Source organism: Ipomoea nil, unplaced genomic scaffold (genome assembly GCF_001879475.1).
Source record: "Ipomoea nil cultivar Tokyo-kokei standard unplaced genomic scaffold, Asagao_1.1 scaffold3170, whole genome shotgun sequence".
NCBI lineage: Eukaryota > Viridiplantae > Streptophyta > Magnoliopsida > Solanales > Convolvulaceae > Ipomoea > Ipomoea nil.
The window spans coordinates 2,014,454-2,086,542 of record NW_017619598.1 but is presented as its reverse complement, the minus strand read 5'-3'; the positions used below and the strand labels follow the sequence as shown (position 1 = coordinate 2,086,542).

General features: G+C 36.5%; 2 protein-coding genes and 1 long non-coding RNA gene across 4 annotated transcripts; 1 reads left to right on the top strand and 2 right to left on the bottom strand.

The window, feature by feature from the left end:
• Positions 1-46,570: 46,570 nt before the first annotated feature.
• On the bottom strand, positions 46,571-47,219 carry LOC109167905 (NEP1-interacting protein-like 1). The gene is made up of 2 exons (XM_019316971.1): positions 46,960-47,219; positions 46,571-46,757 (listed from the first exon to the last, which is right to left on the bottom strand). Exons 1-2 carry the CDS (start codon positions 47,116-47,118, stop codon positions 46,608-46,610), a joined length of 309 nt encoding a protein of 102 aa, XP_019172516.1. The 5' UTR covers positions 47,119-47,219; the 3' UTR covers positions 46,571-46,607.
• Positions 47,220-50,532: 3,313 nt separating this feature from the next.
• LOC109167862 lies at positions 50,533-51,042 on the top strand. The gene has a single exon (XM_019316934.1). The coding sequence runs from the start codon at positions 50,533-50,535 to the stop codon at positions 51,040-51,042; it is 510 nt and encodes a 169-aa protein (XP_019172479.1).
• A 2,478-nt stretch (positions 51,043-53,520) lies between these two features.
• Positions 53,521-65,133, bottom strand: LOC109167963. Of its 2 annotated transcripts, XR_002051958.1 has the most exons (3): positions 65,047-65,133; positions 64,665-64,873; positions 53,521-53,905 (listed from the first exon to the last, which is right to left on the bottom strand). It is a non-coding gene; the product is annotated as an uncharacterized LOC109167963 (long non-coding RNA). The 2 variants fall into 2 exon arrangements; XR_002051957.1 differs by lacking the exon at positions 53,521-53,905 and having other exon boundaries at positions 64,538-64,873.
• Between the last annotated feature and the right edge of the window lie 6,956 nt (positions 65,134-72,089).

Sequence of the window (72,089 nt, the reverse complement as noted above, 5' to 3'; positions counted from 1 at the left end):
ACTAACAATTCTTTGTGTGAGAAATTTTCGAATCTTATGAAGAATAAATTTGAAATGAGCATGATGGGTGAATTAAATTACTTCTTGGGCTTACAAGTCAAACAACTGAAAGAGGGAGTATTCATCAATCAAGCAAAGTACACCTGCGACTTGATAAAGAAGTTTGGCCTTGATGGAAAATCATCGATCAAAATTCCAATGAGCACATCAATAAGGCTAGACAAAGATGAAGATGGAAAGGATGTCGATTAAACAAAATATAGAGGAATGATTGGTTCTCTTCTATATCTTACTACAAGTAGGCCGAACATTTCTTATGCTGTGGGAGTGTGTGCAAGATTCCAAGCAAATCCAAAAGAAAGCCACCTCACCGCAACAAAGAAGATCATACGATATCTGAAAGGCATAATCAATGTTGGATTGTGGTATCCAAAAGGTACAGATTTTACTCTAACGGGTTTTTCAGATGCGGATTTTGCAGGTTGCAAAATAGACAGAAAAAGCACTTCCGAGACATGCTAGTTCTTGGGGGGAAGGCTTGTTTCTTGGTTCAGCAAAAAGCAAAATTCCATTGCAACTAGTACCGCCGAGGCCGAATACATTGCTGCGGGAAGTTGTTGTGCGCAAATTTTGTGGATGAAGCAACAGTTGAAGGATTACAGAGTTAATTGTGATGACGTTAGTATTTATTGTGATAATACTAGTGCAATCACTATCGCTCACAATCCGGTGCTTCACTCAAGAACCAAACATATCGACATTCGACATCACTTTATAAGGGATCACGTTGAAAAGAAAAATCTGAAGATCGAATATATCCTTACAGAAAACCAAGTTGCTGATATTCTCACGAAGCCTTTATGCGAAACGAGATTTTCTACCTTAAGGCACGAGTTGGGAATGATCGAAATGAGCTAAGTATCACTGAACTTAATCTCTCAATTTAAATTGATACTTGTGCTCAAAATAAATTGTTTTATATGAATAAATTGTTTTATGTGTTTATATGCATGTTTTTATTCGAAATTTTTATGTGATAAAATTGCAGTATGTGTTAGGAAGCTATTTGTGTATTTGCATGTGTTATTTAACGTGAGATCATATGCCATGCAAATTAATTTGATAAAATGTGAAATTCGTGCTTTATTTGATAATTTGTTTAAAAGTGCATGTTTTAATGTGTTAATCAGTGTATGAGTATGTGTTCATGTTTTTAAAATTAATTAATTTGTTTGCATGAACAATTTGTCTAAAAATGTGATTTACCGTGTTTACTTAATTATATATGTGCATAATGTGATTTAATGTGTTTATTGTATGTGTTTCGTGCATATGTGTATATGTGTTATAATTTGCAATAAAATGTTTTAGAAAACTGAAAACTAATTTGTTAAAATGCTTTTTGTTAGTTTCTAAAAATTTTTAGAATCTGATTTAGCATGCTATTTTATATAAAGTTGTTTCTAAATATAATTTTGGAATATATGTGTTAATTGTGCTAATTTCCAAAATTTGTGTTGCTAATTTCCAAAATTTGTGTTTTTCGATTGCAAATTATCGTGTGTGTGTTTAATATAATTGGTATGTGTGGTTAATTATTTGTGGAGTAATATTTGCTACTAACGAGATGTTTGAGTGTGATTATATCTGTGATACACGATTTTGAGAAGGAAATCAGGAGATAACGGAGGAAAATTAGAGTTTAATTGGCATCAAACCTCCACCCATAAACTCCTACCCTTTCTAAACCTCCACCCAACCTAAACCTTTCCCCATAATCCTCTCCTAGATCAAATCTTTCCAAACTGATTTACTCTCTCTCTCAAATCGGCACACCCATACCTCCTCTCAGCTAAATAATCTCAATCGACTCCCACATAGCAATTAAAACCTAACCCCTCATTAAATTCTCCCCTCTAAACCGTTGCCCATCAAATCCCGTCCCATCCACCGCCATCTCGACCAATGAGAAGCCTTGTCGCTATCCGTCACATCCCGTAAATCCCAAACGACGGCCAGAAATATTTACTCTACATCGGCAAGTGAACAGATAGTCTTCCTGACCGCCCTATATATTTGAGACAGCCAAGCAACATATCTTGTGGAAGATCTTGTTTGTTTGAATTTTCTTTTGCAGGTGCAAGATGGTGTCCAATGAATCACAAGAGAACGAGATGAGGAAGTCAACTCAGAGAACTTGGGAGAAAGTTCTCAAACAACCCCGAAGGGCAACACAAACGGACGGACGTAGGAAAGAAGGAGAGACCCCAAGCAACCCTTTGATTTTATTATCTGAAGAAAGGGAGCAAGAAAAGGAGTCGCCAAAAATTCAAGCAGTAGCAGAATCTCCACCGCGTGAACCGGGCTTCATATATGAAGAAGACATTGGTGACAAGAAACTGTCTGTGGAACAAGAGAAAGTGGAAGGGTCTGAGCCTCCATTTATGAAATTTTCACCAGTTGTTCAACCTGACATGTATGCTGAAATTCTGAATATGAGCAATTCAGAATATCTCATCTACTTAAAACAACTGAAGTTTGGACCGGTTCTACCTCCTCCTAGCTTCGGTTTCGATGGGCTCTATCAACCTCCACCTCTACCAGAGCCTCTTCCGAAGTTTCCACCAAGTCTTCCAGTTCTTGCACCTCTTCCACAAGAAGTTCCTGCTCCTCCACCGCCTCCTTAGCAGATGCCTCTCAACCCGTTCATACGACCCCCTGTAGACTTTACTAGGTTTTTCAATCAAACCTACTCATCTTCAAGCTCTAACGGGTCGATGTTAGAGAAAAGTGAGTCCAGTGGTGACTCAGGACCAGGATATGCTCCTTCACCACCAGGAAGTTATGACTCAGAAGACTGCATGAGTACTGGTTTCTCTGCTTGTTGAAGAAATGTTATGCTATCTCTCTCTCTCTCCTTCTCTGTAAGAAGGAGATAAATAAAAATGAATGTTTTTGCTACTGGTTTTCTGCCTCTCTCTCTCTCCTACAAATGAAAAATCCCTACGGTATATAAAAAAACAAAAGTTTCGTAGCCAAAAAAATTCACAATATATATATATATATATATATATATATATATATGAATAAAAAAACAAAAAAAAAGGAATAAAAGAAATAAAAATTATATATTATGGCTACAAGAAGGGAGAAAAGAAGAAAAGATTAAGAGGAGAAGTGTCAGTACGAGAAGAAGTAAGAGAACAAATGTCAGAAGAAAGAAGAAGAGATATACCAGTTAAAGTTGCAGTAGAAGTTGCTACTGAGAATAGGCAACAAATCACAGAGAATTTATCCAGTGTATTGCCAGCACACCATACGGAGTCTACCATGCCTACCATGGACCCTGTTCTAGAAAATGAAGATATATTTGCAGACAATTACACGAGAACAGAAGTCTTAGAAGAAGAGATTGGTGATCTCAATCAAGAAGCCGAATCACCTGAAGAAGAAGGGATGCAACTTATTGATACAGTTGTTCTCACATATCCGAATAGAAGTCCATTCGGATCCCCTCAAAACTTTGTGCAGATGGATGATCAAAATGATGGCATTTTCATCTCTATGTGCAAAAGTGGCCGAATCCAGTGATGTTGTTTGTCAAACAATTGGAGAAAAGTTGGTTGAACAAAACCAAATACTAGAACAACAACACACGGATACCCGAGTCAATCTGAAAGAACTCATGGAGCATCAACACAGTTTGAAGACTCAGATTGACAAAGCAGAAAGAGTCTTGAAAGGAGAAGTGACGAAAGGATTACTTGAAGTAATTCAACTCATGAAGAAAGAACGTGAAGCTGCCGAAAAGATTCACAACGAACGTCACTTGTGACAGATCAAGGCGATTCAAGACCAAGAAAGCCGAATCAACAAACTTGAAGTTGAGCTCGCAGTTACAACAAACAAGCTGGACAACGTACAAACCGTTTCTATTGAAACGCACAATAGTGTTGAAACTGTGAAGGAAAACCAAGACCGAGATTGTAAGACCCTTGCATTTTTGGTTGATAACGCCAAAAGGGGGGAAGAAATTCTCAATCACTTGGCTTTGCAACAACAAGAATTTATTCTTGGAAGCCAACAATAGCCAGTAATATCCACTCAAAGGTAGAGGCCGAAGCCGCGGACAATCCTCACAAGGACCATCTCAGATTGGTTTTGCTCAGTTCGCGAATCCTAGTCTTGGTACGAGTACATCGAAGGTTGCTGAACAGCGTGGCTGGTTTGAATGCTTTAAGGGTACCGCCACTCAGACAACGATATGGACTAAGGAAAATCTATCAAGCATGATCAAGAAATGGCCTGCAGCCGATCAAGCCCAATGGATCTCGGAGAAGAATAAAGAAGAAGAAGGCAAAAGGAAAAGAACTGAGATGTGGTATGAATTAAGAGATTTCACTGGAAATATGGGCATGAATCTTGGAGAAGAAAGAAGCTTCGAAGAATGTGTCTTATGGTGGGAAGCCGGAGTTCTTCCGGGCAACAATATCAAAGAAGCTTTTGGACATTACATGGCCGGACAGCTTACAAAGAAATTTCAGAATGCAAAGTTCAAAGATGATTTCTTCAAGCTCAGAGAACATGTCAAGGAAATTTTGAAGAAAGACTCTGGTGTGAAGAAACCCAGAAGGTAATCTGAAAATTCTCTTAAGCTGATATTTTCTATTTTCGAACCTCTGTTGCGTTTTTCTCAATATTTTCGAAATATATCAATAATAATTTCCCATGGTCTATTTTGAGTCTTTAATTTTGTTTGTTTAATGTAATTAGATTTTCGTGAATTAAAAGACAAGAAATATGTCAAACGCACGACAAAATTAAAAATTGATGATGATCAAAATAAAAATAATTCAAGATGCGTTTAGGAGCTTGTCTAAAAATTAATTCACAAGTTTCTTTTGATTGTGTCTAGAAAACCATTGTTAAACTCATCTTGGCTTTGTCAAATAAAATTGAGCAAAAAGATTATTTTTCAAAGACTTAAAACCAATGACTGAGTATAGGTTTTGGCATTATCAAAAGGGGGGAAATTGTTAGGAATAAAGTGTAATGGTTTTGATATGCCAAATATGTATTTGTAGATCCCCCAATTTTATTTCATAGAGTCTTAGACCATGATCGGGAAATTATTTAAATTGGAAAAGAGAAAAACAGAGGAAGATGCATGAAAATAGAAGAAGAAGATATAAAACCTAAAATCAAGAATTTGTCTGGAGAAAATGACAAATTGAAGAAGAAGATGAATGATACAATATTCACGTCAATGCTACTCAAAGAAGATATCCCAGAAGAATTTTCGTGAAGAAAATTAAGATTGGAAGATTGCATGAATTTGACTTGAAGATCAAGCATCTATGGAAAGAAAGGAGTACATCAAAGATGATTGGAGATTTAACCAATAAGTTGTACGGACGAAGTGGAAGATGCTTGATATGTTATGCGAAATGGCTCAAGTTCAAAACTCACCATCAAAATCCTTACAAGGTAAAATTTGAGAAGCCAAAATTAATTAAATCTGATGGACTTGGGCGCTAGTTTGGCTTTGGGTGGCAATTGAGAAGCAAAATTGGGAGCAAGTTTCACATTGGGAGCAAGTTTGGCTTTGGGTGGCAATTGAGAAGCAAAATTGGGAGCAAGTTTCACATGGGAATCAATTCAAGATGGGAGCCAATGTAGAATTGAAATTGGGACCCAGTGGGAGCAAGTTTCACATGGGAATCAATTCAAGATGGGAGCCAATGTAGAGCCAATGTAGAATTGAAATTGGGAGCCAGTGGGAGCAAGTTTCACATGGGAATCAATTCAAGATGGGAGCCAATGTAGAATTGAAATTGGGAGCAAGTTTCACATGGGAGGAGCCAGTGGGAGCAAGTTTCACATGGGAATCAATTCAAGATGGGAGCCAATGTAGAATTGAAATTGGGAGCAAGTTTCACATGGGAGGGGGAGCAAGTTTCACATGGGAATCAATTCAAGATGGGAGCCAATGTAGAATTGAAATTGGGAGCCAGTGGGAGCAAGTTTCACATGGGAGGGAGCCAATATAAAATTGAATTGAGAAATACCAGTACCACATGGGAATCAATTCAAGATGGGAGCCAATATAAAATTGAATTGAGAAATACCAGTACCAGGAGAAGTCTGGGAGCCAATTTCGAAGTCAGAGCCAGTTTCAATTTAAAATTGAATTGAGAAATACCAGGAGAAGTCTGGGAGCCAATTTCGAAGTCAAAGTCAAATAATTAATAATTCAAATTGGGAGGCAATTGAAAGCGTCAAATAATTAATAATTCAAATTGGGAGGCAATTGAAAGCACCAGGAGTAGATTGGGAAGCAATTGCAAGCACCAATTCAAATTGGGAGGAAGTTCAAAGCCAGTTTGAAGTCTGAGAACACCCAGACGTGAGAATGAAGAAGATGAAGATGAACTTACAGTGAAAATATTCTCACAAGGAAAAATACTAGTTTAAAGGAAATGAACTTACAGTGAAAATATTCTCACAAGGAAAAATACTAGTTTAAAGGAAAAATACTAGTTTAACTAGTATGAGATTAAATTGAAGAATGTTTTTAAATCCCAGAGATACAAGGACCACTTCAGAGCTAATCAGAGAAGTCGTTCTACACCCAGATATTTCCACTCAACGTAAAACCAGAGGAATATCAGATGAAGTTTGGGAAACCATTCGCATGAAGTTCAAGCTCTCAAACGGCTAGCTTATCCTTTCTGACATCTTTGAAGAAGATAAGATAAGATCTCTGACAAAAAGATACAAGATTTCAAAAAGGAGATCGTCTCTTTCCAACGGACAGATTCTCATTACTAGCTATAAAATGATAAAGATATGAAGACTTGAAGAAGAGCAGACAACAAACTAGAGAGCAGAAAATACGAACTCATCAAGGAGATCGAATAGAGCAATTAAGCTTAAAAGAGCATAGAGCAAAAATCTCATTTGGTACAGAGCATACCAAAAATCTTCAAGTGAGAAGTGAGAAAAGAAAAAGAACTCAGAGAGCTTCAAGAGAAAAATATTCTGAGAGTTCTTTTAACAGAGCAAAACAGAGCAAAAATATCAAGTGCTTCACTTGATATATTCAAAGAAAGAAAACACTCAGAGCTATCAAGAGAAATCATTCCAGAGTGTTAATTTTCATCAAAGAGACCTGCGCATCATTGAAGATCATCTACAGAGTCTCAGAAGTTGGAAGCAAGACAACACTTGTTTTGGAGCAAAACAAGAGAAGGGAGGAAAGTAGCACGGAGCTGTGAAATCCTGGATTGTCACACGGAGCTGTGAGATCCGAAGCAGCAGTGTCGGAGGCACTGGGCGTGATTAGTGCGGGCTTTGTGATCAAAGCACTAGATCACGAGATACGTTTCTACTGTAGTGTGGAAGACGGGGGTAAAGTAACGCGGAGTCGTGAAATCTTGGGATAGTAGCGCGGCGACGTGAAACCCGAAGCAACAGTGTGGTGTCACTGGACGTGATTAGTGCGGGCTTTGTGATCAAAGCACTAGATCACGGAAATTCATTGTATCTTGGAACCAAGGAGTGGTAGATATAGTGAATTGCTCTTGGAGATAAGAGCAAGTGGAGTAGGAGGATTACACCACCTCGCGAACCACTATAATTGTCTTGTGTTCTTTACTGCTTTCTTTACATACTGCTCTTTACATATTCGCTCTACACGAGATATACTGCTCACACAATCTCACACACACTTTATGTTTATTTATTTCCGCTGTGCACCATACTCTAACAATCTAGTTAAGAGTGTTGGTTTATCTCTGGCTTAGCAATTGTTGTGCTGTGCGAAAAAGTTTGAAAGTCTATTCACCCCTCCCCTCTAGACTTTCACCTTACCTCTTTTGGGAACAACAAAAACTACTACCTTGGGCATGACATGCCTGGCTGTCATGCCATATCCTTGAGCAGCCCAATAGATAAGCCAACTGTTCTTGACTTAATAACACGAAATACCAACATATAATAATCTCAGCACAAATCTAAGCTTTCAAAATAACAAGACTTACTATTGCCCATTACCCAAATTAATAGAAGTCAAATAAGAATTGGGCCAATCAATTGCAGCCCAAATACGACGATCGCCTACCAAACAATTGAACTCAAGGGTATTCATTGTTAATAAGTTGGATGTAAAAGCAAGTAAAAATGGATGAGGGGTGCGAGGGAGAAATGGTTTTGGGAAAGAATACAGAAAGGTGAAAAGTAACAGTGTCTCGTTATTCTTCTTGTATTTCCAAAAAGCTTTATACGTGTGATAAAAGGAAGAAAAGAAACGGGATAGTAAGTTACAACTAACAAGTTGGAAAAAATTACAAAACAGTCCTTAAGCATAAATCAGAAATTGCATAAATACATTAAGGGAAAACATTATATTTAGTTTAATAAATAAATAAATAAATAAATAAGCATATAAATAAAGCTTACATTATGCTTAAAGTCCGTTAGATAATGATAAACTGAGGTGACCCATACTATTGGGCACCTCCTTATAGCATTTAGTATTTCTTGCTCATCATTAACTCTCTTTAATTTTCAAAATTCTTTAATACTATGTTTTTTGAAACAGCAAAAAAATCATAATTGAAGGGTTAGACTAAAATTAGTTACTTAATTAAATAAATTTGTACGTATTTACCCTGTCTGTGCATCCATGACCCATCTAAATGTTAAATACAAGTTGTTGCTAATTAACATATTATACGACTTGACATATTATTGAATATTTTTTGGGTTGATAATGGAATATGGTCAGATATAATCACTGCTGGAAATATCACTATTTTCGTTCAACATTCTTCGATTTTCAGACTCTGATACCATGTACACGCTCTGATACCATGTCGTGAAAGCAGAGCTAAGCTATGGACATTCATTCATGGAAAAAGGAAGAAATAAGGATCAATGCTTTACTTATGGCTATGAGTTCAATATATAATGATTTGAAAACTACTACCTTAGGCATGACATGCCTGGCTGTCATGCCATATCCTTGAGCTGCGAATAGATAGCCCAACTTTTCTTGAGTTAATAACAAGAAATACCAACCTAAAATAATCTCAGCACAAATCTAAGCTTTAAAAATAACAAGACTTACTACTGCCCATTACCCAAATTAATAGAAGTCAAATAAGAATTGAGCCAATCAATTGACAATCGCCTACCAAACAATTGAACTCAAGGGTATTTATAGTTAATTAGATGGATTTAAAACAAGTAAAAATTAATGAGGGAGAGTGAGGGAGTAATGGTTTCGGGAATGAAAACAGAAAGGTGAAAAGTAATCGAGTCTCATTATTTTCTTGTATGTCCTGCAAGCCTTACGCATGTGACAAAAGGAAGAAAAGCATCAGGAAAGTTACAACTGACAAGTTGAAGAATTACTAAACATTCCTTGAGCTATCTTCTTGAATCTTCATTATTGTTCAAAATCAGAAATTGCATAAATACATTAAGGGAAAACATTATATTTAGTTTAATAAATAAATAAATAAATAAGCATATAAATAAAGCTTACATTATGCTTAAAGTCCGTTAGATAATGATAAACTGAGGTGACCCATACTATTGGGCACCTCCTTATAGCATTTAGTATTTCTTGCTCATCATTAACTCTCTTTAATTTTCAAAATTCTTTAATACTATGTTTTTTGAAACAGCAAAAAAATCATAATTGAAGGGTTAGACTAAAATTAGTTACTTAATTAAATAAATTTGTACGTATTTACCCTGTCTGTGCATCCATGACCCATCTAAATGTTAAATACAAGTTGTTGCTAATTAACATATTATACGACTTGACATATTATTGAATATTTTTTGGGTTGATAATGGAATATGGTCAGATATAATCACTGCTGGAAATATCACTATTTTCGTTCAACATTCTTCGATTTTCAGACTCTGATACCATGTACACGCTCTGATACCATGTCGTGAAAGCAGAGCTAAGCTATGGACATTCATTCATGGAAAAAGGAAGAAATAAGGATCAATGCTTTACTTATGGCTATGAGTTCAATATATAATGATTTGAAAACTACTACCTTAGGCATGACATGCCTGGCTGTCATGCCATATCCTTGAGCTACCAATAGATAACCTAACTTTTCTTGAGTTAATGACACGAAATACCAACCTATAATAATCTCAACACAAATCTAAGCTTTAAAAATAACAAGACTTACTACTGCCTATTACCCAAATTAATAGAAGTCAAATAAAAATTGAGCCAATGAATTGACAATCGCCTACCAAACAATTGAACTCAAGGGTATTTATAGTTAGTTAGATGGATTTAAAACAAGTAAAAATTAATGAGGGAGAACGAGAGTAATGGTTTCGGGAATGAAAACAGAAAGGTGAAAAGTAATCGAGTCTCGTTATTCTTCTTGTATGTCCTGCAAGCCTTACGCATGTGACAAAAGGAAGAAAAGCAACAGGAAAGTTACAACTGACAAGTTGAAGAATTTCTAAACATTCCTTGAGCTATCTTCTTGAATCTTCATTATTGTTCAAAATCAGAAATTGCATAAATACATTAAGGGAAAATATTATATTTAGTTTAATAAATAAATAAATAAATAAGCATATAAATAAAGCTTACATTATGCTTAAAGTCCGTAAGATAATGATAAACTGAGGTGACCCATACTATTGGGCACCTCCTTATAGCATTTAGTATTTCTTGCTCATCATTAACTCTCTTTAATTTTCAAAATTCTTTAATACTATGTTTTTTGAAACAGCAAAAAAATCATAATTGAAGGGTTAGACTAAAATTAGTTACTTAATTAAATAAATTTGTACGTATTTACCCTGTCTGTGCATCCATGACCCATCTAAATGTTAAATACAAGTTGTTGCTAATTAACATATTATACGACTTGACATATTATTGAATATTTTTTGGGTTGATAATGGAATATGGTCAGATATAATCACTGCTGGAAATATCACTATTTTCGTTCAACATTCTTCTATTTTCAGACTCTGATACAATGTACACGCTCTGATACCATTTCGTGAAAGCAGAGCTAAGCTATGGACATTCATTCATGGCAAAAGGAAGAAATAAGGATCAATGCTTTACTTATGGCTATGAGTTCAATATATAATGATTTGAAAACTACTACCTTAGGCATGACATGCCTGGCTGTCATGCCATATCCTTGAGCTACCAATAGATAACCTAACTTTTCTTGAGTTAATAACACGAAATACCAACCTATAATAATCTCAACACAAATCTAAGCTTTAAAAATAACAAGACTTACTACTGCCTATTACCCAAATTAATAGAAGTCAAATAAAAATTGAGCCAATGAATTGACAATCGCCTACCAAACAATTGAACTCAAGGGTATTTATAGTTAATTAGATGGATTTAAAACAAGTAAAAATTAATGAGGGAGAACGAGAGTAATGGTTTCGGGAATGAAAACAGAAAGGTGAAAAGTAATCGAGTCTCGTTATTCTTCTTGTATGTCCTGCAAGCCTTACGCATGTGATAAAAGGAAGAAAAGCAACAGGAAAGTTACAACTGACAAGTTGAAGAATTACTAAACATTCCTTGAGCTATCTTCTTGAATCTTCATTATTGTTCAAAATCAGAAATTGCGTAAATACATTACGGAAAAACATTATATTTAGTTTATTGAATAAATTAATACATAAACATATAAATAAAGCTTACATTATGTTTAAAGTCCGTTAGATAATGATAAACTGAGGTGACCCATACTATTGGTCAACTCCATATAGCATTTAGTATTTCTTTCTCATCATTAACTGTCTTTAATTTTCAAAATTCTTTAATCCTATGTTTTTTGAAACGGCAAAAAAATTATAATTGAAGGGTTAGATTAAAATGAGTTAATTAATTAAATAAATTTGTAATTTTCAAAATTCTTTAATTCTATGTTTTATGAAACGGCAAAAAAATTATAATTGAAGGGTTAGATTAAAATTAGTTAATTAATTAAATAAATTTGTACGTATTTACCTGTCTATGCATCCATGACCCATCTAAATGTTAAATACAAGTTGTTGCTGATTAACATTTTTTACGACATGATATATTATTGAATATTTTTTGGGTTGATAATGGAATATAGTCGGATATAATCACTGCTGGAAATATCACTATTTTCGTTCAACATTCTTTAATTTTCAGGCTCTGATACCATGTACACGCTCTGATACCATGTCGTGAAAGCAGAGCTAAGCTATGGGCACTCATTCATGGCAAAAGGAAGAAAAAAGGATGAATGATTTTCTTATGGCTATGAGCTAAATATATAATGATTTGAAAACTACTACCTTAGGCATGACATGCCTGGCTGTCATGCCATATCCTTGAGCTACCAATAGATAACCTAACTTTTCTTGAGTTAATAACACGAAATACCAACCTATAATAATCTCAGCACAAATCTAAGCTTTAAAAATAACAAGACTTACTACTGCATATTACCCAAATTAATAGAAGCCAAATAAGAATTGAGCCAATGAATTGACAATCGCCTACCAAACAATTGAATTCAAGGGTATTCATAGTTAATTAGATGGATTTAAAACAAGTAAAAATTGATGAGGGAGAACGAGAGAGTAATGATTTTGGGAAATAAAATAGAAAGGTGAAAAGTAATCGAGTCTCGTTATTCTTCTTGTATGTCCTGCAAGCCTTACGCATGTGATAAAAGGAAGAAAAGCAACGGGAAAGTTACAACTGACAAGTTGGAAAAATTACAAAACAATCCTTGAGCTATCTTTTTGAATCATTATTGTTCAAAATCAGAAATTGAATAAATATATTAAGGGAAAACATTATATTTAGTTTATTGCATAAATTAATACATAAACATATAAATAAAGCTTACATTATGTTTAAAGTCCATTAGATAATGATAAACTGAGGTGACCCATACTATTGGGCACCTCCATATAGCATTTAGTATTTCTTTCTCATCATTAACTGTCTTTAATTTTCAAAATTATTTAATCCTATGTTTTTTGGAACGGCAAAAAAATTATAATTGAAGGGTTAGATTAAAATTAGTTAATTAATTAATTAAATTTGTACGTATTTACCCGTTTGTGCATCAATGACCCATCTAAATGTTAAATACAAGTTGTTGCTGATTAACATTTTTTACGACTTGACATATTATTGAATATTTTTTGGGTTGATAATGGAATATGGTTAGATATAATCACTGCTGGAAATATCACTATTTTCGTTCAACATTCTTCGATTTTCAGGCTCTGATACCATGTACACGCTCTGATACCATGTCGTGAAAGCAGAGCTAAGCTATGGACACTCATTCATGGCAAAAGGAAGAAATAAGGAAGAATGCTTTACTTATGGCTATGAGCTCAATATATAATGATTTGAAAACTACTACCTTAGGCATGACATGCCTGGCTGTCATGCCATATCCTTGAGCTGCCAATAGATAACCCAACTTTTCTTGAGTTAATAACACGAAATACCAACCTATAATAAACTCAACACAAATCTATGCTTTAAAAATAACAAGACTTACTACTGCCCATTACCCAAATTAATAAAAGTCAAATAAGAATTAGGCCAATCAATTGACAATCGCCTACCAAACAATTGAATTCAAGGGTATTAATAGTTAATTAGATGGATTTAAAACAAGTAAAAATTGATGAGGGAGAACGAGAGAGTAATGGTTTTGGGAATTAAAACAGACAGGTGAAAAGTAATAGAGTCTCGTTATTCTTCTTATATGTCCTCCAAGCCTTACACATGTGATAAAAGGAAGAAAAGCAACGGGTAAGTTACAATTGACAAGTTGGAAGAATTACAAAACAGTATTTGAGCTATTTTTTTGAATCTTTATTATTGTTCAAAATCAAAAATTGCATAAATACATTAAGGGAAAACATTATATTTAGTTTAATAAATAAATAAATTGCATAAATACATTAAGGGAAAACATTATATTTAGTTTAATAAATAAACAAATACATAAACATATACATAAAGCTTACATTATGCTTAAAGTCCCATAGATGATAATAGACTGAGGTCACTCATACTATTAGGCACCTCCTTATAGCATTTAGTATTTCTTGCTCATCATTAACTGTCTTTAATTTCCAAAATTCTTTAATCTTATGTTTTTTTAAACGGAAAAAAAATCATAATTGAAGGGTTAGATTTAAATTAGTTAATTAATTAAATAAATTTGTACGTATTACCCTGTCTGTGCATCCATGACCAATCTAAATGTTAATACAAGTTGTTGCTGATTAGCATTTTTTACGACTTGACATATTATTGAATATTTTTTTGGTTGATAATGGAATATGGTCGGATATAATCACTGCTGGAAATATCACTATTTTCGTTCAACATTCTTCGATTTTCAGACTCTGATACCATGTACACGCTCTGATACCATGTCGTGAAAGCAGAGGTAAGCTATGGACACTCATTCATGGCAAAAGGAAGAAATAAGGAGGAATGCTTTACTTATGGTTATGAGCTCAATATATAATGATTTGAAAACTACTGCCTTAGGCATGACATGTCTGGCTGTCATGCCATATCCTTGAGCTGCCCAATAGATAACCCAACTGTTCTTGACTTAATAACACGAAATACCAACCTATAATAAATTCAACACAAATCTAAGCTTTAAAAATATCAAGACTTTCTACTGCCCATTACCCAAATTAATAGAAGTCAAATAAGAATTGAACCAATCAATTGTAGCCCAAATACGATAATCGCCTACCAAACAATTGAATTCAAGGGTATTCATAGTTAATTAGTTGGATGTAAAAACACGTAAAAATGGATGAGTGAGAGCGAGGGAGAAATGGTTTTGGGAAATTATACAGAAACGTGAAAAGTAACAGAGTCTCGTTATTCTTCTTGTATGTCCAACAAGCTTTATACATGTGATAAAAGGAAGAAAAGCAACGGGAAAGTAAGTTACAACTCACAAGTTGGAAGAATTGCAAAACAGTCCTTAAGCTATCTTCTTGATCCTTTGTAGAGATGAAGTTGACTAGGATATCGCTTGAAGTTACTCGATCACGAACAAAATGATAATCAATCTCCACATGCTTGGTGCGTGCATGAAAGATTAGGTTGGCACTCATATACGTAGCTCCTAGATTATCACACCATAATTTTGGAATGGAAAGGCCCGGCATCTGTATCTCACGAAGTAATGACATAATCCATAGAACCTCAGCACAAACATCTGCAAGAGCTTTGTATTCAACCTCAATGGATGACCTGGCAACAGTTCTCTGTTTCTTGCAAACCCAAGATATAAGATTACTCCCCACGAAAACAGCGAAACCACTCGTGGATTTTCGCTCTTCAAGACAACCAGCCCAATCAGAATCAGAAAAGGCATGAATGTCCCTTGATGAACACCGTCGTATGCATAAACCATGATCAACTGTTCCCTTAACATACCTGAGTACCCGTTTGAGCTGCTCCTAGTGTGACATGGTGGGAGCATGCATATGTTGGCATAGCTGATTAACTGCAAAGGATAGATCAGGTCGTGTGATAGTTAGATATTGCAGTGCTCCAGCTAGAATCTTGTACTGTGTGGGATCATCATATAGATCTGCACTGAAGGGGACAGTTTTCGTGACAGATACGGGTGTAGAAAGGGGTTTGCATTCGGACATTCTAGCCCGTTTCAAAATATCATTCATATACCGTTGTTGAGATAATATAATTCCATTGTCATTCTTAACTGTTTCAATACCAAAAAAGAAATTTGGTTCACCAAGATCTCTGATTTTGAATGTAGCTGAAATTTATCAAAGATGACATAAAGATCAGACTTTAATTTCATAGGAAACAACCATGTATAACAGGAATAGTCATCCACAAAGATCACAAAGTAACGAAAGCCAGAAGTAGATAAAGTAGGCGCAGGGCCCCAAATGTTTGTGTAAATAAGATCTAGCACATGAGAACTAGAGGAAGCAACACGAGGGAGGGGAAAACAGGCAGATTTACCCAATTGACATGCATTGCATAAAGAATTATTACAACGAATAATATCACGAGATCCACTAACTAAACAAGATCGAAGTATATGGCTAAGAACACAGTTATGGGGATGACCCAGACGATTGTGCCAAGTGGAAGCCGAGGCACGAGCGGAAAGAAACGCTGACGGAGACGAACTAGGTAATGGTAGTGTGTATAGTCCCCCTGAACTATAGCCCCGAAGAAGTATTTCCTTGTTATTGATATCCTTCACAACAAAAAGAGGGGTGAAACTCAAAAAAGACTTTATTATCATATGCAAACTTTTGAACAGATAATAAAGAATTAGACAAACGTGGGACGTGAAGTATATCAGACAATTTGAATTGTTAGTGTTTTAATTGCTCAAGAAACCTCAACTTATAATTGGCAATATTATTATGGCAAACTAAGATAGGATTAGCTTAGTGTCGGTTTTGTCTTACAGAAGACTGATCAATCAGATACAACAACAGAGGGACTGACACTGAAGATCTGAATTAGGAAGCTATTTCCTTACAGTCTGTACGCGGTTTAAAGAAGACAGATTTGGAAAGAAGATCAGCGTATCTGTTTTGGAAAGGTATGGACCGAATCTTTATGATTACATTCTTCAAATATTGTCCTACCATCTACAATCAAAGATATCTATGGAGAGTGTTCGTACTATGGAACTATAAGTACTCTTATTCGACAAGAATTAGGGTTACGCTTTCAAGAAGGAAAAAACACTCCAATACAGTTTTATGAGATCAGATCTTTGATTATCATGCCTCTTCTCAATACAACATGTTCATGGTGATTATGATGAAGAACTTGAGAAGAATTATTGTTTCTTAAATGAAAGGACGCTACGATCACACTGTTGTGGGAACAACCGAGAAAAGCGTTATTGAAGTGGACTGCATCAGAGTTGGCTCTCCAAGTGAAGGGATTTCATTGGACTTCTGTATGCATGGCTCTCCATCTTCAACCATCCACTAAACCTGTGTAGACTGGGTACGTACCTTGTGTGGGACACTCGGGTGAGATTGTTGTTTCTCTACCTTTGTACATTGGATTATGATTTAGTGGATTGGACGCTTATGTGATCGTCCCCCAGACGTAGATACACACTGTATCGAACTGGGTAAACATCTTGTGTGTTGCTTTGTGTTGTTGTCTCTTTCTATAAACATCTCAATAATCTGCCTTACTGACTGACATAATCGTTGAATCAGTCAGTCCATTTCATCAGTTGGATAATCCAGTTAATTTGATTAAAAATGAGGAAATGCAAAATTACATATGGTATTAGAGCTTTTAAGTCTACATAGTGACTTGATCCGTACGGGAATTTTTTTTGCATTGTTCTCTTTCTATTGGAAGTGCATTTGTGTGTTTGTTGGCTGGTTGTTTTTGTTCAGGATGGATGCAAGTATGAAACCACCAGAACTAGATGGTCACAACTACTCTTTCTGGAAGGCTCGTATGGAGATCTATCTCCAAGCACAAGGTACCAGGGTTTATCGAACTGTCTTATCCGGATGGAGTCGCCCGACTATTCAGAATGCTGATGGAACCACTGGAGAAAAGCCCATGGAGACTTGGACAGACGATGAAATGAATGCCTCTGATCTGAACAACAAAGCGTTGAACTCTATTGTAGGGTCCTTGCATGAATATGTCTTTACCCTAGTCACGGGGGTAAAAGAAGCAAAAAGGGTATGGGAAATTCTTGAAACCAGATTTGAGGGCACCAGTGATGTCAAGCAGTCAAAACTTCAAATGGTGCTATCAGAATTTGAAGCTCTTAGAATGAATGAAGAGGAAACTATCTCAATCTTTCACAGTCGGATTCAAAATCTGACGAATAGAGCCTCAATTCTTGGTGAACCTTTCACTGATGAGAGAGTAGTCAAAAAGATCCTTCGATCTTTGCCTAAACGCTTCCGGATGAAAGTAACTGCTATTCAGGAGCACACAGGCTGGGAAAAGAATACTGTAGGAGAACTTATGGGAAGTTTACACACATATGAACTTGAAGGTCTGGCTGATGATGACCTTGCTATCAACAGAAAAGGCAAGTCAGTGGCTTTTGTGGCTGAAGCTGATCGAGAATCTGACACAGACGACATAGATGATGAAACCTTGGCCCTTCTAACCAAGAACTTTAAGAAAATATTGAAAGGATTCAACAAAAAGAGTCAAGGATAGTCTACCAGGACTCAATACAAAGGCAGCAACTCCTCATATCAGAAAGCAGAAACCTCACCTTTCCCACAGAACAGTCAATCCCAAACTGGCCGAACAAGACAAAACAGAAACAGTTCCACAGATACAGGAAGATCCCTCAACCGGTCAGTGCAATGTAGAGAGTGTGAAGGTTTTGGACACATACAGGCTGAATGTGCAACTTATCTCAAAAGGAAGAAGGCTATGTTTGTGGCTACGCTAAATGATGATGAGGAGGAAGCTTCTAATGATTAGTCAGATGACAATGTGGGAAACTTTGTAGCCTTCTTTACAGCTACAGAGAATCAGTCAGACGAAAACGAATCCGATGGAGAATCTTATATATCAACAGATGATTTTGAAGAGAGGCATACTCAACTTGAAATGGAATTTGCCAGACTTGTTGTAAGCTGGGAACAACTAGTAAAAGTCAATAAAAATCTGAATGACGAACTGAAGCAAAGGGATGATCTTCTGAAGAAACTAAATACAGATCTTGTCATAAAAGAAGATCTTATCACAGAGATAAGATCTCGAGAAGGAAAACTGATAAAGGAATTGGAAGATCTGAAGAAGAATATCAAGATGATGGATACCACATCAACGTTAGACAAAATTATGGACTCTGGTAGAAATCCAAATGATAAAAAGGGTCTTGGATTTGAACGAGGAGAATCTTCGAATAGTGTCCCTATGTTCATCAAAGAAGGTATGTGTACTGCTACATCAGTTCACAATTTTGAACGAGGACAGTCATCCCGGTTAGTTCAGAAAAATGACAAAAAGAAGGTATATGATCGAACTGCAGATAATGACTTCGGCAGAGTAGAACCTCAATCTCAGTACTTAATGTTTAAAAATAAGTTTTTCAGAGTCAAACAATACGCTCCCATTTGCCACTACTGTCAAACTAAAGGTCACACTCGACCTGAATGTTATTCCTTCTACAGAGATCAAAGAAAGTAAAAATATCAGAACAAGACTATTACACCATTCACGAGACAAGTTTGGGTCAGAAAGTCAGAAGTTATATGCTATCCCACCATAGTTCTGAGTGCTTCTACGACTGAAGCTAGATGGTATTTCGACAGTGGCTGTTCCAGGCATATGACTGGAAATATAAAGTGCCTTATGGCGGTTCAATCTAGCAGTGGATCTGTTACACATGGCGACAGGCAAAAAGGCAAAATAGTTGGAAAAGGTACCCTGAATGTACCAGGTTTACCTCACTTAGAAGAAGTTTTGTTAGTCAGTGGTCTGAAAGCAAATTTGATTAGCATCAGTCAGTTGTGTGATCAAAACTGGAATGTGTGCTTCGATCGTAACTGTTGCAGAGTCAGTGACAAAGCAGATCAATTAGTCATGGAAGGAACACGATCCTCAGACAACTGTTATGTTTTGACAAACGAAAATGCTTGTCGCCTATCAAAATCTGATGAATCAAAACTCTGGCATAGACGACTGGGTCACATAAACTTCAGAGATATGGATAAACTGATCAAACTAGAAGCTGTGAGAGGAGTACCCAAGATCAGAATTGAACAGGAGAGAGTTTGTGGTGCATGTGCCATTGGGAAACAGATAAGGACTCCTCACAAAGAATTCAGAGACTGAGAAGTGATCATGGAAAAGAATTTGAAAATTCTCTATACTCAGATTTCTGCTCCGAGCATGGTATATCACATGAGTTCTCAGCACCTAGAACAGCTCAACAGAATGGTGTGGTGGAAAGAAAGAATTGAACTTTGCAGGAAATGGCTAGAGTTATGTTACATGCTTCTCACCTACTACAGCGCTTCTGGGTTGAAGCAGTTCACACAGTGGTGGGTGTCGAAACCAACAAATAATAAATTACTTACTCTATAATTTGCAATAGTGATGAGTAAGGTCGTACCCACAGAGATTGGTCAGACTTATTTTTAATCAAAGATTTAATAAAGAAAGAGATGATAATTGAAAATTAAATAGCAACCATAAAAGGGCAAACAATATGAAATATCAAATAATATTAATAATCAATAGCAACTAGTATCCAACTCAAGGAATAATATCAATCTAATTCAAACAAGACAGATCATTGATTCCCAAGAATAAATTAAATTACTTTACTCTTTACCAAATTGGTTATGGTTATTAACAAGCTCTAATAACCTATCTTTTCTTACTTTGTCGGTAATCAAAACAAACTCTTTGATTACTTCCCTAACTGATAAACAATCCTAAACAGGCTCTTAGGATTTAGTTTACTAACAGCATTAAAAGAATTAGAGAGATTACCAATTCTAGCCAACAAACTCAAAAGCATGGTTCATTTAAACTAGACTATATATCTTCATAACATAAGATTGAAAATCTAATTTATAATCAACTATGTTATTTGCTACTAGCTTTAGAACACTTAAATAATTACGGATTCAAAGTTCTAATTAGCAATATAATACCTTGACAATTGAACAAAGGTCCCTTTTGCAACAATTAATCAAGCAATAATTAAAACTCATATAACAGGAGATATATAAATAATAAAGTGCAGAGAATAAAATTAATTATATAAGCTAAATAAATCTCACTGGTCTTGCAGAATCAAACTTCAATAATCCTTGAGTTGGAAAATCAATACTCAGCAGTACATTGCAGAGAGTGTTTACAGTAAAATAAAGTGATTCTGAAAAACTGACTATCCTATACTGCAAAATTCAGCCCTATTTATACTAGTTCAGGATCCCTAATCAACTCAAAATAACCCTAATTTTCCTAACATCCACAAAATAATTTAATTCCTTTAACCACACAAAATCTAGAAACTAAATAATACTTATTTTTCTAACCAGAGAAATTTAACAAGAAGACACAAAATAGTCGCTGCTTCAACAGTTCGTGGACGGAATCTTCATCGAAGCAATTCGTGGGAGTAGCTCGCGGTTCGCCAACGGATCTGTCGCAGAAGCCGATGCCATTCGAATCATTCTCAAATTCTGTTGCTCCAAAGTCTACGCACGTATTAGCTAAAAGGAACAAGAGAAAGGATAAAATAAATTAAATGAGACTTTGGGCTGCTGAACACGAAACACAATTAAAACAATCTAATTGAGCTACTAATTAAAACAATGAAAAGGAAAATAATTAGCCCAAATCATAAACTAAACCCAACTCCTATTAATTTGCCCATTAAGTCTAAGTATTCATATAATTATTATATTAGTACAAAATATAAAATAAAGTTCAAATAAATATAATACTAAATAAATAGAACTAATTTATTATAAAAACCAATCTAAATTAAATATAAACATAGTGCTTATCACACAGCTTGTCATACAGTGAATAGAGTCTATCTTAGACCAGGAAGGACCAAAACACCATATGAGATCTGGAAGGGAAAGAAGCCAAACTTGAAGTACTTTCATGTGTTTGGGACTAAGTATTATGTGCTGATTGATAGGGAACAAAGACGAAAGTTTGAACCTAAGAGCGATGAGAGCATCTTTCTTGGGTACTCTTCAAACAGTCGTACCTATAGAGTCTACAACAAGAGAACTCAATCTGTAATGGAATCAGTAAATGTGGTTATAGACGACAATCCAGACCAATCAGTGGAAACAACAGTGACTGATCCAGAGACTGAGCTCCCTCCCAGTGAACTGAATACTGCTGATGACAGCAGTCAACCCAAAACACAAGAATCCTCAGATGAAGATCAAGAAAGTTCTGAATAGGAGACCACCCCTATAATGATACGGGTAAAGACAAACCCCCCAGAACTCAGAAAAATCACCCATCAGATAATATCATTGGTGATCCAACAGACGGGATGAAGACCAGGAGCAGAGTAAGAAATAATCTGATAGAAATATCTGGATCTGCTTGCTATACCTCAAAGATAGAACCAAGAAATGTAAAAGAAGCTTTACAGGATGATCTGTGGATCAAGGCGATGAAAGAGGAGCTACATCAATTTGATCGAAATCATGTTTGGGATTTAGTACCAAGACCTGATCGTGTCAACATAATTGGAACAAAGTGGATCTTCAAAAATAAAACTGATGAAGCTGGGAATATTGCAAGGAACAAAGCACAGTTAGTGGCACAAGGATACACTCAGATAAAAAGAATTGACTATGATGAAACATTTGCTCCTGTGGCGAGACTAGAGTCAATCAGAATTCTTCTGGCAGTCACATGCATTCTTGGATTCACACTATTTCAGATGGATGTTAAGACAGCATTCTTGAATGGATATCTGCATGAAGATATTTATGTGGCACAACCTAAAGGTTTTGAAGATCCAGATTATCCATCCCATATCTACAAGCTCAGAAAAGCTCTCTATGGTCTTAAACAAGCCCCACGAGCATGGTATGAACGACTGACACAGTATCTGCTACAACACAGGTATAAACGAGGAAGTGTCGACAAAACGCTTTTCGTAAAAGCCACTGGAGGTCATGTCACCATTGCTCAGATCTATGTGGATGACATTGTGTTTGGATCTACGTTACAGAAATACACTGATGAGTTAGTAAAAGTCATGAAGGAAGAATTCGATATGTCCATGGTTGGTCAAGTGACATATTTCCTAGTGCTGCAAGTAAAGCAAAGTCCTGATGGATACTTTATCTCACAAGAAAAGTATGCTAAGAATTTAGTCAAGAAGTTTGATCTGGAATCATGCAAACCATCTAGGACACCTATCTCCACCTCCACAAAAGTATCTAAAGATGACACAGGTGTATCAGTGGATAACACAGTCTACCGAAATCTGATAGGAAGTCTGCTGTACTTGATAGCCAGTCGACCAGACATAATGTTCAGTGTTGGAATATGTGCATGGTATCAATCTGATCCAAAAGAATCACACCTGATAGCTGCTAAGCGTATTCTGAAATATATAAAAGGAACAATTCAATATGGGCTGTGGTACTCCAAGGACAGTGAACTAAGTCTGATTGCTTATTGTGATGCTGACTAGGCAGGAAATATTGATGAGCGAAAGAGTACTTCTGGAGGATGCTTCTTTGTTGGTAAAAACTTGGCATCGTGGCTGAGTAAGAAACAAAATTCAATTTTCTTAAGTACTGCAGAGGCAGAATACATCGCTGCTGGTGGATGTTGCACTCAGTTGGTATGGATGAAGCAGATGCTTTTAGATTATGGTCTGACTCAAGGGATTATGACACTCTACTGTAACAATGTCAGTGTTATCAATATCTCAAAGAATCCTGTTCAACACTCCAGAACGAAGCATATTGATATAAGACATCACTACATCAGAGACTTGGTAGAATCAAAGGAGATTGAGTTGGAGTATATTCAAACAGATAAGCAATTGGCTGATATTCTGACTAAGCCCCTAGATGTAAATCGGTTTGAGATTCTTAGATCTGCTCTGAGAATCTGCAGGATTGATTAAAAAGGCAGTAAGTAATACAGAAGGAGAGTATATGGAATTAAATTTCCCGGTCAATAACCAGCTTTGACTTCCTTTTAAAACTCTCTTCTGTTTTGTTAAGAGAATATCTTAACCTATTTTTCATAAAGTAATTCGCCTTTTTTCAAATTTCAAATCCTCTCTGCATCTGTTTCCTGCCTAAAAAGAAGACATACCGTTGCGTCAATCACATCGGCTCTGCATGTAATCTGACGTGCTGCATTTATTAGGATACTTCACCCTTGGGTCTATATTTGAGTATTGGGTCAGGCTTGGGAGAACGAAGAACTTCAAAAAATATCTCTGCCCACCGATTGATTTCTCTCTGTTTTTCTACCTAGGGTTTCTTTCTCCGCCTTCCTACTTTTCATATCAATGGTGGATGTTGTTCGTAACATTATCATCAAGCTTGGGAGAAAGGTTCACTCACAAGAGACAGCCACCAAGCATGTCAAAACCCTGCTCCAGTTAGCTATGAAGAAGAAGTTGAAGCTTGATCCCCTTCTTCGTGACGAGATTATGGTCACAGTAATGTCGGATTATCCAGAGTTCTACGCCGACTGGTCTGCAGATGACACCAGTGAGCTCGTGTTGCTGGCCTCCAAAGCTAGTGATGAGATTTCTCCAGCATTTATCCCAGAGCCCTCAGATGGAAATCGGGCCGGAGCGTTTCTACAATATTTTGCACAAAGGGCTCTTGAATCAGAAGAGATCTCGCGTCGTAGAGCAATTGCACAACCCCTATACCTACAGGCTGCTGAGAATGAAGCCAGACACCGAATGGAGATTCTCCATAACAGGTCAAATTCTTCTGATTCTCCTATTGAAATTTCTCCTGATAAGCCTGATGATTTTGTAACTGCTGATATTTCGTCTATTGTGCCTACTGTGTCTGATAATGTAAATGAGTTATTATCTGTGAAATCCTCTGTGTCTGATGATCCCCCTTGCATCCCTCTACAAAGCCTGAGCCTTTGAAGGACGTTGTTGATGTTGTGTCTGATACGAAAGATAAACCCTCTGAGGAGACCAACAATCTAAGTTTGGTTGTTTACTCGTCTGATCATGTTGCTTTGCCTCCTTCTGCGATTGCTGATGTCACACATGAAATCTGTCCCTCTGATAATCTCTCTGGTTTGCCTGTTGAAGTTGAGTCTGTTAAACACTCAAGCACCCATGCATTTGAAAGAATAGACGGAGTCCCAGTCTACACCTCCTCATCTTTGGCTGAAAGTCTTGAACATGTCCGGCATTTTGCTGGTTTACCTGCTGCCTCCATTCTAGAACCATACTGTGTGATTCATCCTTCTGAGTCCTCGAGTGAAGATGAAAAGATCCTTGCTGAAGTCTATGGCACACAAGCTCATGCACCTAAGCCCCCAACTGTTGAGGCTACTGCTCATCCTGATTCCACCACCTTCAAAATTAGAGAAGTCACAAATCTTCTTGGAAGTTCTTCTGCCCTTGTTCCTGATTCCAGTCACTCTGTGTCTCCTGTTCATTCCCAATCCAAGGAGACGAGAAGATCAAAACGAAAGAATGTTCCTGTGAAGGTTGTTGTTGAGACGGGTGATGACAATGCTGTTGTAAATCAGCCTGAGAAGAGAAGAAAGTCCAGTGAGTTTATCGAACCTGAAGCTAATCCTCCAATTCAACAAGTGTTCAAGACACTACGGTCGTCTGTTAAGCAAAAAGGTCCTGCTACTGCTCAACCAGCTGTTGTTCCCACATCCTCTACCTGAAAGGGGAAACCATCTACTCGTTCCAGAGGTCGGAGTATCACTCCTGAGGTTCAACCTGTTGAAAGTTCTGACACATCTATTTACAAGCCTCAGTTTGTTACATCCACTACTCAAGGTAAATGGTCCAACATGGTCAGGAGAGATCTCATTGTTCAACGGTCTGTTGATGAAAACCAGATGAATTCAGTTTGCGACATCCTGCCACTGCTGAGTGAAGTGGGCTTGCTGAAGACTGTATCTTCTATCTGTCCGTATTCGAAGCTCCTCACGTATGAATTCTACTGTAATCTCAATGAAGACATAGACAATCTGACTAGGCTACGGCCAATGCAAATCTTCATTCGAGGTTGATAGGAATATTTTTGTAAGTTTTGATGAGCCAAATGTACTTTAGATATCCTTGGTTTTTAGGTCTTTTAGTACAAGCATCATAAATCAGAATATCGAGTCAAAAGGAATCTACCATAGGAAGAACAAAATTAATTTGGAAAATTAATTTTGGTCCTACGAGTATTCATCCGAGAAAGAAGCATAAAGGAATGGCGTTGCAAGGATTGACCGGATGAGCCTAACGATGAAATGGTAGAAGTCTTTACTTAAAATGATCACACCCGAGATCAATTCCCCCCAAGGACTTAATTTTTACAAGTCAAGTTTTCGGACAAGCACAATGTTCCTAAAGGAGCACGATGCTGACAAGCACAATGTTCCAAAAGAGAACAATGTCCTTAAGGAGCACAATGTGTACAAGCGAGATGTGCCCAAGGAGCACAATGTTCTAAAAGAGCACAATGTGAACAAGCACGATGTGTTCAAAGGAGCAATGTGACCAAATCAGAAAGAGCACAATGTTCAAGTCAAACAAGCCAAGTCAAAGGAGCACAATGTGGCAAAGAAGCAAGATGTTCAGAAAATGAATAAATTCGAAGGAATTTATTTTGGATCAGCCCACATGCCACAAGAGTCCAAAATTGCCTGAAGATATTTGATCAGAACGGAAAAATATTTATGAAGACATGAATATAAAAACTTATCCTAGAAATAAATTCTATCAGATGAATTTATTTCAAAGATTCGTTGGATATTCAAATTGAATATTTTAAGAAACAACTTGACAATCAAGTTGAGATAAAATATTATTTTGTCAGGCAAGTTGACAATCAAATCAAAATTGAAGATCTACTATTGTCAACAATATCAGGCTATGAAGATTCAAATTTCAAATATCAAATTATCCCACTCCAACGGATATATTTGATTGCCTATAAAAAGCCATGAAGACTTGAAGATACAAGGCAGAGGTGCAATACACACGGATAAACAAAGTGCAAAATTCAAAAGCGCAAGTGCTCAAATATTCTTAGAGACTTAGTCTGAATAGTCTCAAATCTAGTTGGAGAGAGATACAATTACCTTTGTATTTGTAATTGTAGAAAGAGTATAACTGTGTGCAAAATACTCTAGTGAGTGTAGCTATGTGCAAAACACTCGTAGTTGCTAAGTGTAGCTGTGTGCAAGACACTTAGTTGGCGTTGAGTATAGCTGTGTGCGAAATACTCGGAGTTGAGTGTAGCTGTGTGCGAAACACTCGGAGTTGGGTGTAGCTGTGTGCAAGACATCCGGAAGAAGTGCTTGTGTAGCGCTTATTCACTATTGTAACTGTGTGTGGAAAATAGTGAATTACTCCTAGAAGTGATTGGAGTAAAGTGGACTAGGAAGATTACGCCACTTCCGAACCACTATAAATTGCCTCTCTCATTTACATACCGCACTTACATAATTTGCTCTATTTATCTATTTTATCCGACTAACCCGTTTACTATTCACATACCGCACTTACATAATTTGCTCTATTTATCTATTTTATCCGACTAACCCGTTTACTATTCACAGTTAATCACAACCGTTCGGGTTTAGTGTGTTTTCACGTATGCATGTGACTCAAACTTTTCGAGCTTAAATATTGGATTATTCTAAGAAAGTTTGACGTGTTGCATGTAACGTTCGTTACACGATCGACGTGACACGATATTTATTTACAATCTTGAATATTATTATTATATATTGAGTGCACCATCTCCTTTATATATTCAAGATATCTCTGTCACTTTACATATCATCTGTACCCATCTAACATGCGCATTTAAATTATCGATTGGGCATAACTCTTTACATACTATTATTCTGCTGTGCAGTTTAAACTTACTCTATTTACTTGTTACTTAGAGTTGAAGTTACCAAAGAGTTATTTATTTTGAAAAAGCTTGAATGTCTATTCACCCCCCCCCCCCCTCTAGACTTTCACCACCCTATCGGGGCCAACAATTGGTATCAGAGCGGTTGTCTATTTGAGTCAATTTTGACTGCTAGACAGATCTCGAAAAATCAAGATGATGAAAAGAGATATGGCTCTTGCCCAAAACTTATTGTTTTCCTTAGAGAAATTTGATGATTGGAAAATTCGCGTGCAGGTACATTTATTCGCGTTACATGATGAAATGTGGGAAGTTGTTACAAGTGGTCCTATTGAGATTTTACAAGTCAACACCTCATCCGTACAAACAAGCGACACTCCACAATACATTCCAAAACCGAAAGCGGAATGGTCTCGTGAAGATAGAACAAGAAATAACTTGGACAATATTGCCAAGGATATTTTGTTTAAATCTATCGATGACACGATATTTCCAAAAGTCCGAAAGTGTCAATCCGCGAAGGAAGTTTGGGAAACGCTCATTCAAATTGGTGAAGGAGACGAGCAAGAAAAGGATAATAAGCTCACCATAGCATTAAAGAAATTTGAGGATTTCAAAATGCTAAACGGCGAGAATATTACCGACATGGAAACAAGATTTGCCAAAATCTTAGGAGAGATTAATGATCTTGGAAAAGATATTAATCAAAAAGAAATCTCACTCAAAATTCTACGTGGTCTACCATCTACATGGGACATGAAGGTCACGGCCATGAGAGATCATAGGGATCTAAAAACCCTATCGACCGATAAGCTCTCTAGTGATCTAAAAGCTTATGAATTTGAGATGAAATCAAGATTAGAGGAAGATCATGAAGAAAAGAGCAACGCACTTGTAGCCGAGCAACCATCAACCTCAAGGTCAGTACAAAATGTTGAATTATTGCCTAATGATCAATTTGCTCTCTTTGTCAAGAAATTTATGAAATTCATGAAGAGAAGCAACTACAAGAAAAATCCATAAGGGAAATCGTGGAATGCAACAAAGAACTCATAGAAAGAAATGGTTGAGGAAGACTTGAATTTGTGCTATAACTGTAGAAAGCCTGGACACTTTGCAGCTAGTTGTCCACACCCCAAGGTAAGTAAAAGTCAATATACAAATGTTTCTAACTCTCAACAGGTAGAATTCAAGCCCAAAGATAAAAGATTCACAAAGGAGAGAAGAAAATCACGTATTAGTGACCCACTTGAAATAAGTGAGTCAGAAGAATCTTCAAGTGATGAAAGTGACACCTCAAAAGATGACAATGCAATGTTTTGCATGAGCATCTCCAACAACACACCCTACGAGGACATGTGTCTTATGGCAAATGGAAATGAAGAAAATGAGGAAGTTTGGTACCTCGATAGTGGATGTTCTAGACACATGACTGGAAATAAATCTAGTCTTGTGAATCTTAAAAATATCGAAGGACCAAAAGTCGTATTCGGTGGAAACGAACGATACGGCATAACAAAAGGAATTGGTACAGTATTTTGAAATGGTTTGAAAATCGAAGATGTATCCTTTGTTGAAGGTCTAAAATTCAACTTGTTGAGTACAAGTCAATTTTGTGACAAAGGATATCTAGTAGAGTTCTTCAAAGATAAATGCCAAGTGAAGAATAATTCCTTGGGAGAAGTCGTGCTCGAAGGAATAAGGAAGAAAAATATGTATGTTGTGGATCGGAACACAACCAAAGAATCAGTGTGCTTACTAGCAAACAACTCACACGCAACAAGCTGGGAATGGCATAAGAGGTTGAATCATCTAAACTTCAAGACTATCAACAAGCTAGCAAGAAACAAACTCGTTGAAGGTCTACCCGACATTGTTTACAAGAAAGATCAAATATGTGATGCTTGCCAAAGAGGAAAGCAAATCAAATCATCTTTCAAATCCAAAGCTCAAGAATCTACAACAAGACCATAAGTCTACTACACATGGATCTATTCAGTCCAGTAGACCCAGTAAGTCTAAGTGGTAAGAAATATACAGGCCCTGTTTGGTAAAAAATTGGCCTATAGGCCAATTTTGGCTTATTTGACCACTATTAATTGTTTGATTTAGTTAAAATATCAATATAAATGTTTGGTTAATTAGCTTTTTGCAACTCCTAACAACTTTTTAAATTAGCTTTTTGAGAAAAGAAATTATACCAAACAGCTATCAGCTAACAGCTAATTTACCAAACACTTTTCTACAATCAGCTAATGTTATCAACTATTTATACCCTCTAATTAACACAATCAGCTAACAACAAACAGATATCAGCTAACAGCCATTTTACCAAATAGGGCCACACTAGTTGTTGTTGATGATTTTTCCAGGTACACATGGACGATATTTCTTAAGAAGAAAAATGAAGTGGAGCAAAAGTTGCCAGAACTACTCAAACTACTACAAAACGAGAAAGATTTGAAAATTGCAAAGATCCAAACTGATCGTGGAACTGAGTTCGTGAATCAAGTAATTGAAGCCTACTGCAATTCTCAAGGGATTCTACATCAATTATCTGCCGCATGTACACCTCAACAAAATGGTGTAGCCGAAAGAAGAAATAGAACGCTAAAAGAAGCCGCACGAGTGATGATTACGTCAGCCGAGCTACATAAAAGATATTGGGCTGAAGCAATCAACACCGCTTGCTACACGCAAAATCGAAGCTTGATACACAAGTCTTACAATAAGACTCCGTACAAATTATGGAAAGGGAGAAAATCTAAACTCAATTACTTTCACACTTTTGGCATCAAATGTTTTATTCTTAATAATGGTAAAACATATCTAAAGACTTTTGATGAGCGTGCAGATGAAGGAATATTTTTGGGATATTCATCTACCAGCAAAGCATTCAGAGTATTGAACAAGAAATCAATGGTGGTAGAAGAATCAATTCATGTTACATTTGATGAAGCCCATAAGAAGGAGACCCAGAGCAACAAAAATGATCAGGAAAGATGTCAAATTGAAAAATCATTTAATGATACTGACATATCTTTTAAAGATCAAAGTAAACAGGTATGGAGCAATTGGACATTGATTGCAATAGTGAAGGACACGTGGAAGCTAATGGAGATTCACACGTGGAAAATAAAAATTCTCAAGTTGAAACACAAGTTGGAGATCAATCTGATGAGAAAAATGTGCCTACCTCCAACTTACCTACTGAGCAAGGAAACATGGAAAACCCATGCAACCTACAACCGGACTTGAGATGGCTCAAAAAACACCCTCCAGAGCTAGTAATTGGAGATCCACGAGAAGGAGTAAAAACAAGGTCCTCAAATATACATACTTTATTTTCATGTTTTCTTTCTCAGGTGGAGCCCACAAGAATTGAAGAAGCTCTAAGTGATCCAGATTGGATAAATGCAATGCGAGAAGAGCTTGATCAATTTAAAAGAAGTGACGTATGGGAATTAGTTCCAAGACCTGAAAATTACAATGTAATTGGAACAAAATGGATCTTCCGGAACAAGGCAAATGAGGATGGAATTTTCATTCGAAATAAAGCACGATTAGTGGCAAAAGGATATTCACAAGAAGAAGGCATACACTTCGATGAAACCTTTGCACCTGTTGCCAGACTAGAAGCCATCAGAATATTTCTAGCTTATGCCACGTACAAGAATTTCACTTTCTATCAAATGGACGTGAAAAGTGCATTTCTAAATGGCTTACTTGAAGAAGAAGTCTACGTTGAGCAACCACCCGGTTTCGAGGTAAAAGGTGATATTGATAAGGTCTACAGATTAAAGAAGGCGTTATATGGGTTAAAACAAGCACCGAGAGCTTGGTATGACACCCTATCAACGTTCCTAATTAACTGTGGTTTTACAAAAGGCCTTGTTGATAAAACCTTGTTTAGAATTCGAGAAAATGATCACATTTTATTGGTACAAATTTATGTCGATGATATTATCTTTGGTAGTACTAATAAAACTTTATGTGAGAAATTTTCCAAGCTAATGCAGAATAAGTTCGAGATGAGTATGATGGGAGAGTTGAACTACTTTCTTGGATTACAAGTAAAGCAACTCAACGAAGGAATATTCATCAATCAGGCCAAATACACGAAAGATCTTATAAAGAAATTTGGTCAAGATGGAAAATCCTCAATCAAGATCCCGATGAGCACATCTTTAAGATTGGATAAAGATGATGAAGGCAAGGACGTTGACGAAACAAAATATCGAGGAATGCTTGGATCATTACTATATCTCACTGCGAGCCGACTAGATATATCTTATTCAGTGGGAGTATTTGCTAGGTTCCAGTCAAAGCCAAAAGAAAGTCATTTTCTTGCTACGAAGAAAATCATCCGATACCTAAAAGGAACAGTCAATGTGGGACTATGGTATCCTAAGGAAGGTAATTTTACACTAACTGGTTTCTCAGATGCAGATTTTGCAGGATGTAAAATCGATCGAAAAATTACCTTAGGGACATGCCAGTTCTTAGGGGAAAGATTGGTATCATGGTTTAGCAAAAAGCAAAACTCCATAGCCACAAGTACAGCCGAAGCTGAATATATAGCCGCTGGGAGTTGTTGCGCGCAAATTCTTTGGATGAAACAACAGCTGAAAGATTATGGCGAGAATTGTGAAAATGTCAACATATTATGTGACAATACTAGTGCCATAGCCATAACACACAATCCCGTGTTACATTCAAGAACAAAACACATTGATGTGAGACATCATTTTATCCGGGATCATGTCGAAAAGAAGGAATTGTCAATTGAATACATCCCGACCGAGAATCAAATAGCTGATATTCTCACAAAGCCTCTGTGTGAATCAAGATTTTCGAAATTAAGACACGAGATGGGCATGATTGAATTGAGCTAAGTTTCTAAACTCTATTTAAATTAAAAGCTCAATTTTCATCGCAAAAATTCGTTACTATATCTGATTCAATTAGTTTCGTGCCTATGTGTCACACATGCAAATTTGTCACATCTTAACATTTAAGTCTACAATAAATATTGAAAAAGCACATATTGCATGCATGTCTAACCGAGTATATATTCACCTATATGCACAAATCAAATTATTTAGATTTACAAAATCTTACCATTTAAGATATGACAAGATGGTATGATGATGAGTTATCTTAAATGAGAGCACCTTTTTATGGTAGTTGCACATAATAAATAGTCTAAAAAGAATCAATTTTTCTTTCTCCCAACTACATTAAACGTGTATATATACATGCACATATTATTTTCGGAACAGATTTAGTGCTCTATGAATTTTATTTCAGGTAAAATCAGTCCGAGCATCTAAATTTTTGGCGCCACATCAGCAGACAAATTGGATGGAGAATATATAACCTAAACTAACTATCAGTTAGGTCAAAGGTTGGAGACTCTTGGAATATCAAAAATACCCCTCAACTATTAAAAGTCAAAATTCAAATGTGAGGATATTTTTGTAAAAGACACCTCCTTTTTCACCCAACCGGTCGAAAAGCCACCATTCCACTCAAAACTCTCCAAAGCCTTTACACCTTCCATAGCCGAAACCTCTCAAGCTTCATCTCTCTCAATCTCAAATCCAAAAATACCAAACACATTATGGCCGCCATTGGAGATTCAAGCTCCCACCCGAATGAAGAACAACTCAATCTAGCCAAGCTAGCAGTTGGAATCAATGCCAGAGGAAGCTTTGACCCACACGGATTTCTTAAAGAGGCCAAGAACTCTCAACTTGCACAAAGGATCATCCATGCACTTCAACAAAGCAATCTCATGAGGTCTAGGGTTCGGGTTACTTATTGGAGAAATTATAAAGAGAAAAGGATTGCCAATGAGGTCTAGAAAGTCATTTGGAAACAACCAGATTTTATTTAAAGATCATGAAGTTTCAACCGAGTTGAATTCCAAAAGGAAGAGGAAACCGAGAGGAATTCCTGCTAGGAAAAGGCCAGTAGCAGAAATTCTTGGTTTAGCTTCTCAACCCTCAATCCAACCCCATGAAAACCCAACCTCTAGTCACGAACCAAACTCAAGCCAAAATCCTAACTCAAGCCAAAATCCTACCACAAGCCAAAATCCCACCATGAGTCACAATCCTACATCAAACCTTAATCCCAACACAAACCAAAATGTCTTGAACCCTTTTTCCCGAATTGCCGAAATAGAGACAGTGTTGAATGAGGAAATTTATCAAGTTGATGGACTTGATTTGATATTGGTGAATGAATACCGAAGAGTTCTCAATTGGAGAAATTGGAGCCTTGGTTCCTATCAAGAATTAATGACAAGAGGACCGAGTATGCAAGAAGAAGAATTATTTTCTTTGAATTAGATTGGAAATTTTGATGTTGGCCATGCAACATTGATGTCTACTGTGAATGGAACTTTTGTGAACAAATTAAAAGCTAAGTTGGCCGAGACTTCTCATGATGGGACAGTCCAAGGAAATATGCCAACTGAAGATGATTTCTTAGTTGATATTGATGAATTTGTTACAAGAAATGAAGAAGAAGAAAATGTCACACGTGGTGCACATTTGATGGACAGTGGCTTGTATGATGTGAGTGTGTTGAATCTCACTGAAATTAGTCAAGAGCATAATGCCATGCAAGTTAGCCACCATACGGAGGAAATTCAATCCATTCATGCAGAAAGTATGCAAGGTGACACACACGTGCTACACACGCCGGAAAGAGAAGGGAATTTACTAGAAAATCAAGCACAATCTCACATGCTTGAAGTCAATTCTGCTCAAGAAGGAGCAAGATGTATTCCCACAACCCGAGAAGAGCAAGACATTGATGGCACAACCTCAAATGAAAAATTGAAAAATCTGGAGAAAGTTGTACTAAGCCTAGTTGACCGAATGGAAAGTATGTTTCAAGGCATCTACACTCATGTGGATCATGTTGTCAATACTCAAGGAGGAAAATTCGAAACATCTTATGATGAAAACCGGAGGAGTCAACAACATTTTGATCGACACACATCAAGCACTTGAGAGACAAGTTGGTGGATTGAATGCAAATGTCAAAGGGCAACTCAATGAGTTCTACACCCAACTGTCTCAAATCCTCAAAAATTCTGGAAAAGCAAATGAAACAATTGCCGTGAATCAAAGTCAAGGGATTCTCAATGTGGTTCATCAACATGAGAAGCAAATTAGTGATGTCCACACAGATCTCATCTCTATCAACACCAAAGTGGGCTGCCTTCGAGGTTTATATGAAAACATATCCGAATCTGTTTCATCTCTTCGTGAGTCAGTTTATACACTCATTGATTACGCCAAAAAGGGGGAAGAGAGATTTAGTCATTTGGAAGGCATGCTTGAAATGATGATGACTGCCAAGGCTACCCGAAATGTTGGTACAAGCAGTAGTAGAGGAGGAGGAGGCAGATCTGCTGGCAGAAATGTTGCTAGAAGAGGAGGATTGGAATATTGGTTCGGTGGTGATGAGGCTGGCTGTCCAGGAGGATCAAGCAGTGCAAATACCACTAACCGTTCATTTCGTGATATTGTTTGTGCAGGTGGAAATGTTGAGAAAATCAACTGGTACAACAAAGCAGCTCTATATTTGGAATCCACACCAAGAGATGGTAGAGTTGAAATGCCAAGATTGGCAAGCTTGAATGACCTACCAAAGGGAATGAAGAAAAGTGGTCCAAGTGACCAAAATTTGTGCGTTTCGAATGAGAACTTCAGGAGGATCAAAAGCTATGCTAGAGCTTTGATGATCATGGTTCTTAATGACTATATCAAGGTCAATGATGCCGAGCTACAAAGTGGAAGGAGTCTAGAAGAGTGCATCATTTGGTATGAAGAAGGAATACTGCCCGGGGACAACATCATTGAAGAATTCAACTATTATGTGATTGGGCAGGTATGCAACAATTATGCCATTAGTGATAATTTCATTGAAGTTCAAAATCATATAAATCATGTGCTTGAAGAAAGGAGAAATAGAATCATCAAGTGATTTGTATGATTGTCACATTTTTTTTTTTTGGTGTATGGTCCACGAACTTGAACTCATGATCATGGAACAATTTGAAATGGTTCGAATTATCTGTTTATGATGCTATTAAGTTTTCCTTGTTATCTATTGTTATTTTATTTGTCTTGAAAGGTAACATTTTAGCTTAGATTGTATCAAATCGCATAAATTGGAAAAAGTACAAAATTCATTATCATTAAACTCCAAAAATGCGAATAGAAATTTAGTTGCTAAAAATACCTTTCCTAGAGTCAAAATCAAATGTTAAACTCGTCTTGGCTATGTCAAAATTAATAAAATCTTTTGAAAAATAATTGTTTTTAAAAGACAAGCCAAATGACTGAGTATAGGTTTTGGCGTCATCAAAAAGGGGGAAAATTGATAGGAATATTTTTGTAAGTTTTGATGAGCCAAATGTACTTTAGATCCCCTTGGTTTTTAGGTCTTTTAGTACAAGCATCATAAATCAGAATATCGAGTCAAAAGGAATCTACCATAGGAAGAACAAAATTAATTTGGGAAATTAATTTTGGTCCTACGAGTATTCATCCGAGAAAGAAGCATAAAGGAATGGCGTTGCAAGGATTAACCGAATGAGCCTAACGGCGAAATGGTAGAAATCCTTACTTAAAATGATCACACCCGAGATGGATTCCCCCCCCCCCCCCCCCCCCCCTCCCAAGGACTTAATTTTTACAAGTCAAGTTTTCGGACAAGCACAATGTTCCTAAAGCAGCACGATGCGGACAAGCACAATGTTCCAAAAGAGCACAATGTCCTTAAGGAGCACAATGTGTACAAGCGAGATGTGCCCAAGGAGCACAATGTTCTAAAAGAGCACAACGTGAACAAGCACGATGTGTTCAAAGGAGCACAATGTTCAAGTCACACAAGCCAAGTTTTCGGACAAGAAAAATGTTCCAAAAGAGCACAATGTCCTTAAGGAGCACAATGTATACAAGCAAGATGTGCCTAAGGAGCACAATATCTGAAAAGGAGCACAATGTTCTGAAAATGAGCACAATGTTCTAAAAGAGCACAATGTTCTAAAAGAGCACAATGTGAACAAGCACGATGTGTTCAAAGGAGCACGATGTGTTCAAAGGAGCACAATGTGACCAAATCAGAAAGAGCACAATGTTCAAGTCAAACAAGCCAAGTCAAAGGAGCACAATGTGGCAAAGAAGCAAGATGTTCAGAAAATGAATAAATTCGAAGGAATTTATTTTGGATCAGCCCACATGCCACAAGAGTCCAAAATTGCCTGAAGATATTTGATGAGAACGGAAAAATATTTATGAAGACATGAATATAAAAACTTATCCTAGAAATAAATTATATCAAATGAATTTATTTCAAAGATTCGTTGGATATTCAAATTGAATATTTTAAGAAACAACTTGACAATCAAGTTGAGATAAAATATTATTTTGTCAGGCAAGTTGACAATCAAATCAAAATTGAAGATCTACTATTGTCAACAATATCAGGCTATGAAGATTCAAATTTCAAATATCAAATTATCCCACTCCAACGGATATATTTGATTGCCTATAAAAAGCCATGAAGACTTGAAGATACAAGGCAGAGGTGCAATACACACGGATAAACAAAGTGCAAAATTCAAAAGTGCAAGTGCTCAAATATTCTTTGAGACTTAGTCTGAATAGTCTCAAATCTAGTTGGAGAGAGATACAATTACTTTTGTATTTGTAATTGTAGAAAGAGTATAGCTGTGTGCAAAATACTCTAGTGAGTGTAGCTGTGTGCAAAACACTCGTACTTGCTAAGTGTAGCTGTGTGCAAGACACTTAGTTGGCGTTGAGTATAGCTGTGTGCGAAATACTCGGAGTTGAGTGTAGCTGTGTGCGAAACACTCGGAGTTGGGTGTAGCTGTGTGCAAGACATCCGGAAGAAGTGCTTGTGTAGCGCTTATTCACTATTGTAACTGTGTGTGAAAAATAGTGAATTACTCCTAGAAGTGATTGGAGTAAAGTGGACTAGGAAGATTACGCCACTTCCGAACCACTATAAATTGCCTCTCTCATTTACATACCGCACTTACATAATTTGCTCTATTTATCTATTTTATCCGACTAACCCGTTTACTATTCACAGTTAATCACAACCGTTCGGGTTTAGTGTGTTTTCACGTATGCATGTGACTCAAACTTTTCGAGCTTAAATATTGGATTATTCTAAGCAAGTTTGACGTGTTGCATGTAACGTTCGTTACACGATCGACGTGACACGATATTTATTTACAATCTTGAATATTATTGTTATATATTGAGTCCACCATCTCCTTTATATATTCAAGATATCTCTGTCACTTTACATATCATCTGTACCCATCTTACATGCGCATTTAAATTATCGATTGGGCATAACTCTTTACATACTATTATTCCGCTGTGCAGTTTAAACTTACTCTATTTACTTGTTACTTAGAGTTGAAGTTACCAAAGAGTTATTTATTTTGAAAAAGCTTGAAAGTCTATTCACCCCCCCCCCCCTCTCTAGACTTTCACCACCCTATCGGGACCAACAGAGGTAAATGGTACGTCTTTGGTCCTGACATGATTAATGAATACTATGGCTTGTCAGCGGTGCAGGAAGAAGCAATCACTGACTGGGATTCAGTGGCCAAGACCCTAACCGGTGGATAGACTGATACATGGCCTTCTGGTGACAAGGATTATCTACCTAGCTCTCAGCTCACCTCAAAATATGTCATATTGCATCATCTTGCGCTTCACAACTAGCTTCCATCAGCTCATTCCCATATCGTGGGCAAGCAATTGGCAGGTCTCTTGTTCCGAATTGGAATAAAAATGGCATTTGATTTGGGGGCCTGGATTTATAATCATATCCTCACCTTGATCCATCCACGTGAACAGAAGGTAAGGCTACCCTTCCCTAATTTGATCTTTGGAGTACTAACAACTCAGGTCCTTGAGCCAATGCCTAGTGAGGTGATAAGTCCGACTCTGCTCTATACGGTTGACCGTCGTCTTTTGACATGAGACCATATTTGTGATGTTACACCGGTGATTGCTCCCTCCAATTCTGAAGCTAATACAGTGGCTGATGATTCGCCGCATGCAAGAGATCTCCAACTCTCTATTCAGTTGAAGGCAAGGGTCTTTGAGCTTGAGACTGTTCATGGCATAATAGCGAGGCAGCTGACAGGGGCTCGTACTGAATTGGCCACCGTTCTTCTTCGTTTAAGCTTGTCTGAATCTGCTGCTGCTGAACCTGCGAAATCTGACAGTGAGACTCCCTCCAATGCTTGACCATGCTTTGGCCATCATTGGCAAAAAGGGGGAGTATGAACTCAGGGGGAGTTTTATGTGTTTTTGTGTACCTTCTGGCCGTGGCTGGACGTTGATTGTGATGGCACCACTTCTTTTGGTTGAAGAATGTATATGACTGATGTTTTGATCCAGCATGACTTGTATGCTGTGCTTTATTTCCACTATGCTTTGTAATCAGATATTTGGTTTGGTTTTTATGCTAGCCTATCTTAGTTCTTTCAGTTTTTGTCTCTATTCGTAGTCGAGTTGTTTTGCCAAATAATAGCCAAAGGAGGAGTTTGTTAGTGTTTTAATTGCTCAAGAAACCCCAACTTATAATTGGCAATATTATTATGGTAAACTAAGATAGGATTAGCTTAGTGTCGGTTTTGTCATACAGAGGACTGATCAATCAGATACAACAACAGAGGGACAGGCACTAAAGATTTGAATTAGGAAGCTGTTTCTTAAAAGTCTGTATGCGGTTTAAAGAAGACAGATTTGGAAAGAAGATCAGCATATCTGTTTTGGAAAGGTATGGACCGAATCTTTATGATTACATACTTCAAATATTGTCCTACCATATACAATCAAAGATATCTATGAAGAGTGTTCGTACTATGGAACTATAAGTACTCTTATTCGATAAGAATTAGGGTTACGCTTTCAAGAAGGAAAAAACACTCCAATACAGTTTTATGAGATCAAATCTTTGATTATCATGCCTCTTCTCAATACAACATGTTCATGGTGATTATGATGAAGAACTTGAGAAGAATTATTGTTGCTTAAACGAAAGGACACTACGATCACACTGTTGTGGGAACAACCGAGAAAAGCGTTATTGAAGTGGACTGCATCAGAGTTGGCTCTCCAAGTGAAGGGATTTCATTGGACTTCTGTATGCATGGCTCTCCATCTTCAACCATCCACTAAACTTGTGTAGACTGGGTACGTACCTTGTGTGGGACACTCAGGTGAGATTGTTGTTTCTCTACCTTTGTACATTGGATTATGATTTAGTGGATTGGACGCTTATGTGATCGTCCCCCAGACGTAGATACACACTGTATCGAACTGGGTAAACATCTTGTGTGTTGCTTTGTGTTTTTTTCTTTTTCTATAAACATCTCAATAATCTGCCTTACTGACTGTTATAATCGTTGAATCAGTCAGTCCATTTCATCAGTTGGATAATCCAGTTAATTTGATTAAAAATGAGGAAATGCAAAATTACATGAATGATCTAGAAGGGGTATTAAAAGAGGCATGACCAACATGACTAATAGATAAACCCATACCGTCACCAACACGCAAAGTGTCATTGCCAATATATTCTTCTGAGGTGGTCAAAGCGGCGATGTCCGGAGTAACATGATTAGTTGCCCCAGTATCCAGGATCCACGTCTGAGGAGTACCAACATCTGAATTACTTTGATAGGTTAGATTGGCCTGAGGTGAGGGATCATAACGGTTGAGGCATGCATGAGCCGCATTCCCAGTCCGCTTACATATCTGACACTGAACTTGATTGCACCCACCGTTGCATTCGCGACCGCGGCCACTACGCCCACGGCCACCTTGCTGCCGGCCACCACAACCACGATTGAAACCGCCATTGCCAACCCCTCCTCGCTGACCGCCACCACGGTTCTGACATCTGCGACCCGACCGGCCACCACCGCGCTGAACTGCAAGGGCCGCCGGAGCACCGCCGTAGTCACGGCTCGAGATAAATTCCTGGGCGCCGAGGAAGTCCGCCAACTCCTGGAGCGTGACCGGCTGTCCACGGACGACGAGAGAGGCGCTGAGGGCACGGAACTCTGGTCGCAAGCCGCGAAAGACAAAATGATTTTGGTCGTCGATGGAGACCACGTGGCCAGCGAGGGTGAGCTCTTCAACAATCACCTGAGCTCGCCCGATGTAATCCGCAACCGACGAGTCACCCTGGTCCAGTCCCTGTAACTGGCCAAGAAGGTTCAATGCGCGGGTACGAGAGGAAGACGACAACGCCTGAACAATGGCCTCCCAAAGAGCACGACTCGTGCGACATCCGACGGCTAACGGCGTGACTTCATCGGAGTGGGAGGAGACAAGCATGGACAACAATGCTTGATCTTGACGCATCCAAACGGCATAGGCGGGGTTCGACCGTGGCATGGCGTCGGCGTTGTCGGCGTCGGCAACAAGAAGGACCGCCGGTGAGGGTTTGGTACCATCAACAAACCCCATTAAGTCATGTCCATGAAGAAACGGAACGACTTGCGTACGCCAGAACAAATAATTCTTGTAGGTCAACTTAGTACTATAAAGTGGTGTGCGGTGGATAGCGACACAACTAGCGAAGAACTTGACGACATAGTAACATTAGAAACGGTCCGTTCGGAGGAATTAACAGATCCGTCAGCCATAGGAACAAGAGAGAAAATCCTAGCTTACTAATACCAGATGAGAACGGATTGTATTGTATTAACTGGACATAGATACAATGAGATCAGATGATGTGAATATATACAATAGAGAGTCACAGTGTGACAAGGATAAGAAGTTCTAAACAGACTCAGATACATAGAGTCCTAATAAAAATGAAGGGCAAAATGGACAATTTATATTATTTGTTGTTTAGACCTTTGACTAGCCCTTTAAAAACAAAATTAAAATATTACTAATTATCTTTTTTTAAATCAATGCCATTTTCGTTTCCACTGGTTCATTTGTCATAGTTGTAGCATTACCTACTATGCACTATTGCACTTAACAATAGTATCCTGCCTTGATTATCTTCTGCCTTATACTTTGGACCTGGCCTGAACCACTCGGGAAAAAGAAAATTCTCAAATTGATATAGAGGTAACCAAAGGAATTAACCTTATCATAGAAACCAGGGATAACATGAGGCATTTAAGCTAGTAACTTAATGCTGCAAATATTCTACGTGCCATTAAATTATATTATGCACCGCGGTGCATAATCGATTATGCACCGCGCATCTTTTTTTTTTTAAATGAAAATTAACAGTGTTTATTTCCGCCGTTTCGCACCCTTTTACAAAAAGTAACTCTGTTATTCAGTGTCATTTTGTATACACTGCAGTTTCAGTTGAACAAAACTACAGTTTCATTTCGATATAACTATAGTTTCATTCGATATTTATAGACTCAAATATGTGAAAATGTTATTTAATTTTATTTTATATACACTATAGTTTTATTAAAACACAACTACATGATCATTTTGATATAATTACAGCTTCATTGTACAATATACACTCAAATATGTGAAATGTTATTCAGTTTCAGTTTATATACACTGCAGTTTCATTTCACTATAACTACAGTATCATTTTGATATAACTGCAGTGTCGGTTTGGATATACTGTAGTGTCAGTTGGTGTTTAATACACCAAACAAACGGACTCCGTTAACTCTAACGGCGGGCCGTTTCTTTACTTAAAGAAACGGCGCCGTATATGGGTTGCGGTGCATAATCGATTATGCACCGCGGTCTATAATATAACAACTGTTTGTACTCCTTTTACTTATCCTTCATTAGCCAACACTACTTGAGTACTTGGTAACGCTAAAGAATAATTACTATTTATTATATGAGGACATGAGATATAGAAGATGATAAGATATCAATTAAAGAAGAAAATATAACGACAATGTCAGTGACTCAATGCAATAGAGCTCTTACAGAAATCACCCTGACGTGACATTATTTATAGGCCGGATTCATCCATAAATAATGTCTTACAATAATTAGTGGTTTCTCCATAAACACCATCCTACTTTCCTCCTTCATTAAACTATCACAAATACATTTTTTGAATTTTTGTTTTTTATCTTTCTAAATTTTCCGAACATTTTCTAGTTTCGTTTTACTAATTTTACACATGCGGCCAGAAGATAATCAAGGCAGGATGCTATTTGTTAAGGGCATAATAGGTAATGCTACAACTATGATAAATGAACCAGTAGAAAGGAAAATGGCATTGATTTAAAAAAGATTATGAGTAATATTCTATTTTTTAAGAAAAAAAAAGACTGATCAAAGCTCTTATCAACAAATAATATAAATTGTCTCTTTTATCCTTCATCTTAACACCCACTTAACACCAAAATTAATGGAGGGTCATTTTGGCTTAAAATTCAATAGTCGGGGAAACACTTTAGGTGCAATTAAAAGTCAAGAAACCAATTTGAGAAAAAGCTATAGTCGGAGGACCATTTTAAGAATTAACTCTTAAAATTGAAGTATTAGATTAAAAGTAGTTAATTAATTAAATAAATTTGTACGTGTTTACCCTGTTTGTGCATCCATGGCACATCTCATTGTTAAATATAAGTTGTTGACTTGACAAATTGTTGAATATTTTTTGGGTTGATAATGAAATGTGGTAGGGATATAATCACTACTGGAAATCTCGCTATTTTCATCCAACATTCTTCGATTTTAAGGCTGTGATACCATGTCCATGCTCCGATACCATATCGTGAGAGCAAAGCTAAGCTATAAGCTATGGACACTCATTCATGGCAAAGGAATAAATAACGAAAAATTCTTTACTCATGGTTATGGGTTCAATATATACAGATTTGAAAACTACTACCTTAAGCAGTTAAGCATGACATGTCTAGCTGTCATGTCATATCCTTGAGCTGCCCAACAGAAATGTTCTTGACTTAATGACACGGAATACCAACCTCTGGTGGCAATTAATTTACATCAACTCAAATAGTTTCAGCCCAGAATTAAACCAAAAGTCTCAACAATGAAAATTCAATCCAAAACTCTGCTGCCATTAGACACACGAGCACAAATCCAAGATTAAAAATTAACCAGACCCACTGCCCAATTACCCAAATTAATAGAAGTTAAATAACAATTGGGTCAATCAATTTCAGCCCAAATACGGCAATCGCCCACCAAACAATTAAATTCAAGGGTATTCATAGTTAATTAGTTGGATGTGAAAACAAGTAAAAACAATATAGTGTGTTCAAAAAAAAAAAAAAAAAAGTAGAACCAGTATAGTTTTATCTAATGAAAAAAAAAAATAAAAGGAGAAAAAGCAAGTGAAAACAGAGGAATCATTTTGGCATCAATCAGCGGTTCTGCCTCTTCTGAATCAGTAGATGGTAGTAGGGGTGGGCGTTTCAAGTTTCGATTCGGTTTTTTTTTTTATTTCGGTTTCGATTTTCCAGTTTTTAAAAATTAAACCATTCGGTTTAACATTAGAGTTCGGTTCGATTTGAAACGGTTCGATTTTTGTTCGGATTTAATTCGGTTCTGTTTAAGATCCTCAAATTCCAACATTCATAATCTTCCGAATATATTACCAAACAATACATATTCATATAATCCATATCTAAAATCTAAACATTATATAACAAAATAGCAATTCAAAGTTCAAACATACTACTAAGTACTAATTGTGAGGTAAATAACAATTGCAATAAACAACAAAAGTGCAAAATAGAGAACAAGCTATAAAGAAATCAAATAAAAAATTTAATAGAGATACTAGTGAGAATAAGAACTGAATGACGGAGCAGACATCAAGGAACTTAGATTTACTTCTTTATTATTATTATTATTATTATTATTATTATTATTATTATTAAACGTATTCGGTTCGGTTTACTAGAATTTCGAACCGTTTAATTTTTCAATATATTACTATTTTGGTTCGGTTCAATTCGGTTTAGTTCGATTAGGATAAACCGAACTGAATTGTCCACACCTAACTAGCACGCAACCGCCTTCTTGACAATAGTTAGTAGAAGATCATAAACTGTATTCCTTGTACCAATCATTCAATTACTAACATTCATAATAAGGAGATCCCCACATCTATTACTTTCTCGAACTGGGTACGATCAGCCTTTTACGGGGCGTTTGGTTGGAGGGAGGGATTTACGTGGGAAAGGAATTGCAATTCCATGGGAGATGAATTACTGGGAATAATGTAGGAATTTAAATTTCGATGTTTGGTTTACATGAATAAAATTAATGGGAATTTCAATTCCAATGTTTGGTATACATGAAAATTGAAAGGGAATAAGTAGTATAAAGTTCAAAATGTCCATTGTTGTTGTTAGGCATCAATTTTAGGTTTAAAAAGGTGAGGATAATTTTGTCTCATCATTATTTTTTTTCTTCCGAAAATCCATGGAATTGAAATCCCAAGGGGGGGCATGGGATTTTAATTCCCTGAAAATGAGGGAATTGCAATTCCTTCCAGCCAAACTAAGCAATTTAATGGCCTTTGGAATTAGGTGGGAATTAAGTGGGAATGAAATTTAAATTCCCTCCACCAAACGCCCGGTTAGATCTAACACTCACAATGAATGTCTTACAATCTATCAAAAATAAAAATATTACCTTGATAACACTATAGTCCAACTACATTATAGTACTTTAATTTTATCATGGAAATAAATCAACTTCCACCATCATATTTCTTACGTAATTAAAGGTTTAAATTAATGGTAAATACCTTGAGGTTTGATGGCATCATTGTTGCTTTTCATATGAAAGGTCTCAGGTTTGAATCTCAATTTAATCAAGGACCGGTATAATTTTTTGAGCAGATACTATAGTTAGGTAAAGTGTTGAATTTTAATTTGCTTTCCATTCGTTCTTTTTTCCAACGGTCTTTATATCAATGTAGTAGTCATAATATATCAAACACTGTAAAGGCTAACCTACATTAAATGAGAACCAATAGCCTTGTGAGAATGCATAAACCAATCCCATTCGTCCACATAAGAAGATCAATGAATGAAAATTAAAGAAAACTGTGATGATATTTCTGTAATTATGACGAGGCATTTGGAAATTCTTTATAGACTATAGTGTATTTGAAAATAACGGATATATAGTTCACTCATTATCTATAATATAATAGTGCATTCACATTTACATATGTGCATTATTAGTTATTCATCAATATATTATCAAGCGTTTCCAAACGTACAGTTATGGAAGTAATATTACCAAGATGTTAGTTAATTTCTATTTTACATTTGCTTACAAAATAAGTTGTATTAAATTAGTTGGTGATAAACATCTAAAAATTCTACACGGTAATACCATACATAATATTACCAATTATGTTATTATGTTATTACCTAATTACCTAATTAATTAATGTCTTTTCTACACAGTATTAAAAAAAATACGGAGAATTTGCAAACAATAATGTACCAAAAATATTATTATATTATAGAATATAACTAATATGTCTTTTGTATATGGTATTATGTTATTACGTTAATACGTGAATATGGAAATAATATTACCAAGATTTTAGTTAATATACATTTTACATTTACTTACAAAATAAGCTTTATTAAATTAGTTGGTGAAAATACAGCTACACATGAAAGATGAATTCAATCTAAAAATAGCAGTTTATAGTTCTGTATGTGCACATGCACACATGTTGAAGGCTCAAAAGAATTGAATCTTCCAGAAGTGTAAAATTTTTTTACTAAAGATAGAGTAAAAGACATTTTTGGTCCTAGACTTATGGTGGCAAAGACAATTTTAGTCCTCTATAAAAAAATTTAGACAATTTATAGACACACTTATTGTGACGAGGACAATTTTGGTCCTCCGTCAGCATTCCCGTTAAATGGCCGTTTGAGATGAGGGTATTTGCGTCATTTCATTATATCTCATTATATCTGCTATGGTCCTGCAATGCGGAGTGCAGTGCAGAGTCAGCTTCATGCTCTCACGAACAAGTCCACCGCTTAACAGGCTTGCAATCACATCAATCTGTATAGTTTCAAATCATCCAATGACTTGGAATAAATCTAACCAACTCCACTGAAACGCAACAAACAGATGTAAAGTTTGCTCAAATTAGCATTACATAGGAGTACATTTTAGACATTGATCCACAACATACACAAGCCGCTTAATATCACACCAATGGTCAGTGATCACTACGCAAAACTAAGAGGCCGTGTTTGCTTACCAAATATAGGAGACACCCGATCCCGGATTCATCTGACTGCCATAGCAGCCGCGATGATTCGAAGACCTCGAGAGAGAAAACAACTCTGGAGATAGTGCCAACTGCAACGCCTCTAATTAAGCTGTTCTCTGTCTCTTGGCCTATCAGAGCTCCAGTCATTGCTCCTAACAAGATTCCAACTGCCAGAACAAACCCAATTCCTTGATTAGTAAGGACAGTGAATATTCAAAGCAGTTTATGATATATGAAAAGAGATGCCCCTCTCCACATATGAAAATTCAACACACAACCATCCACATAACAAAGATAAATGCAGTGGAAGCAAGCCTTTCTGCTAAGAAACCATAAGGTACGATGATATCTGGAAAATATCTCAAAAGACTCTTCCTTTCTGTATTTTTGTTTGGCAGATAACTTCAAAGATTCTTCCCTTTTTGCTCAGTTTTTGAAACATCTAAAAGCTGTACCTAATTGGAAAAAGATTCTTCCTTGTTTGGTTAATTTTCCTAAATATCTAAAAGGCTCACAATTGGAAACCCATCCTGAATCAAATACTGGAGTTTCAAGAACAAAAATTCATAATCAAAGCAAACGAAATCCAAACACCCAGATCACAGATTGAGAGAATATGCAACCCCTAATCAAAAACAAACCAAGAATTGTCGGGTTCGGGTTCGACTCTGTTTTGCAGCAAAAGACTCTCTTCTTCGACTCCGATCACAAATCTGAACAAAGGGGATTAATCTGGACACCGTCCCAACACCAGCCACGACCTTCGATCGCCCATGTAGAGGCTCCATTGACGACAGAGTGATCGTAAAAGCGGAAGATGCAGCGGGTGTGATTGCCGACCGGGGGGCGAGAGACGAAGAACAAGGGTTTCCACGATTCGTCGCACTCGTCCGAATTTCAGAGGGTCGATTGCGATTATCATCTGACCCCTCTCCATAATTGATGTCGGCGCCGGAATTTTGCGGTAAAATTTGGCGAAGTCAAAATCGCTAGTTTTCTCGCAAATCGCGTGAATCTGGAGGAAGGCGAAATTGTTCATTGTTTATGTCACCTTCGCCAAAACAGCGTCGTTTATGCCAAGGATCAAAAGAATAATTTGAATTGACAGAAATGTCCTTCATTTAGACAGTCAACTAACGAGATAAGTGACGGAGGACCAAAATTGTCCTCGTCACAATAAAAGTGTCCACAAATTGTCTGATTTTTTTATTAAGGACCAAAATTGTCCGTGCCACCATAAGTCTAGGACTAATTACTCCTAAAGATAAGTACTATTTCAACTAATATATACTTTACCAATAATATTAATTCCTATTTTCTACTATATTATAATTCCATTTACTATATTATGTGAAGCATTTACTTTTTAAGTTATACGAAAGAAATTGTGATTACAAAGAGGAAAATTGTAGTGAGGGGCTCTTAATTGTTTTCACCACTTCAAGGATGATGAGTTTTGTTCATATGAAGATAAAATAGTACTGATGTATGTTGATTATTTATAATATATCTGGAAGTAAAATTTGAACTCTAAGATCATATAGGGCACTCTTTTATCCTAAATCAATAAATAATTAGTTATATACACATTTAGCAGTACCAATGTTATTACTAATACTTTATATATATCTTAAGTATTGAACCCTTAATGTGAGATAAAAAAAAAAAAAGAAATAATCAGTTAAATGATGCATTTATTTGGATGCACTGAGACTATTACAATGCTCCATCACTTTGCAACCATGTACAACTTTGGCTTTGGGTTCTTTGTGTTTCAGTAGGTTGAGAAAGTATATGAACAGATACTACAATGTAATAGAGCCAGTAGCTTTCAAAAAGATTATCCTTTGGATTTTAATGTATTATTTTAAGTTAATTTATTTATTAACATTTAAAAAATACACTTTAAAGTGTGATAATTTATACTAATAAATCATTTAAAAAAGTGGCAAAAGATGATTAGAAATGATGCCACTGCATCAATTTTTTTAAAAAAATTTTATTGCTACTGTTTACCTCAATCATCTCATAAATATCAATAATATTTCTTAGAGGGGTCTAATCAACACATAAACTGAAAACAAAAAAAAAAATGACAATCATAAACAAAATATGTACAAAACTAAATGATAAAAACATTATGATAATGATTAAGACATAATAAATTTACCTTTCCAGAAAATCACAAAACTCTGGAAATCCTGATTGAAAAAGAGCGATGTATCAAGAGTTACATATCTTGACATAACCAGCTAATAAAAAAGAACATTCATCATTACTTGTCCTTATTCAATCACTTTCAAATATAAAGAAAAATTAAAAAACTTGTGTTTAGATTAACTCTTCGTATCATTCTTAACTCTACACAATTGCATAAGAACAACCATAGGATTTGCAAGGCCAAATTTTTATTTTTTTTTTTAAAAAAGGTTTAAACTCTTGGTATATATTGATCTCACAGTGTAGCCTTCAATTGATTGTTCCTATAAACAAATAAACTACTTAATAAAAAATACATATAAAAATACAATGAAAATAACAAATTAAAATTAGATAATTTACTTTGTATTTACGTACAATTAGAAAATCAATAAGTTAAGAAGGCTTCCCTGCAATGATCTTATCCAATGGGGAGTATATCTCAACGACCCTACCAATAACGTCAAACATGTTAATAAAAGAAAAAGAATTCAAATGTAGATTAAAATTGTAACTGAAACTTACCAACGAACTGTTTATCATCTACAGACTTCAAAGATGAAAATGATTTCAATAAATAAATTTGTCTCGGATAGTGGTCATTTTTTTTTATTCTTTAACCAAAATAGCATAGTTGAATTACAACATAAAATAATGAGTGCCTTTTTTGTAAATATAGAAATTACTTATCACCATAAAATTTTTAATTGCATAAACTTTTCATTATTTGAAAAGCTTACAGTACTTACCATCATGCTCCCTTGGTATATGAGTATGAAGTTCCCTAAAATGGAGTAAAAAAGAAAAGTGTTATTTTGCAATTTATTTTTGCAGTACAGGAAGCAACTTTGTAATGCATCTTTTTTCCCAATTTCATATACAACACGAGTTCTAGAAAAAAGCAAAATCGAAAAAAATACCATTGATCGTGAAATATGCACTCTCTAGATTTTATGGAATCACTCCCCTTTCTCTATGGGACTTCATATAGATGCACACTAATCACCATCTAATAGCTCCGAAAGTCTTCAATGGATAAATATCATTGGCAAGGATATTCCAAAGCTTTTCAAGATCTTTAAGCAATCCAATGTTGAAAAGTTTTATGGCAACTCTTTTTCCAGTTGTCCCAGTTTTCACTATTAAGGATATGTGTGGCTGACATTTTATCTCTTTATATTTGTGATAGTTATGCTCCTGTAGAATAGGTGTGTTTGAACAAGTTGTTACAACCTCCTACTATTCTCCCTCACTTGTACACTATTTATAGCTCATTATTTTACATCAATGAAGTATAGTTTATAATCTTTACATGGTATCAAGAGCCTTGAATCTCCTACGATGTTTTTTTCTCCTACCCACATGGCTTCCATTGCTACAGCCACAAACGATATAATCCAACTGAATGCCCCTACAAACTTTCCCATTAAACTTACTACCACGAATTTCCCAGGGTGGAGACGTCAAGTTCACTCCACACTTGTTGGGTTTAATCTTCTGGGTTACATCGACGGTACCACCAAGGAACCCGCCAAATTCACTGATACTGCTCAAACTGTCGTTAACCCGACCCATCTAATTTGGTATCGTCAAGACCAAATCATTGTCAGTGCACTTCTCGGTAGTTATACTGACACCATACAGCCCCTCATCTCCTTAGCTACGATAGCCCACGATGCGTGGCAACATCTGATTGCTAGTTACGCCAGTGCCTCTCGAGGACGTATCATATCCCTCAAGGCCAAGCTCACGAAAAATTCGAGAGTTTCTCGGTCCATTACGTCTTACCTCAATGACATGCGAGCCTTAGCTGATGATCTTGCGCTGGCTCAGTGTCCAGTTTCGGATGAAGATCTAACTGTCTACATATGAACTCAGTTAGGGGAGGAGTACAACTCTATTATATCACCGTTCGTGTTCGTGAAAAGCTGATTTCCTTTAGTGAATTGGCGAACGTGCTTACTGACCATAAATGTCAACTGAAGGCAGCGGATGAGACGCGACAATCGCCAATGGTTACTACCAATGCTACTCACCGCGCTTCGACACCCCCATGGTCTAACCAGCAGTCAGCTTCCAACCAGAGGGCCCGCAATAATGCCCATAATAATGGCGCCCACCGACAAAATTGGCAACAAGGGGGTAACAATCGCTCCAGTATTATTTGTAAGTTTTGTCATCTTACAGGTCACGAAACAAAGGTATGTTGCAAGCTAGCCAGATTTCTTAAGGAGCATAATGTTGTTCCTATGCAACCCTATATGTCTCCTACAGCTAACGCTGTGACTGGGGCGTCTCTTCCCTGGATGTTTGATAGTGGGGCGTCGCACCATGTGACACCAAGCCTCGCTCTCTGTAGATTTTCACCGAGTACAGTGGATCGGATGAAATACGCCTGGGCGACGGTAATTCCTTACAAATATCCCACATTGGTCAGTCTGTCATTCCCACTCCTTATAATGTTCTCACTCTAGATAATGTCTTGCGTGTCCCACAGTTACACACTAATTTAGTTTCTATTTCCCAGTTAAGCAAGACTAATCGTGTGTCTGTTGAATTCTTTGATTCTCATTTTCTGGTCAAGGATCTTCGAACTGGGATTCCGCCGCTACGGGGAGCGAACATTAATGGTGTCTATTTTGAACCAGTTGCCTCTCACCCAACAATTCATGCTACGCAGTTGGCTCGTTTGTCTCAGTGGCACCAACAACTTGGCCACCCTTCGAATAAGGTGTTGCAACTTGTGTTGCAACGCTGTAATGTTCCAGTCCCCATGTCATCTCTGCGAAAATTTCATTGTTCCTCCTGCAATGTTCATAAAAGCCATAAACTGCCTTTTTTTCTTAAAATACACTTGTTAGAACTAAACCTTTGCAACTTGTTTATACTGATGTGTGGGGACCTACTGAGAACTCGATTGATGAATTTCGCTATTATGTCATTTTTGTAGACCACTTATCAAAGTATATTTGGTTGTACCCCATGAAACGTAAATCGGATGTGTTTACAATATTCATTCAGTTCAAACAGCTAGTGGAAAAATATTTTAGCCTGTCAATTATTTCTGTTTACTCAGATAATGGGGGCGAGTTTATGAGACTTGGGCCGTTTTTTAATACTCACGGTATCTCTCATTTCACCACCCCGCCACACACTCTTGAGCTCAATGCAGCACATATCCCACAAGCTTTTACTTGTTGCACATTTCCTACAACTAACTGTTGAACAAGAGTAGTTAATTGAGATAATTTATTGTCAATGGAAGAAACATTTACCTCATTCACTCTTCTCGGAGATGCGTCTTGTCTACATCCAAATTGTTGTGAATTGGCAGCCATGATGGATATCAAATCTCTAGCTTCACGAGGAGTTTTGTTCACTATAGCACCTCCACTAGCTGCATCCATCATATTTCTTTCCATGGGCAGCAATCCTTCATAAAAGTATTGAATAAGGAGTTGTTCATAAACTCCATGTTGGGGGCAACTTGCACACAGTTGTTTGAAGCGTTCCCAGTACTCGTGAAGGGTCTCTATGTCTCTTTGCTTGATGCTACATATTTCTCTTCTAATGCTAGCTACTCGTGATGCTGGAAAAAACTTTTCAAGAAATAGTCTTACCATATCTGTCCATGTGGTTATTGAGCTAGGAGGGAGGTAAAATAACCAATATTTTGCTCTCTCGGCTAATGAAAATGGGAAAGCACGCAGTTTGATTTGATCTTCCGTCACTCCTTGTGGTTTGAAGCTTGAACACACCACATGGAACTCCTTTAGGTGCTTATGTGGATCTTCATTTTCAAGTCCACGAAAATTTGGAAGTAATAATTGAGTCAAATCTGACCTTAATTCAATACCAACCTCTAATGCAGGATGTTGAATACAAAGCAGTTGTTGATTCACATTTGGTGTAGAAAGCTCCCGCAATGTCCTTTGTTCTTCGGCCATTGCTTGCTCTACTTCAGAATCGCAGCAAAAGGCAGTTGATTCGGTTGTGGTATTTGATTGAAAATCTAATTTATAATCAACTATGTTATTTTACCACTAAGGTTTAGAATACTTAAACAATTACGGATTCAAGAATTCTAAATGGCAATTTACTGGAATGAAAATTGAACAACGGATCCTTTTTGCACAATTAATCAAAGCAATAATATATCAAGATGATAGAAGATATATAAGTAATATAGCATAAAAGAAAACCAAATTAAGTCTCACAATCCTAAAAGAACCAAAACTTTAATTATTCTTGAGTTGGAAAATAAACTTAGCAACAAATCATAATGTAATGTTTACAGAGAAATAAAATTATTCTAAAAACTTACTGAACTGACTGTCCTCTACTAAAGAATTCAGGCCTATTTATACTAATTCTAGCTCCCTAATCTGCTAAAAATAACCCTAATTTCACTAACATCCACAAAATAAAACCAATTTCTTCAACCACATCAAACCTAGAAAATAAATTACTAATTTCTACGCACCAGAGAAAATCTAACAAAATAGCTATAATTGTTCCAACCTCTGCTCCAATTGATTTCGTTCGTTCGTGGCACCAGACCAACAGTTCGAAGCAGCCGCAGAAGTCATTCGCCCATGGAGTCATTCACCGTAGCAGATTGCGGACGACCTCATTGTTGCTGACCGAATTTCCTTCATCGTAGCAGACCACGAACGAAGTTCCCATTGCAGATGTCGTCGATGCGTTGTCGGAAACGCTTGAAGAAGTCTGCTGTCTACGTACGTAAAAATCTTATAAGGGAAAAAGATAAAGAAAGGACAAATATATTAAATGGAGTTTGGGCTGCTGAAATCATAAAACAAATAAAACATGTTAGTTGGGCGACTAACTAAAACAATAAAAAGAGAAATAATTAGCCCAAATCATCAACTAAACCCAATTCTTATTAATTTGCTCATTAAGTTTAATTATTCAACTAATTATTATATTAATGCAAAACATAAAATAAAGTTCAAAATAAATATAATATAATATAATATAATATAAAACTTATTTACCATATAAACTAATCTAAATTAAATATATAGATAGTGCTTATCAATGGTCCTTTGAGAACAGTTCGCTGGTTTGCAGGCTCGTCCAGCCGGGTGAGATTCCTGCGTCACTTGCCTTGGACTGATTGCCAATCTGGGTTCAGGCACACGACCTCCCTTGGGGGGGGGGGGGGACACCACCGACTTAGTGTTGGAGCAGATCGAGAATTTTGTGGGAAGTTTTATCAGATTGGATGCTGTTAATAGGGGGACTGGGTTGATGGCGTTTTACAGAATTAGAGTGGCACTGGATGTCACTAATCCTATAAAGCGAAGGATGAAGCTAGTGAAAAAGGGATGGAACTTGGGTGTGGGTGAATCTTAAACATGGTTGCAGTAGGCGCTAGGCGCAAGTCGGGCGCCCGGACAGCGCCTAGCGGTCTAGGCGGCGCTAGGCGGGCGCCAAAAAAACAGTGGTAGACTTGCAATTTGACAATTTTAATGAGGATGTTTTCAACATTTAATCAAATAACACATCCAAATAAATGAATTAATAATATTTCATAAGTCATAACATCAAAACAATGGTTTTCAAAAAAAAAAACATTAAAACAATATTAAAAATTAAAAGTACTCAAATATGAAATACTCAAATACTTCAATCATTCAAAGATTCAAAGTATCAAACTAGTCTACGAGTGTATATATGTCATATTATATATATGTATGCGCCCGCGCACACACACACACATATATATAATAAAAAAATAGGCCAAGTCGATCGGGTTAACTCGACCGAAATGGACGAGTTAACTCGACTAACTTAGACGCTAGGCTGCCAAATCGGCCGAGTTAGGCGCTAGACAGACACCTAGGCGGGCACCTACGGGGGAAATTGCCACGGTCTAGAGGCGCCTAGCGCCTAGGTGGGCTCCTAGATCGATTTTTACAACCCTGATCTTAAATATGAGAGGCTCCACGCCTTTTGTTTTTTTCTGTGGGTATCTTGGCCATATCGATAAGTTCTGTATCAAGGCGCGCAATTCTCAACTGACTCTTGCAGATTATCCCTACGGTCCATGGTTACGGGCGGGATTGGGGAAGACGTCCTCTGCCGGGGGGGCTCACTGGTTGATTCGAGCACGGAAGGAGGCTCCGGTAGCAGTGGTGGGTCGGGAGGTAGTGGAAAAGGAGACTCTTGGGGTGGGTAATAGCCGTACTCTGGCTGATAGGAAGGAGCAGGCGGTAATGGCTGACCCTAAAAGAAGAAGGGAAGATGGCGCTGCTGCAGATAGGGTGGCAGGTGCCACGGTTATGGGTGAGGCAGCACTTCTGTTTACGGCGGGACCTGAGACAGAGGCCCGCCTTGCGCAATGACTGTCTTAAGTTGGAATTGTCGCGGTCTGGGTAACCCGCGAACAGTTCGTGAGGTCACGGACTTGGTGACCAGGAAGAAGCCCGATGTAGTGTTCTTAATGGAGATGAAGGTAGGTAAGGTTCATGTGGAGAGGTTGCGTGTTAGGTTGGGGTTTGAGGGAGCTTTTTGTGTGGAGTCGGTTGGACTGAGTGGCGGACTAGCTGTGTTATGGAGGTATAGTGATGTGGTGTCTTTGTTGAACTATTCCAGTATACATGTTGACTTAGCAGTAACAACTCTGGGGGCGACACAATGGCGCTTAACTGGGTTTTATGGCTACCTCGAGAGGCGAGGGAGGAGGGAAGTCTGGGAGACGTTGAAATCACTGAAAGGTTTATCCCCGTTGCCTTGAGTGGTAATGGGGGATTTTAACGACCTCATGGCACAGTCCGAGAAACGGGGATTGCATCCACACCCGGAGAGTCTGATACAAGGTTTTTGCGATACTTTAACTGAGTGTGGGTTGTTGCAGGTTTGCACGGTTGGGTACCCATTCAACTGGGAGCGGGGAAGGGGGACTAGGGACTGGGTGGAGGAAAGACTGGACCGTGTAGTGGCTGAGGAGGGCTGGTGTGAGTCTCACACTTAGGCTCGTGTTTTTAATGTTAGTATTGACAATTCGAACCACTCTGCGCTGCTTTTAGACATACATTCTGGTTTGGCGGCACCCAGAGGCAGGCCACCATTCCGCTTTGAGAATTCGTGGCTATTGGATAAGGGATGTAGGGAGGTGGTGGAGAGTGCATGGGCTGGTTTCGATGGGGAGGGGTTGTAGGGTAAGCTAGACGGGTGTGGGGACAAGCTCCGTAGATGGGGTGGTGACAGACATCATTAATATGAAAGGGAGATTGGGAACATAAGGAAGGAGTTGAACCGGCTAAGGGGAAAACGGGACGTAGAGGCTTTGGATTTGGTTAAGGAGTTGGATGCCCGGTTGGCGAGGCTATTGGAACAGGAGAATGCATTCTGGAAGCAACTGGCCAAGCAGCATTGGTTGAGGGAGGCTGATCCTAATACGAAGTATTACCATAAATATGCCTCTGCACGAAGGCGGAAGAATATGATTGTTAAGTTGAAGGATCGTGAGGGCAGGTGGGTAGAAAGTGGTATCAACTAGCCAAGGCCTACGCGAGTCAAGTGGTTAGGTACCATGGTGTGCCCCGGGATATCGTGTCGGACAGGGAGGTTTCTGTCGCAGTTCTGGAAATCTTTGCAAGCTGCTATGGGGACAAAACTTAAGCTGAGTACTGCCTTCCACCCGAAAACTGATGGACAAACCGAAAGGACCATCCAAACTCTTGAGGACATGTTGAGGGCTTGCATGTTGGTCTCTCAAGGGTCATGTGAAGAACATTAGGATTTGATCGAGTTCTCATACAACAACAGTTATCACGCAAGTATCCGAATGGCACCTTATGAAGCGTTGTATGGTCAGAAATGTAGAAGCCCGTTGTGCTGGGAGGATTTGGTCAACCCTGTGACCTTGGGACCTCAATACTTACAAGACACGGTGGAAAAGATCAAGTACATTCAGGGGAGAATGAAGATGGCTCAAGATAGGCAAAAATCCTATGCCGACTTGAGGAGAAAAGTAGCTGAGTTCTAAGTTGGGGATAAGGTGTCGTTGAAGATCTCTCCCACCTGGGGAGCGATGAGGTTCGGGAAATGGGGGAAGTTAAGCCCCAGGTTTATCGGTCCCTATGAGACTTAGAAAGAGTGGAAAATCTGGCTTACCGTCTGGCTTTACCCTTGGAACTAGAGCGTGTGCATAATGTGTTCCATGTATCACAACTGAAGAAGTACCTGAAGTCGTGTCGCTTGACGAAACCTTGACCTACGAGGAAAGGCTGATCAAAATCTTGGACACTAAGGTGAGGGAAACCCGCAGAAAGTCAGTGAAGATGGTGAAAGTGTTGTGGTCCAACCACGGAATCGAAGAAGCCACTTGGGAGTTGGAGGATGCCATGCGGGAGCGCTACCCCGACTTGTTCACCCAAGGTACCGAAGTCGTTTGTTGTTTTGTTGTTTAGATTTAGTTGTGGGTAAGTGGGTTGATTTGGACTTAGTCTTAGTAGTGTTAGTCAATTGGTGGAAACCTTTATACTTCAACCCTTGTTTGAAAACCACCTTGGATCCTTGATACACTTGTCAATCAATTGTTGTTCGTTTTGGAACCTCGTTGCATCCAAGCTTAGGGGATGAAGCTTCTTGTTAGGGGGAGAAAGTGTGACACCCCGGAAATCTACCCCTTAAATGGAATTAATTATTTAATAAATTCTAAGCTTGCCTTGTAAAACTCTCCTTAATTCCTTATTAAAATAGTCAGAGGACCTAAAATTGACTAAAATCATTAGTCAACAAGTTGTACATGGTGCCTTATGCCTTTCCTAGCCTTAAAGTGATTCAAAGGGGTGCCTTATGCCTTGTACCTAGTATTTAATTCTTTCCTAGCCTTAAAGTGATTCAAAGGGGTCCACCTTGCAACTTTTCAGATTTTAGCCTAAAGATCCTATCCAACCAAGAGAATCTCCAATCATTCAAAGGGATTCCTGAGAGAGTAGCCGTTGAAACCGGTGATGATAATCTTGATACGGTTCAACCTGAGAAAAGAAGGCGATCTGCTGAATCCGTCAAGGCTGAAAGTGATCTACCTGTTCAACAGGTTTTCAAAACTTTGCGATCGTCTGTCAAGAACAAGGCACCTGCTACGGTTTCCACCACCTCTACCAGAAAGATGAAACCAACTACAAGGTCGAGAGGAAGGAGTGTTACTCCTGATGTCCAAGCTGCTTCGGACAACCCTGACACATCGATTTACAAATCTCAGTTTGTTTCTGCTACAGCTTAAGGAAAATGGTCTACGATGGTTCGACGGGAACTTATAGTTCAGCGATCGGTTGATGAGAATCAGTTGAATTCTGTCTATGACATTCTGCCTTTGCTTAGTGAAGTTGGCCTCATGAAGACTGTCACCTCCATTTGCCCTACTCCAAGCTGCTGACCTACGAGTTCTTCTGTAATCTGAATGAAGAAATTGACAATCTTTCGGGGACCCAGTGCATGCAAATTTTCATCAAAGGAAAATGGTATGTTTTCGGTCCGGATGTGATTAATGAGTATTATGGTCTGAAGGCTGTTGATGAGGAAGAGATTACGGATTGGGATTTAGTTGCAAGGACCCTCACTGGTGGTCAGACTCCTGTATAGCCTACAGGTGATGTTGATACTCTGTTTAGCTCGAAGCTCACCTCCAAATATGTTATTCTGCACCGTATTGCCTTACACAATTGGCTACCTTTTGCACACTTTCATACGGTTGGCAAGCAACTGGCTGCTCTACTATTTCGAATTGGCACCAAAATGACAATTGATCTAGGGAAGTGGATCTTCTATCATTTCCTCACTTTGATTCATCCGAGGGAACAGAAGGTAAGACTGCCATATCCTAATCTCATTTTTGGAGTTCTGACAATGCAGGGCCTGGTCCCAATGCCAAGCGAAATTATCTGTCCAACTCTGCTCTACAATGTTGATCCACGTCTCTTGACTGGCAAGCACATCCGAGATGTTACACCTGTGGTTACGCCTCCATCTTCTGATGCTGACACTCATGTTGATGACTCGCCACATGCGAGGGACATTCAGATATCCCTTCGATTGAAGGCTCGGGTGTCTGAGCTGGAAACTGTTAATGGAATCATCGCGAAGCAACTCACTGCAGCCCGTACTAAACTTGCAACTGTTCTGCTTCGTCTGAGCTTGACTGAGTCTGCTGCTGCTGAGAACGTGAAGTCCGACAGTGATGAACCCTCGAATGCATGAATGCTTCAGGTCTATCTTTGGCAAAAAGGGGGAGTGATTAAACTCAAGGGGAGTTTTCTTTTTGTGTTTCTGTACCTTCTGGCCCTGTCTGGGCGTGTGTTTGTGATGGCCTCATGATCTGCGAAGAATGCTACTTTTTATTTTTGTTGATCAGCACGACATGTGTGCTGCTATCACTTAAGGGTTGTATTTCAGACTTTGCTCTTTATGCGATTTTTATCTTCCTTTCTTTCTCCATAGTTTTTGGTTTATCTTAGTCGAATTATTTTGCCAAATAATAGCCAAAGGGGGAGTTTGTTAGTGTTTTGTTTTTCTCCATAAAACTCCAACATATGATTGGCATTATTATTATGGCAAACTAAGATAGGGTTTAGCTTTGTGTCTGTTTGCTGCTACAGAAGACTGATTGATCAGAGACATCAACAGACGCACTGACACTGAAGATCTGATAAAGGAAGAAGTTTCCAAAAACATTGAACGCGGTTTGAAGACTTTTGGAAAGAAAATCAGCGGATCTGTTTTGGAAGGTATGGAGCGAATCTCTAAGATTGCATTCTTCACAAGTCGTCCTACCATCTACAATCAAAGATATTTTTGGAGAGTGGCTTTTCTAAGGACGTATAAGTACCCTCATTCGGTCATGAATTAGGGTTACGTTTTAAGAAGACAAAAAGGCACTCCTTGCGGTATAGAAGATTACATCTTTGATTATGCCTCTTCTCAAGAATATATGTTCTTGGTGATTATGATGAAAAACTTGAGAAGAACTATTGTTGCTTAAACAAAAGGACGCGAAGATCACTCAGTTGTGGGAACAACGTGGGACTGCGTCATTGAAGCGGACTGCATCAGAGTTAGCTCTCCAACCGAAGGGATTTCGTTAGACTTCTGCATGCGTGGCTCTCCGTCTTCAACAATCTACTAAAGCTTTGTAGACTGGGTACGTACCTTGTGTGGGGCACTTGGGTGAGATTCTTGTTTCTCTACCTTTATACATTGGATTATGAGTTAGTGGATTGGCCGTCTCGGTGATCGTTCCCTAGACGTAGATACACACTGTATCGAACTGGGTAAACATCGTTTGTGTGGCTTTACTGTTTGCTTTTAGTTTTTCCTCGACAAACTAATCTTCTATCAATTCGTCTGACTGACATCTCACGTCATTACATCAGTCAGTCTTCTACAACAGTTCTTATTGCTAATAATTATCTTAATCTGGAAAATGCAAAATTACATGTGGTATCAGAGCTTTTAAGTCTACACAATGACTTGATCCTTACGGGAAGTTTTGTTTTGCATTTTTCTTTCGTTAAGAAGCTATTTCTATTGTTATCTGTTAGGTATCTGTCTGCTTTTTGCCTGTGTTTTTGGCTGGGTGTCTTTTGATTCAGGATGGATGCAAGTATGAAACCACCTGAATTGGATTGCCACAACTATTCTTTCTGGAAGGCTCGCATGGAGGTTTATCTTCAGGCACAGGGTACCAGAGTTTATCGTACTGTCCTCACTGGATAGAGTCCTCCAACAGTTCAGAATGCTGATGGAACTGCTGGGGCCAAACCTATTGAGACATGGACTGAAGAAGAGATGACGTCCTCTGATTTAAATAATAAGGCTCTAAATTCTATTGTTGGATCTCTGCATGAATCAGTCTTTACTCTTGTCACCGGAATAAAAGAAGCAAAATGAGTATGGGACACTCTTGAAACCAGATACGAAGGTACCAGTGATGTCAAGCAGTCAAAACTTCAGTTGGTACTATTCAGAATTTGAATCTCTCAGGATGGGTGAAGAGGAAACGATTTCAACCTTTCACAGTCGGGTTCAGAATTTGATGAACAGAGCCTCTGTACTTGGTGAACCTTTTACTAATGAAAGAGTAGTCAAAAAGATTATTCGATCTTTACCCAAACGTTTTCGAATGAAGGTGACTGCAATTCAAGAACACTCAGGCTGGGAGAAAAAGAGTGTGTGTGAACTTATGAGAAGTTTAAACACTTATAAACTTGAAGTGCTAGCTGATGATGAACCTGTAACCAGCAGAAAAGGCAAGTCAGTAGCTTTTGTTGCCGAAGCTGATCGAGAATCTGACACAGATGAAATCGATGATGAAGCCTTGGCCCTTATAACAAAGAACTTTAAGAAAATATTGAAAGGCTTCAATCGCAGGAGTCAAGGACAACCCAACAGGACACAGTACAAAAGTGGAAACTCCTCATATCAGAAAACAGAAACGCCCTCCTTCTCACAGAACAGCAGTCAGTCTCAAAGTGGCCGAACAAGACAAATCAGAAGTAATCCGACTGACACAGTTAGACCCCTAAACAGATCAGTGCAATGTCGAGAGTGTGAAGGATTCGAACACATACAATCTGAATGTGCAACTTATCTCAAAAAGAAGAAAGCTATGTCGGTAGCTACCCTCGGTGATGATGAAGATGAAGCAGCAAATGATCAGTCTGATGAAAATGTGGGAAACTTCGTGGCTTTCTTTACGGCAGCATAAAATCAATAAGAAGAGAATGATATAGATGAAGAATCTTACATATCATCAGATGACTTTGAAGAGAGACATACACAACTGGAACTGGAATTTGCTAAACTAGTTGGAAGTTGGGAACAACTGGTGAAAGTTAACAAGAGTCTGAATGACGATCTAAAGCAACGAGATGATCACCTGAAGAAACTATCTACTGAACTCGTCCTAAAAGAAGATCTCATCACTCAGATAAGATCACGAGAGGGAAAATTGATAAAGGAATTGGATGACCTAAAGAAGAAAATCAAGATGATGGATACCACCTCTACCTTAGACAAAATCCTGTATTCTGGCTGAAACCCCAATGATAAGAAGGGACTCGGTTTCAAACGAGGTGAGTCCTCAAAGACAGTGCCAATGTTTATCAAAGAAGGTACATCAGTTGGTAAATCAGTTCACAGTTATGAACAAGGTCAGACATCACGGTCAGTACAGATAAAGCAGAAAGGAATTATGCACACCCGGATTGCTGAGATTGAGACTGACAGAGTAAAATTTCAATCTCATTACTCAAAGTTCAAGACTAAATTTGTAAAAGTTAGACAATACGTACCCATCTGTCACTACTTTCAAACAAAAGGTCACACCCGACCTGAATGTTATTTCTTTTACAGAGATCAGAGGAAGGAGAAATATCAGAATAAGTCTATTACCCCCTTCACGAAACAGGTTTGGGTCAGGAAATCAGAAGTAATATGCTATCCCACAGTGGTTCTGACTGCTTCTATGACTGAAGCAAGATGGTACTTTGACAGTGGGTGTTCCAGACATATGACTGGGAATGTCAAGTGTCTCATGGCTGTTCAACCTAGCAGTGGGTCAGTAACATATGGAGACGGACAAAAAGGAAAGATAGTTGGAAAAGGCACTCTAAATATACCAGGATTGCCTCATCTGGACGAAGTTCTCCTAGTCAGTGGTCTGAAGGCAAATCTTATTAACATCAGTCAGCTGTGTGATCAAAATTGAAATGTGTGCTTTAATTGTGACTGATGCATAGTCCGTGATAAAGCAGACCAAGTGGTAATGGAAGGAACACGATCCTCTGACAATTGTTATGTTCTGACTAATGAAACAGCATGTCTAAATTATAAAACAGACGAATCAAAACTGTGGCATCGACGATTGGGTCACATAAACTTCAGAGATATGGAAAAAAATGATCAAATTAGATGCTGTTCGTGGGATACCTAAGCTCAAAATAGAACATGAAAGAGTTTGTGGGATACCTAAGCCATTGGAAAGCAAATAAGGGCTCCTCACAAAGCAGTAAAAGTGATCACTACTGAGAGATGTCTAGAACTGGTCCATATAGACCTCATGGGACCAACTCAGACTGAAAGCATTGGCGGGAAGAAATACATTTTTGTGTGTGTAGATGACTTCTCTCGGTTCAGCTGGGTATACTTTCTGAGAGAAAAATCTGAGGCATTCAATGCTTTCAAACTCTATGCATAAGAGTACAAAAAGAAAAGGACGAGTCCATCATAAAAATTTAAAGACTGAGAAGTGATCATGGGAAAGAGTTTGAAAATTCCTTATACTCATATTTCTGCTCTGAAAATGGAATAGCTCATGAGTTCTCGACTCCCAGAACGGCACAACAGAATGGTGTGGTGGAAAGAAAGAATCGGACATTATAGGAAAGATCACTTGAGTAGCATCTTTGTGACTACTTGAGAAGTGTGCAATGAATGCAAATTTGTGACTACTTGAGTAGCATCTTTACGGGTTTGCTAAAGCATGTGCTTTAATGAAACTAACATATAAACCACACAAATATACGTATGCCTACCCTATGACATCTGAAGAAGTGTAAGCACAGAGCGCCCAATATTAAAACTAAATTTAAGCACTTAGCAAGTGGCAATTGTAGAGATGAAACCCAAAGAGTTTAAACAATTTATTAGTTCCACAAAATACAAGGATCAAAAGAAAAATACCTTTTCATTCACAAAGCTGTATTCTATAGCAAAACCTCAAACATTTGTCCCTAGCCCAAACAATTCATAAACTCCTCAAAATTCTCTATCTGCTTCTGAAATAGCCAAATATATTATTTTCACTCCTAAGTGAGATATTAAATCAACAGTCATGAACTATAAAGTTCCTAGGTCACTAAATCTGAAGTAAAGACTAAAATATTTCTAGGTAAGCTATAAACCCATTTTCTTCCGCAGTAAAGAAAACCTGAAATTCATTATAATTCTTATGTAAGATAACCATAAGGGTTAAGGCATCTGCAGAGTAAAAATATTTGAAGTTAATATTTGTTTTATACTTTTAATAATGGCAGTAATGCATCATTAACCAGCATAAATCTTTTCCTACGACAATATATTTTGTATTTCTTCCAACTGCTGATTGAGCAAAAGGAAGTTTTCCTAAATGGAACTGGATTTAATAGAAGATTAGTTGTGAACATAAAGCATTCTTGTAAATCCTTAACCTTTTTCAATTAAAAAAAAAAAATCAAAAACAAAAAGGGGAACTCTTGTTTACTCAAGATATTTTCAGTGATCAATTAATGATTGTAATATTTATATCACTGTATATACTAAGGTCTGTTTTGGGGTTGTAAAAGTGAACGAAATGTGACAACAAAATTTCAAGTTTCTTATACAAAAGAGATGAAAATTTAAAATTTTAAAGTCATATAAATCACAAAGAAGAAAAATTCACATTCAAGAATGCAAAAAAGAAAACACATTAAATCCATTACCGAAAAATGAAGAGTTAGATTTCGAATTATCCGAAAATTTCTTCCTCATAGCTCTGACCACATATGATCTTGATAATCCTGACAAAGAATAGGGCCGTGTCTCCAGGCAATTTCTTCTCAAAATCTCAGAAACAATCAACGCGAAGTGACTCGGACGACGAACAATAAGCGGGCACCACATTCTTCAGGTTAGCCAAAACAATGGTTTTCTGAGGAATTGGGCGTTTCAACCGCATAAATCTCTCGTTGTGTTTTATATAACAACGGAACAAATTAAAGTAAAAAAGCAATTGTGTGCAATAGAAAGTGGCTGAAATTTTTATAAACAAGAAGGAAACATATATATAATAATGGTCGGAGAGGGGAAATTGATTTATCTTACCTTTAAAATGGTGTATTGGTCTCCAGACAGAGAGGAAAAGAAACTGAGAGAGCAGAGAGATGGACAGGGAGAGGTTGGTATTCAAATTTCAAAGAATGGTATAATTGATGAAGTTTTTGTTTTAAATACATTCCCAAAAAGGAGCCGTTAGTCTTAACTATAATTTAAAAAGAAAATTTCAAATTTTAAAAATTAAAATATTTTCCATGACTAAAAATTAGAAAAATGTTTAGTAAACATCCAAATATGAAAAAAGAAAACAGAAATAAAAAAAAAATGGAATTGATGATATATCAGTTTTAAAATGAAAAGTGTAAAATTGTGATCTATTAAGTCTATGGTTGATGATTGATGATTTCGTTTTTTTTTAATCTTTTGGACTCCTTTTTTTTTTTTTTAATACTAGTATTTTAGTTGTACGATGCATAAAATAAATTATATTATGATGAATTTAAATAACAAATTTTAAAAAATAAAAAAATGTTAAAATATATAATATAATATTACAATTGGACTTGCATATATATATTTTTTGAAAACAAACAAACAAATCACTTGTATTAATTAATCATAGAGTTTGGTGGAACACCCTTCCAACGTGAGTGAGACTGCCAAACCCCCTCAGCCTTAGCCAAAGCATTGGCAACCAGGGGCGGACCTACAGCGGGGGAGTGGGGGCAGCTACCCCCCACCCCCACCCCATATATAACTCTTGTATGTATATATGTATGTATATATAGTACAAGGTTTAAGTATAAGTAGAAGAAAACAGTTAATGTTAACAAAAGAGAAGTTAGTGCAGATGGTAGGACGTGCGCGTTAGTCTAAGGAAATCAAGGGTTTGATTTCAACTTATGGCTTAAGTGCATATTTTATTATTATGGCAATTTGAATAATAGTGGCTTCAATATAGTTAGAATCTCAAAATATATGTATATACTTTCAAAATATATGTATATAGTTTTATATTAATAATAAGATAATGTGTTTTCTATTAGAATTATTTTATCAAATTAATTATGTTTTATATTTTGTTATAAATATTTTTTTTATTTTTCACTCATATCTAACAATATTTATGACTAACTTCAAATGTATAATTTATAATGTGTTTTCTATTAATAATAAAATGTGTAATTTATAATGTGTTTTCTATTAGAATTATTTTATCAAATTAATTACATTTCATATTTTGTTATAATTTTTTTTCGCTCATATCTAACAATATTTATGGCTAATTTCTTAACTATTCCTTTTGTTTTAATATTTCGCTCCCACTAAACAAAATTTCTGGATCCGCCACTGTTGGCAACATGCTTGGCATTCCTACAAATAAAACGAACACTAAAACAAACTATGCTATGAATAAAACTACGACACTCATAGGCAATGGTGCCAACATAAGTTCCATCCTCCTTTTTTTTTTTTTTTTTATGAATGTTATTAACTCTATTACACTACTTTTTCAACCTACTGAAACACAAAGAGTCAATGTCGCCTCTATTGAGTCTCGTACCCACGACCTCCCATATGGGAATCCAATCTTGGTTTCATAAGTACCATCCTCCTTAGAACTCATTAAATTAGACCAAAATATATTATTATGAACTTATAATGAATTAGAAAAAAATGAAAAAGATGTTAAAATGTACAATATAACAATATAGTTGAACTTCCATATATTTGGTCAAGTATCTATTTTCATAGCATACAAATTTAAAATTTGGTATAGTTAATATAATGTCTAGCTAATCATTTGCATATTTAGATAAATTTATAGAGAAAATTTACATAATTAAATTGATTTATTCTTAATTGTATTTATATATTATAATTTCAACAATATATATGAATAATAACTAAAAAGAATATAATTATATTTAGAAATTTTAAAAAAAAAAAAAGATGTAAATTTTAAATTTTGTATGAGTAAATGTAAACTCTAATATGACAAATTTTCCTATATGATTGTATAATACATTGTAGGAATAAGGTTCAAATTGACCACTGAACGTAACCTGAAAATGCAATTAGGCCACTGAACGAAAAAAAAAGTGCAATTAGGCCACTGAACACTCCAAAAATGTGCAATTTCACCTGATAGCAGGTTACCCTCAATTTTAGCAGGTTATCTGCTTACGTGGCAGCTGAGTTGGCATTTTTAATAAATTTTAATAATAAATTTTTATTTAAAAAAAATTTACTTTATTTTATTATTTATTTATTTTTTTCAATTTTTTATAAAATTTATTATTAAAATTAATTATTAAAAATTATTTAAAAATGCCAACTCAGCTGCCACGTAAGCAGGTAACCTGCTATCCATTGAAATTGCATACGTTTGGAGAGTTCAGTGGCCTAATTGCACGTTTTTGGAGTGTTCAGTGGCCTAATTGCACTTTTTTTTCGTTCAGTGGCCTAATTGCATTTTCAGGTTACGTTAAGTGGCCAATTTGAACCTTATTCCTACATTGTATATGCATATAATATTTATTAACATGCATTTAGGCAAATTCTATAATATATTTTTTCCGATTTTGATTTATATTGCTAGATTTATAATTAAAATAATTATATTTAAAAATTTATAAAATTAATGTTTTAATTTTGTATGATTAATATAGTGCATAAGTATGTGTATTTATCTAAGAAAATTTTTAAATATTTATTAACATACACTTATTTAATTTTATATATAATTTCATTTCATTAATTATATTTCATATTTTATTAATAAAATTAGTATATGTATATTTTATTCTTCAACCTTTTTTTTAAGTCATGAAACCCCATCCATCCACCTCCATGGATTCAAAGATATCAGTTTTCCCTCCCATGTATTCTATTATTATACCTCACCGTGTTTCGTTTTACCATCAGTTTTCCCTCCCATGTTACCATCATCAGTTTAATCTTCAATAAAAAATACATTATATTATTATCCTCATCATTTTATGTTAACAAGAAACAGATAAAATAACTCAGGCAAACATAGTTAATATTTTCTTCTTCGTTATTTTATTTTATTTTGATGCAATTGCGGACAAGTGATCCCTATATAAAATTTATTGTATACACGTTATATGAAGTGGTCCCTAGTGTTCCCTATTATATAGTACCCAAAAAATAATAATAATAACAAACAATTTGGAAACAAAAATAAAACTTCTGCTGGAATAGCTCAAAAATTAAATAAATAAATAAAATAAAACACGAAATCGGTCCTCATTTTAGAACTCCCTATTTCAAAATGAAGGCAAATGGTCCCCATTTCAGCAAACAATATCTCCTACTCCCAAGTACAAAACAACACTAGTATAGTTATAAATAATAGTAAATTAACACTTATTGCATATAAAAACAAGGGAGATAGTCTAATCCTAACACGCATTCCATTTAAAAGCATTAAGAAATCAACAAAGCAACAGGTGTCCTTTCTTAAAATAAATAAAAGGGAAAATGATACTTTTCCCCCCTGTGTTATATATTTATATCATTTTTTTTCTCTAAATTATTTAAGTGACAGTTTTTTCCCTCTGATATGTTAAATGGACATATTTACCCTTAAAATAAATTTTCATTTATGTTTTTTTTTCTAACAAATTATAACCACGATTTGTTTCAAACCGACCAGACACTATAGCAATAAACATAAAGGTTATGATGACAATTTAAAATCGGAACCCGATATTTAGAGTTTATTAAAATCACGAATTGAAATTGCTAGTTTATGTTCTGAATTGAAAAAATAAAATATATTAATTATTGAATTTAGAATATTTTAAAAATAAAAAAAATTAAAAGAAAGTTTGAACCAGCAATTCAAATTGGATCCGAAACCATGAACCGATGGTTCAAAATAAAAACTAAATTGTGGTTATATATACTTATATGTGAAAGTCAGTATAAATGCGAAAAAAACATACACTATTTGTAAATATTATAATTCTAATTTTAAGCTAATGCTAGTAGTTGTTTCGATTTGAACATCCGGTTCATAGTTTAGATCAATTTTTTTTCCAGTTCACGATTTTAATAAACAAAAACCCAAATATTGGGTTCTGGTTTTGAATCATAACTGAAAAATTTCGATTTGATTCCTATGATGTCCGGTTCAGTTTGAACTGAACCGTGGTCATCCCTACGTATAAGCAATAATTTGTTAAAGAAGAGAAATAAATAAAATATTTAGTTTAAGGGTAGAAATTTCCATTTAATATATCGGGGGGAAAAATAGCTACTTTTATAATAATTGAGGAGGAAAATGTGAATGCATGAATAACTCAGGAGGAAAAAGTGCTATAAGCATATAACTTAGGGGGAAAAAAGTGTCATTTTCTCTAAATAATAATAATAATAATTGAAGAACCAAAATGTTCTTTCTTAAAATATGCTTTCACCGAAAAAGTCATTGGAAGGATCATAAGTGTCTAAAATATGATAATTTGGGGTGTTAAATAGTAAAATTATAGTCTGGGACTAAATTTACAATTACCATCAAAGACAATGAACCTTCGTTGGAATTAACTCTCGCGTGAGCAACATTGAAGCGCCCATTCGGGCGTGTGCACTCAAAATTGTCTACACGCGCCTGCTCATTGCGTTAAACTGCATATTTCTTTTTTTTTCTTTTTCTTTTTTTTTTGCTTTTCAAATTTTGTTTTTCCTTTTTTTTTTTTTTCTCTTCCCTCCCATCTTCTCTTTCCTAGTTACACTTGCAAAAACTCCTCAAAATCTATGCCTATTGAAGATGTTCTTAGTAATTAGAGAAAATGATGTTTTTAGTCCATTAATTATACCCATATTGTAGACTCAATTCATGAATTATTACCACACACAAATTTTTTCCTTTAATTATGTGTAAAGTGATAGTTTTAGTCCATCACTAACAAATTATGTTAATATTAATATTGTATTTTAAATTTCTAAATTATTAGGGGACGCCTTAGTCATTTTTTATTTATATCATTTTGTATTAAATAATTAAATAATCGTTGAGGTTGACATACACATTTTTATAAAACTCATTACCCTACTTTTAAACAATGAAATAAAAAATGAGGAATAAAAAAAAAAGAAATAGAAATAATAAAATGTCATTTTTTATACATTCAATATGCAACTTTAATATATACACACATATAAGTATGTGTAGTTATATGTATTATACATCTTTATTGTAATGGGAAAAGGGTAAAATATGCCATCGAACTTTATCTGTAAAGTCAATTAAACCCTCAAACTTTTTAAAGGTTCAATTAGGTACATAAACATGTTAATTTAGTTCATCAAGGCTCAATTACCTGTTAGTGATCTACAATACCAGGTCAGTGAATTTTCGACAATTATCCAACAATAAAAATGGACGAAAAACAAGGCGTTGTGATCTCCGTCCACAGGAGATGGCGACCAAATTGGCCGCCACTGGAGATGGCGGCCAAAATTATCGCCTTCTCTGTCCTTGGGAGATGGCGACCAATTTGGTCGCCGTATCCAGTTGCCGAAGATGGCCATGCCTTCTCCCCGATGCCTTGGTCTCCATCCTCGATTTTTATTGCTGGATAATCGTCGAAATTTAAGTGACCTGGTATTACAGGTCACTAACAAGTAATTGGGTTTTGATGAACTAAATTGACATGTTTACATACTTAATTGCTACTTTAAAAAGTTTAAGGAGTCTAATTGACTTTTCAGATAAAGTTCAAGAGTTTATTTGATCATTTTCCCTATTTTAATTAATTAATTAATTAATTATTTATTTATTTATTTTTATTCCAATTTCTCTCTCTCTCTCTCTCTCTCTCTCTATATATATATATATATATATATATATATATATATATATATATATATATATATATATATATATATATATATATTTTTTTTTTTTTTTTCTTCCAAAAGGCTGAATCCTAACCCTAAGGGCCCCCCCCACCCCGGCCAAATATATATATATATATATATATATATATATATATATATATATATATATATATATATGTATGTATGTATGTATGTATGTATGTATGTATGTATGTATGTATGTATGTATGTATGTATGTATGTATGTATGTATGTATGTATGTATGTATGTATGTATGTATGTATGTATGTATTGGATCATATGAGAACAAGTACGTAGGAGAAAATTAAGAATTAATCACAACCTAACATTTGGAAAAATTGAACGCACCAGATCAGATTTTTAAAAAAATGCAGTGACATTTTCGTAATTGTCACCAACTTTACTATGCAAACGTGAACATTTAGTATTAACATTTTGCACATTTAGTGGCTACATTTTGCATTTTTAGTATGAAAAATTTGCACTTGCAAAAAAGTGAAATTAAAGTACATTGCAGTTAGGTTTTCAATTTTAGAGTTTTACGACTGAATATTTGATTGAGTAAATACCAGCGGACATCCTCCGACTTTGGTGGCACTGCCACTTTTAGTTCTCAACTTTTAAATCAACCATTCATACTCCTTTATAGAAGTGGTAATTGAGTCTTTTCATAATTAATTTATTAATTACTATGTTTAATTTCATCATCATAATAGTCAAACAATTTCATCATCATAATAGTCAAACCATTCATTAATAATCTATACTCTATAGTACTAGAAGTGGTTGATTTAAAAATTAAGGACTAAAAGTGGCAGTGCCACCAAAGTCAGAGGACGTTTGCTGGTATTTACTCATATTTGATTTTATTTGGTCTAGTAGTTCACTTTTTACTGCTTAAGGTCTAACATTTACGAACAAATATATATATATTTTTTTTTTTACTACTAACCTTATTATTATTTAGTGTTTGGGCGGTAAGTGAAAATGGAAAATTTTGGTTTTAATAATAGTACTATAGAGTATAGATTATTAATAATTAATTCTTTTCCAATTATTTTTGGCAAAACCATCCTTATATTCATTAGATTAATAGTAAAATAACGACGTGTCATTTTAATATAACTTGTTAATATCGATTCTTTTATTATTATTATTATTATTTTGCAAAATCTTCCTAATATTCATATTCATTAGA

Excerpts from the sequence above, each read along its gene's own strand:
- LOC109167905 (XM_019316971.1), bottom strand. The coding sequence starts at position 47,118 with ATGACTGGAGCTCTGATAGGCCAAGAGACAGAGAACAGCTTAATTAGA. Across the intron at positions 46,758-46,959 it reads TCGGGTGTCTCCTATATTTG|ATTGATGTGATTGCAAGCCT; the intron begins GTAAGCAAACAC and ends GAAACTATACAG.
- LOC109167862 (XM_019316934.1), top strand. The coding sequence starts at position 50,533 with ATGGCTTCCATTGCTACAGCCACAAACGATATAATCCAACTGAATGCC.